The sequence below is a fragment of the Cajanus cajan genome, chromosome 9 (genome assembly GCF_000230855.2).
Source record: "Cajanus cajan strain Asha chromosome 9, NIPB_CcT2T_4, whole genome shotgun sequence".
Lineage (NCBI taxonomy): Eukaryota > Viridiplantae > Streptophyta > Magnoliopsida > Fabales > Fabaceae > Cajanus > Cajanus cajan.
This window is the reverse complement of record NC_138525.1, coordinates 55,630,551-55,702,639: the sequence shown is the minus strand read 5'-3', so window position 1 is coordinate 55,702,639 and position 72,089 is coordinate 55,630,551. Positions and strand designations below refer to the sequence as shown.

At 35.2% G+C, this 72,089-nt stretch overlaps 4 protein-coding genes and 1 non-coding gene across 6 annotated transcripts; 3 read left to right on the top strand and 2 right to left on the bottom strand.

The window, feature by feature from the left end:
* Nucleotides 1-894: 894 nt before the first annotated feature.
* LOC145952190 (uncharacterized) lies at nt 895-1,935 on the top strand. Its single transcript, XM_083064414.1, has 2 exons — nt 895-1,014; nt 1,168-1,935. The coding sequence occupies exons 1-2, from the start codon at nt 895-897 to the stop codon at nt 1,933-1,935; spliced, it is 888 nt and encodes a 295-aa protein (XP_082920540.1).
* A 22,341-nt stretch (nt 1,936-24,276) lies between these two features.
* Nucleotides 24,277-28,263, top strand: LOC109794067 (glutamyl-tRNA reductase 1, chloroplastic). Of its 2 annotated transcripts, XM_083063374.1 has the most exons (4): nt 24,549-24,688; nt 25,259-25,352; nt 25,955-26,196; nt 26,873-28,263. In XM_083063374.1, exons 3-4 carry the CDS (start codon nt 25,981-25,983, stop codon nt 27,998-28,000), a joined length of 1,344 nt encoding a protein of 447 aa, XP_082919500.1. In that variant the 5' UTR covers nt 24,549-24,688; nt 25,259-25,352; nt 25,955-25,980; the 3' UTR covers nt 28,001-28,263. The 2 variants fall into 2 exon arrangements, with proteins under 2 accessions (XP_020209121.1, XP_082919500.1); XM_020353532.3 differs by lacking the exon at nt 25,259-25,352 and having other exon boundaries at nt 24,277-24,688.
* Nucleotides 28,264-32,680: 4,417 nt separating this feature from the next.
* Nucleotides 32,681-38,325, top strand: LOC145952189 (uncharacterized). The gene is made up of 2 exons (XM_083064413.1): nt 32,681-34,295; nt 34,371-38,325. The coding sequence occupies exons 1-2, from the start codon at nt 32,681-32,683 to the stop codon at nt 38,231-38,233; spliced, it is 5,478 nt and encodes a 1,825-aa protein (XP_082920539.1). The 3' UTR covers nt 38,234-38,325.
* LOC145952229 (small nucleolar RNA R71) lies at nt 33,276-33,381 on the bottom strand. Its single transcript, XR_014429908.1, has one exon. It is a non-coding gene; the product is annotated as a small nucleolar RNA R71 (small nucleolar RNA).
* Nucleotides 38,326-49,210: 10,885 nt separating the features above from the next.
* LOC109790823 (E3 ubiquitin-protein ligase WAV3) lies at nt 49,211-51,573 on the bottom strand. Its single transcript, XM_083063686.1, has 2 exons — nt 51,311-51,573; nt 49,211-51,239 (listed from the first exon to the last, which is right to left on the bottom strand). Exons 1-2 carry the CDS (start codon nt 51,443-51,445, stop codon nt 49,545-49,547), a joined length of 1,830 nt encoding a protein of 609 aa, XP_082919812.1. The 5' UTR covers nt 51,446-51,573; the 3' UTR covers nt 49,211-49,544.
* Nucleotides 51,574-72,089: the final 20,516 nt, after the last annotated feature.

The window sequence follows — 72,089 nt, the reverse complement described above, 5'->3', positions numbered from 1 at the left end:
ATTTGTCAACTGGCGCGTAACGGCTCGGCTGAAGGTCAATGCAAGCAGCATGATGCATTCCCGCATACTATGTATCGGCTCGGCCCAATGCGATCCGATAGGATTACCAAGTAAACGTCTACCGGCATTAGCCTGTCGGCTCGGCAATGTGCCGATAGGTTAAACAGGTTATAGTACAAATCACAGTTAACAAGGATAAGTGCATAATTAAGACATGATTAGCTGATTAGCATCGTATTACCTAATTTGGTAAAGATTAGAACAGGCCCATCACGTTCAGGCCCATGTCAGGTATTATAAATAGGTCACACGTAACGAGGTACGTCACTGTTCATTAATTACCCTAGAATATCGTGCATATCCTAACTTGAGCTTCGGAGTATCTTTTGCAAGTACCTCCCCTCTCTGAAGAGTTCGTTTAAAGCATCCGTTCGACCCTTCTCACTAAGAAGACTACGAGTGTACCCTCAGGCAGGTACATTTTGGCGCCCACCGTGGGGCCGAACCGAAAGCATTGTAGAAACATTGAAAGTTTACGAGTAAAAGAATCATGGTAAAGACAAGGAATACTAATTTTGAAGGGCAACAGTCCGAAGAGGAGCACCAGTCCGGGGCCGAGACGGTTGAGGAGACAAACTTGACCGATATGGTACGCCAGATGAAGGAAGAGATGATCGCCATGAAACAGCAGCGAGAGAGAGATGCCGCCGAGATGGCCGCATTGAGAGAAGAGAATGCTGCTTTAAAAAATAATATCGAGACCCCACATGGAAACCATCTGAGATGACCCACACTCAGGGATCGTTCCACTCGCACGGCCATCATACCTCCATTCCTCACACTTCTGTCGCTACCCCAGGCATTCATGTTTTGGTCGGCCGGCCAATGCCGCCAATGCCGGCTGGCGCCCACCGACATCCATTTACGCCAAATATTATGCAATCTTCACTTCTTGACCATTGGAAGTCCTTGCCCCTTGACAAGTACGATGGCACCACCGACCTCGATGAACACGTAGATGTGTTCTTAACTCAAGTTACCCTGAGCACAACCTATGATGCCGCCTTGTGCCGAATCTTCCCAACATCGTTAAAAGGGCGAGCGCTGAGCTGGTTTACTCGGCTTCCAGCTAACTCGATTGACTCGTTCAGCACGTTAGCTTCCTAGTTCACCATCCAATTCGCTACAAGTCGGCCTCACCAGTTGACCTCGTTGGCGCTGGTCAGCATCCGTCAGGAGAAAAAGGAGTCCCTTCGGGCGTTCATAAGCCGATTCAACAAAGCGGCGCTTGAAATCCGAGACTTAAACCCTGCAGTGGCTCTGCATCACCTTACCACTGCCTTGAAACCGGGGCCTTTTGCCAACAGCATTTGTAAGAAACCCCCTACCGACATGGATGACTTGCGTCGGCGAGCCGACAAATACATGCAGATGGAAGAACTAGCCGAGTTCCGTAACCAGGCCCGAGCGGAGGTGTCGGCAAAGCCTAAAAAGCCGGCTGAAAACAATTTTCGAAGCCGTCCGAAAGAACTGGTACCCCGCGAGAGGCCCCCTCGTGGCCCGAAGTATTCCCATTATACACCACTCAACACCAGCAGGTCGGCAATACTAGAACAAGCACTCACTTCGGAAGTACTAGCCATCCCAAAACGAGCGTCGACCCCTCCCCAGGCCGATACGACCAAGTCTTGCAGGTATCATCGCAATCGCGGGCATTCAACTGACGAATGTTCGGCCCTGAAAGATAAGATTGAAGACTTGATCAAGCAAGGACAGTTGCAAGGCTTCGTGGACCGACCGAACTCTTCGAAATACTCCGACCGGTCGCGACGACATGATCAGCCCAAACAAAGAAGGACAGAAGCACGTTCGTACAGAGAACGCAGTCGGTCAAGAGATCGAAGAGAGGAAGAGCCTTCGGCACAGCCTCGGTGAGTCATCAACACGATAGCAGGAGGATTCGCTGGCGGAGGTTCATCCTCATCAGCCCAACGCAGACACTTACGAGCTGTTCGGCACGTGAATACAGTGGAGACAGTTCGTCGTCACCTTCCCACCATCACTTTCACCGAGGATGACTTCAAAGGCATCGACCCAGACCAAGATGATCCGATGGTAATCAGCATCGAAATTCATAACTGCATTGTACGAAATACGTTGGTTGATCAGGGAAGTTCGGCCGACATTCTTTATTGGAACACGTTTAAACAGCTGGGTATCCTGGAGTCTGAACTAGTTCCTTATGATGAACCTTTGGTCGGGTTCTCTGGTGAACGAGTCAAGACAAAAGGGTATATCAAGTTGTCAACTCGGTTCGGGTTCGAAGGAACTGAGTACCGAGACATTTCGGTTAAGTATGTGGTGGTGCACGCAAGCACATCTTATAACATTCTGCTCGGCCGACCATCCCTGAATCATCTCAGCGCAATCATCTCCACCCCTCATTTAGCCATGAAGTTTCCGGCCGAATCAGGGCGAATAGTCACTGTCCGTGCTGACCAAAAAACTGCGCGAGAATGTTATTTTACCAGCTTGCGATTACCAAAAATGAAGAACGAAGCAACGAATGAACCGAGAAGGGTGCACTCGGTATCACAGCAATCGGCCATGGACCTCGATCCTCGGATCGATCAAGATGAGATGGTAGAGCCCATTGAAGATAAACAACCATTCCAGGTGGGAGTGTCCGAGTTCCAAGTCACTCACTTAGGAGCTAATTTGTCTGAAGAAGAACAGTTGACTATTAAACAAGTAGTCCTCGAAAACAATGACTTGTTTGCTTGGCACCTGTCTGACATGCCCGGCATTGATCCCAATTTCCTTTGTCACAAACTCTCCATCAGCAAAGAGGCTAAGCCAATTGCTCAGCGGCGTCGAAAGACCAGGGAAGAAAGAAAAGCTGCAATTGAAGTAGAAGTGAGCAAGTTGTTAGACGCTCGGTTTATCCGAGAAGTGCACTACACGACCTGGTTGGCCAACGTCGTCATGGTCAGAAAACCGAATGGAAAGTGGCGCATGTGCACCGATTACACTAACTTGAATAAAGCCTGTCCCAAGGACGCCTACCCGCTACCAAACATCGATCAGCTCGTCGATGGGGCATCCGACCACAAATTTTTGTCTTTCCTGGATGCATACTCTGGATACAATCAGATCCGGATGCACCCCCAAGATGAAGAAAAAACTGTCTTCATCACCGAAACGGCCAACTACTGTTACCGAGTGATGTCGTTTGGCTTAAAGAATGCTGGTGCTACCTATCAGCGTTTGATGAACAAAATCTTTCACGATTAGATTGGCCAGAGCATGGAGGTGTATGTGAATGATATGGTAGTAAAGTCGGGTGATGTGTCGGCGCATGCACGCGACTTGACCGAGGTATTCCAGGCGCTTCGGCGACACCAAATGAAACTTAACCCCAAGAAATGCGTATTAGGAGTCTCGGGAGGCAAGTTTTTGGGGTTTATGTTGTCCAACCGGGGCATTGAGGCAAACCCAGACAAATGCCAGGCCATCCTGGACATGAAAAGCCCAGCCACATTAAAGGAGGTTCAGAAGTTAGCCGGACGGCTTACCTCGCTGTCCCGATTTCTCCCTTGCTTAGCCGAGAAGCTAAGCCGATTCTACTTTTGCTCAAGAAAATGGAACGATTCAAGTGGACCCAGGAGTGTGAAGAATCTTTTCAGCAGTTTAAAAAACGGCTTTGTACGCCTCCAATTTTTTCTAAACCGGTCAGTGGCCTAGCTATGCTTGTTTACCTGTCAGTTTCGAGTAGTGCAGTCAGTGCCGTCATAATACAAGAAAACCAGGAAGGTCAACAACCCATCTATTTTATCAGCCGGACGCTGCAAGATGCCGAGCGACGTTATCAACTGTTAGAAAAAGTTGCCTTAGGGCTCATCTATACCGCTTGGCGATTGAGGCAATACTTTCAAAGCCATAAGATCGTAGTCAGAACTGACTGTCCGGTTGCAAAGGTCCTCCGGAAACCAGAAATCGCCGGCCGGATGATGGCATGGTCAGTTGAGCTTTCAGAATTTGACATATCTTTCGAGCCAAGAGGGCCGATCAAGTCGCAACATCTGGCCGATTTTGTTAACGAGCTCACTCCTCCGGGATGTTTTGAGGACGAACCTTGGACCATGCATGTTGATGGATCCTCTAATTCCCAAGGTAGCGGGGCTGGCATAATTCTGGCTAGCCCTTCAGGAATCACAGTTGAACAATCCCTTCGGTTCGGCTTCCGTGCATCAAACAATCAGGCCGAATACGAAGCCTTGATAGCAGGAATGAGACTAGCAACTGAAATGAACGTCACGAAAATCATATGCTGGACCGATTCGAAGATCGTGGCTGAACAAGTCAATGACAACTTCCAGGTCAAGGACTCCAATCTGCTGCAATATTACCACCTCTTCCAGAAGCTCAAGGACGACTTCACCGAGGTGCAGGTTCGCCATGTATTGTGCGCCAACAATGAACGAGCCGATCAGCTAGCTCGGCTCGCCAGTAGCCGAAAACCAGGACAGTTGCGAACAACCATTCACCTTGAGATTCTCTCTCCAAGTGTGACGGTTGAGTGTATGTCAGCCGGTACCGAGATGCCGACCTGGATGACCGCCATTCGGAACCTTATCGACCGAGGGGAGTTACCAGCCGACCCGATGGAGGCAAAAAAGATACGAACACAAGCGGCTCGGTACTCCATGATCTCCAATGAGCTCTATAGGCGAGGATTCTCCACCCCGCTCCTCAAATGTATCGACACTCACCAAGCCGACTACGTAATAAGGGAAATACACGAAGGTATCTGTGGCTCCCACTCAGGTGGAAGAACTCTCGCAGCCATGTGGCTCCCACTCAGGTGGAAGAACTTTCGCAGCCAAAGTCTTGCGTGCCGGCTACTATTGGCCAACTTTGAAAGGAGATTGCGCCGAGTTTGTCAAGAAGTGCGTACAATGTCAAAAGCATGGAAACATCATACACGCTTCGGCCACAGAGTTGCACAGTATCAAATCCCCATGGCCGTTTGCTTTATGGGGTATAGACGTGGTGGGACCATTCCCTGTGGCAAAGGGGCAAGTTAAATTCCTTCTCGTTGCAGTGGATTACTTTACAAAATGGATAGAAGCTGAACCGCTGGCCTGCATCTCCGCTGCTAATGTTCAGAAGTTTGTTTGGAAAAATTTGGTTACACGCTTCGGCATCCCGTACGCCATTGTTTCAGACAATGGTCTCCAATTCACCGACAAAAAGTTCAACATTTTCCTCGAAAACCTTGGCATTCGGCATCAGTTCACCTCAGTCGAGCATCCACAGTCAAACGGGCAAGCCGAAGCAGCCAACAAGGTTATACTCGCTGAGCTCAAAAAGAGACTCGGCTCGGCCAAAGGAGCATGGGCCGAAGAGTTACCGGAAGTCCTTTGGGCATACCGCTGCACACCACAGTCAACCACCAAAGAGACGCCTTTTCGCCTAACGTACGGCGCGGACGCGATGATCCCGGTTGAAGTGGGAGAACCATCCTTTAGACGACAGCATTTCCATGAAGACTCTAATGACAGCTCACTCCGGGCCGAACTCGATGTTCTCGATGAACTACGAGAGAAGACACAAGTAGTGGCGGAAGCATGCAAACAACGCATGACCCGACGCTTTAATTCCAACTTAAAGCCAAGGACATTCCATGAAGGTGATCTCGTATGGAGAGCAACCGGTTCGGCGAGGCGCAACTCTTCTGACGGAAAGCTCGCAGCCAATTGGGACGGCCCGTTCCGGATCAGGCACGCCCTACACAATGGAGCATACAAGTTAGAGGAACTATCCGGCAAGATTATCCCTCGGACATGGAATTCTACTCATTTGAAGACCTATTACAGTTAGAATTTAACTCATGTCCCTCTGAAAATGTATAATGATGCACTCTTTTCCTTGAACCGGTCTTTTGTCCTCTTAAAAAATTGTGAAAAGAGGTTTTGGCCGGCAAGGTTTTTAATGAGGCATCCATTCAATTAATACCAAGATAGTTCAATCATCTATGACTTACTTTAAATTCCTGCAATTTTATTTTCCAATGACAAGTCTTCCCTCCCGAGATCTCTCTCGGCCAAGGATTGCGGCTTTAATTATTTAACAAGTCTTCCCTCCCGAGATCTCTCTCAGCCAAGGACGCGGCTTTAATTATTTAACAAGTCTTCCCTCCCGAGATCTCTCTCGGCCAAGGACGCGGCTTTAATTATTTAACAAGTCTTCCCTCCCGAGATCTCTCTCGGCCAAGGACGCGGCTTTAATTATTTAACAAGTCTTCCCTCCCGAGATCTCTCTCGGCCAAGGATGCGACTTTAATTATTTAACAAGTCTTCCCTCCTGAGATCTCTCTCGGCCAAGGACGCGGCTTTAATTATTTAAAAAGTCTTCCCTCCCGAGATCTCTCTCGGCCAAGGACGCGGCTTTAATTATTTAACAAGTCTTCCCTCCCGAGATCTCTCTCGGCCAAGGACGCGGCTTTAATTATTTAACAAGTCTTCCCTCCCGAGATCTCTCTCGGCCAAGGATGCGGCTTTAATTATTTAACAAGTCTTCCCTCCCGAGATCTCTCTCGGCCAAGGACGCGGCTTTAATCATTTAACAAGTCTTCCCTCCCGAGATCTCTCTCGGCCAAGGATGCGGCTTTAATTATTTAGGGTCTTCCCTCCCAAGGTCCCTTTCGGCCAGGTGCACCGGTATGACAGCAAACAAGATTCACATTCATTGATAAAGGCGCTATCGGCCTAAAAGGATACATTAAAAAATGGGGCACTACCGGCCCAACATTACAAAAACAAGAAAAAAAAAAGCTCAAGACCTAACCTCCGGTTCCCCCTGAACCGGACCATCCTCCGGCGCACCCTCCTCGTACGCCGTCACCTCCTCATTCGGCCCAGCTGGCCGTGCCGGGGCCTCCTCATCGGCTTGTTGGTCAGGAGGGATAGAAGTCAGGTCCACCAACTTCCCCTGGAAGAAGTCCTTATTCATGTCCAAGTGGAATTCAGGGGGGAAGTCGCCGAAGAAGCATGCTTGTCGGGCGGCCTGAGCAAAGCCAGCCTGATGTTGAGTTAAAACCTTGTTGCGCGCTTTCTCCTGGTAAGCCCCGAAGGCAATCCTCTCGGCCTCCAGCTCCTTGCTCAGAACTGCAACATTCTCTGTTTCGCCCTTCAAAGCAAGTTCAAGACGCTGAACCTTTAAAGCCAGGTCATCAGCCGTTCGACCCCGGCGATCCACCTCGGCCTGGTATTTGGTGTTGGCCGTTTGGGAATCAGTAAGCGCCACCAACGTCTCTTGAAGAGACTTCTCCTGCTCAGCTAGCTGTCGACGCAATCCATCGGCCTCGCCATTCGGCTCCATCACGATGCTTTGGGCTAAAGCCACAGCACGCACTTGGAATTCACAGAAGAAGCTCCATTTCTAAGCTGAGGTCATACGACTCAGCACCCCCTGACCCGATTCAGAGGTCAAGTCTTGGCTCAGAAAATCCTGAGCGTTGACATTGCCGGCCAGAAAACTCGGTCCAGCCAAGCTTTCTGGAACAGGTGAACTCGCCACTCGGCGCTGCTTGGCCCGGCGGCTCTCTTCCTCGGCCCTGGGGTCAGGCCTTCTTTTTTCAGGCTGGGGCCGAGAGGGTTTTTTCGGTCTGACTGTTGGCCCCGCTCCACTACCTTGGGCAGACGGCTGATTCCCGCGCACACTGGTCGGGGCCCTGTTCGTAGTAGTTGCCGCCACTTGATTCTTGATCAGTGTGCGAATATCCAAATTGTCCTCTCCGTGGTTTGCCATGATACCTGCACATCATTAGTCAAAATCAATGATAACGCAAGAATTTAAAAAAAGTAAGAAAGGTACTATACCAATCAATTCTTCAACTACGTCGGCTGATTCACACAACCGAACCAGAGGACGGCACGGTAAAGGCCGAGGCAACTTCTCCAAAAAATTCAGACTTAATCTCTCTTCCGGGGACATTCGGGATTTGGAGACCGTGTCGTACTTCCTCGGCTTCCGAGTCCAGTACAATGGAAACAATGATCTCCCTTCGGCATCAAAAAAATACTTGTTCCCTGGCTCTGGCCGAATCATCACTTTCATAAACCCTACTTTAAAATTTTTATAAGAGGTGGTGAAAGGCTGTAGCAGGCAATCACTGTGCCGAACCAGGGACAACCACTTAATCTTCTTCGTCGGCCGAGACGAATAGAAGTGTAGGAACAGATGTGGAGTGGGCCGGATGCCAAGAGCCAAGCATAACTGCCTAAACCCTTGCATAGCCGCCCAAGTGTTGGGGTGAAGCTGGCTCGGCGCCACATTCAGTAGGCGCAATATACTGACAAAATAATCGTCAAAAGGTAAGGTGATCTTCAAATCTCGGAACATGTAATCATACACATAGAAGAACTGGTATTTGCTCGACTCTTGGTCCAAATATACAAAATCCGGGTTCGGCCCTCCATCACCTCTACATGGCTGAAAAAAGATACGGAGGGCTCCTCTTCCTCGGGAAAGGTCATGAACTTCGCCGCCGATACGAAGCGGATCAGGGAGTTCATATCGGTGTATCGTGAATATACGCTGCCAACCTCCCCGTGCACCCACGAATATCCAGGAGTTGATATAGGAGCAAAATTCCTGGATGATCCACCACCTCGGCTCGGCTGATCGTCAGAAGCCATCGCCGATGAAGAGTGACTCCCACTTTGCGACCGTTCGGACCCGGGTGCGGACCCTGCATGATCCACTCCGTTGGAAGCCGAGGCCGATACGACGTCTCAGTCCGGAGTCTCCCTCAACCCAGAATCACCCTCGTCCCCGGAGGAGTCAATATCAACAACATTTAAATCTGCCATTACGTACCTGAGTGTTGAACTTGACCAATTTTTGGTGAAGAATATGCGAATGCAGCAACTCAAACGATCTCGGTTCGGAGCAAGTAATAAATGCGTATGTTTGAGGACCCCCCCAACATGCCTATTTATAGGCAGTCTCCGCAAGTTACCAAGAGACACCCCTATGCACACCATTGGATCACTCAGATCCAACGGTTCACGATGCGTAACCCTTCGCGCACGTCTTTAATACCCAACGGTTATAACCCTTGGTATTTCGACAACGGTTACGTCTCTCCATATTCCATTAGGTCATAACTCCTCGCGTGCGTCATTAATGACCAATGGTTACAACCCTTCATTTCCCTGAAGCAGTTGTAACCCTTGGCCTACCCTCAAAAAGGTAACCAACAAAGTGCTACATTTACCCTTTGCGTCGTTATACTCCTCAAGGTTGGGGGGCTTGTGTACCGGGAGGACCCTATCGGTCACGTTGACCAACACGTGCCGTTCCGTCAGACACCCATGCGAACTGGACCATACCCAAGGCTGACGTTAGCATCGGCTCGGCTTATAGCCGAAGGCCGAGATTTGTCAACTGGCGCGTAACGGCTCGGCTGAAGGCCGATGAAAGCAGCATGATGCATTCCCGCATATTATGTATCGGCTCAGCCCAATGCCGATCCGATAGGATTACCAAGTAAACGTCTACCGGCATTAGCCTGTCGGCTCGGCAATGTGTCGATAGGTTAAACAGGTTATAGTACAAATCACAGTTAACAAGGATAAGTGCATAATTAAGACATGATTAGCATCGTATTACCTAATTTGGTAAAGATTAGAACAGGCCATCACGTTCAGGCCCATGTCAGGTATTATAAATAGGTCACACGTAACGAGGTACGTCACTGTTCATTAATTACCCTAGAATATCGTGCATATCTTAACTTGAGCGTCGGAGTACCTTTTGCAGGTACCTCCCCCCTCTGAAGAGTCCGTTTAAAGCATCCGTTCGGTCGGCCCTTCTCACTAAGAAGACTACGAGTGTACCCTCAGGCAGGTACAATAACTATTTAACATGTGTATTGATCCTCTTAAATAAAATATTTTTAAAAAGTTATAAGACAATCTAAACATGCAAAAATATAGAAATGGCACGTATTCTTTCCGCCTTTCATTTATTAATGTATGTGTTCATCCTACAATAATTTGCTTTTTCTAGTTGGCTTTGTTTGGATGGATGTTTTAGAATGTCAAAAGGTTTTTATCGCTTAGAAGTTGGGATAAAAACAAAATCAAGGACCTTTATGTCTTTTTAAATAAAATTGTAAAGATTAAACAAGTTCTAAAACGAACGATATCTCATATGATTTAATTCTAATTATACATATAAGAGGTGATACTAATATTAAAAAGTGTAGTGATTCTAATGATGTGAATAGATTTGAAGTCCAAATATTAATGTTAAAAAGAGAGTGCAAATTATACTTATTCTTTTTAATCTTATTGAAAGGTTTGTTCTAATATATAAGAAAAAGTATTACATGTTTAAAATTAAGACTAATATAATTTATAAATACTCTCTTCTCTAAATCCAAATTAACCCACTAAAATCTTTTCAAGATAAACTTGTGACAACTTAACAACTATTGAGTACAAAAACAAATAATATTTCAGATGCAACCGAACTTAAGGGTAGAACAATAATTTAAACAGTGTAGCGTTTGTCATTTTAAATGAATAGACACGATGAATGTCCACCACCAGTAAAACACATACCAGCATATCACATGTGTATATTTTCATCTCAAACAAACATAAAAATCTTTCAGTGTCATAAATCATAATTCTATTTTTCAAGTTGAAGGGTTTGACGCGGATACTCAGTGGTCTTGTATAATGGTTTTCATTTCAAATACGACCTTTTCATTAGAATCTACAGAAATACATAAACGAAAAGTATATAGTAGCTAGCTAGCTTTGGTAATGTGACATGTTAGTCAAGGCATGCAAGTAATGTAAGTATATATATATATATTATCATGCCGTGCTGACCAGAAGAACCTAATAAAATGAAATAATTAATCAAGTATAAAGACGAATAAAGAAGATGGTAGAACAAAAAGCACTATTAATTTATAGCTTTGAAAAGATGCCAATCGTGTGGTATTGTATTTGTAAAATGTATAGGATATGGTAATCACATACATAAATGAGAGAAGTAGAGAGAAGATAAATATAATATATGTAAATGTAGCAGTGCCGTAATGGCTTTAGGTCTTAATTTCTTTCTAAAAGGGGGGGTCCCCTTCACTTTAGTAGCACGGGTGTGGTGGTGCTGGACCATTGCCATCCTCTTCTCTGCCACATCCATTAAAGGACTGACACATAGAAAGCAATAGGATAGGAGAAGAAGGTAACTTTGAGGGGAATTGCATATATAGGTATCGTTTCTAGGGAACAGCCTACAGCTTTCATTTCACTCGTGTGGATATAGCTAGGGCCTAGCTAGGAGGATATATATATATATATATATATATATTAATTAATTACAAGTTTTTAACCATGAATGAGGGTTTTTGAATTATAAGCTTATACCCTCTTGTATAAAAAATTAGCCACAATGTAATTCACATGGAGGCCATTCATCCTCCATCCATCTTGGTGGGAGATTTACATGATTGTACTCATGTTTTTTTTTTTTTTGGTGTTGATTAATTTTTTGGTGTTGATTGTACTCATATGTTTAAGATAATATATAAGTGAAAGATAATTCTTAATTTATAAAATAATTTTTAAGGTTAAAGTACTACAAGAAAATTGATTCATAATGATAAATAATAATTATCATTGAAAGTTAAAAATTTGTAATAAATGTATATTTTACATTTATCTACAATTAATAATCTATTTGTCTGTTGTGTAAATTGTATAATAATAAATTTTAAAATTTTACTTACAACAAAATAGTTATAAATATAAGTATTTAAATTTTATCTATATTTAATGTTTATAAGTTGAAATAATTTTTAATTTTATCTAAAGCCATCATGTTTATAAGAAACAAAATATTGAAAAGTAAAAGTCATTTTTTTAATGAATCTAATTAAAATCGACATTTAAAATGGTAGTAGAGTATATTATAATAACTTTTTTTTTTAAATTATCGTGTAGCCTAAATTTAATTATTATCAAATCACTTGTATATTCAATTTTTAACATAAAAGAGTATGTTAGAGATTTCATTTGACTAATGAGGTGATTGAGATTTTATATATATATATATATATATATATATATATATATATATATATGTATATCATAAAATTAACTCTCTTAATTGTCATGAATAATAACTTTTGAATTTTAAGTTGGACTCAAATTCAATTTCTTGAATTAACTGTTATTTTAAAATAACCATCATAGTTATATATTATTTCTACTTTGAGCATTTTTTTTTGTCACTTACTAATTATAAATTTTCTTATCAAAAGTACAATGCATTTATATTTTGTCTCTCTTAAAAATCCTAATATCAATAGGCGAGACTTGTCTCGTAAATTAAGCCAAACGTTCTTTGGAAACGTTCTTTGGAAATGTTCTTTGGAAATGTTTTTTTGGCATAGGTGAGTGAAGGAGGAATATATTCTAAGAAACTGACAGAGTTATGCATTACAATTTAACCGTGTAGGAGAACATAGAAAATTTAATAAGAAAAATCCCTAAAAATCAATTAAATGATGTTATTTCTCCCACACATTTTTAAAATTTCAATACCGTTAGAATAATTTTTTTTTTACCATTACCTATCCTCCTAAGGTTCTCAAACTCAATTTTTTTGCAACAATAAAACTTTTTTTGTCCTAGCTATTAGATTTTTAATTAAAAAACATATAGAAATTGTTTTCTTATCGTTCTTTGATATATATATATATATATATATATATATATATATATATATATATATATATATATATATATATATCTTTATATTATAACTGATTTCCTTTTAATATTTTGACAAGTTTATACATCTTGTGTTGTTCATTCTTTGCCCTATGATATTAATAAAACTCCTCAAAAGCTTTGGATTTTACCTCACACATAGCTTTCCTCCAATATATTTTTTTCCTTAAAAGTCAAATGTTTATCACCATTAAGTTTCCACCACTTAATTCTTGGGTTTATAACTTGTATGTGTTTATAGCCCTTAAAAAGAATATCATGCATCAAGACCCTACGTGTTGTAATACAACTTTCTTTTGGAATCTTTTATAAAAAAAAAATAAGAAAAAATCTTTTAGAATCACCTTGTAATCCTTGAATTTTTTTTCTTAAGTTTCTTACCAAAAAAGAATCAATTTAATTTAAAAATATTTGTTAATCTCCCTCTCGCCTCCCATGCAACCATTACTTTTAAAGATATTTACTTTTCTCAAATACTTTAATCATCCACAACACTTCTCTTCTAATCCTTTTTCAGAATAATATTCACACATCGATCTTTCCTCTAACTTTTCCTATGTACCAAGTTTTTAAATCTTGAAGTGTCTATCTCCTAAACTTTTTCATCAACACATTTAGTTCTTGGTGTTACACGATATTAATCCCATCCCTTCTTTGAATGATGGTGCCCACCACCTCCAAAGACTTGTCAAAAGACAAACCTAATCAGACACTTTTAGACCAACTTCTTTATATTCATCCATCTAGAAAAATGAAAAAAAAAAAAAAAAAAAAACCTTACTCGGTTAACACAACATATTCAGGAATACTAATGCAACAACTCTAATTTAATATAGCACTTGAGCCATAAAACGTGTTATATCTTTTATTAACGACCTAATTTTAACGTACACAATCCATCGATCATGAGTGATGTATACATGTCAAGAGTTTGGTCAAGTTTTACATTAGTTATCATGAGCACTCACATAACTTTCTTGCTTTACCTGGACTTGAGACTAATTATTATGAGGCCATATAAGCTAAGTTATAAGACAATATCTTGAAGCACAAATTGAAATTCAAAGCCGTGATAGGAACCTATCGTGAAAGAGAAATATATAGATGACCCGCACTTGTGCCACTATAGGGTAGACGTACTGAAAGAAGGGAAATAGAGAAGGACATGCTAGTGTATAATTTATCAAGAAAAGGATTGGCAACTATAGATACGATGATTTAATTTGTGCAAAACACGTGGATATTGGGGGTATAATATATTAAAATAATTAATGTGGGGAGGCTGAGTTTTAAAACATGCATGATGATTATCTTGTGTTTAATTGGAGTGAAAGTAAAGCAAAGAGAACATGCGAATTTATATTCACACTGCCACATTGTTATTAGTGGAGGGTTTGAAATTTACCCTATAAATGCCATTTGACCTATTTCCATTCATTGTTGTGCTTTGACTATCTGGTTTATTACATTATTGGATGACCACACCTTTTCCAACTTCCAAGCATAAAAAACACTAACTCATCATTCAATTCATATTGAACGGTCGACTAATTAAGAATTAGTGGGAACAAAGTAAAAGTGAGGAAAAAGAAAGTTTGTAATAAACATCAATCAATGTAGCAACAAGTCTCGTTAATTTTAATGGTATTCAATTTAATTTTTTAAATAAGATCTTGAATTTAAATTTTGTGTATAATAAAAAAAATGTGATCGAAAAAAAGATTATACTAAAGATGATTATTTCTAAAAGTGGTTAAACAACTTCTATAATAAAAATTAGTTATGAATAGATGTTTTATATTAATAATATAATTAAAAAAAATACCAATCAATGCAATGCAAAAGATTCATGTCCAAAACCAAACAAAACCGAAAGGAGACACAAAAAGATAGCTATAGGCTTTCTTTTTAGCAAGTGGGGTTTGCAAAGACCAGACCAATGTGGAGATTTCCATGAGCAATTCATCACTTCAGCTTTGAACGAATATTATTATTATGATGACCCTTTGGAGAGCTTGACACTCAGTCAAAGCGATAATGCTTATATGTTCAAAAACGCTAACGAAAACAGTGACATTCTGACAACTGACACAGATAAAATTGAATTGAATTGCCCTAGCTGGTCAAGACTAGGACATGAAAATTGGCATTTCAATCTTGTCCTGTTGTGTTTGAGCATATCATCACACAGCAATTCGTCATACGGAAGCACCACCATTGCCATGCTATGCTATTGTAACAAAAATATCCACAATTCAAGTTTGAATGGTAAAGTGTCAAGAACCCATATTATGTTATATTCAGAGTTTCATAGCAACAAGTGAAACATTTTGAATTGAATTTGAACTGAGTTGTGTTCTTGTGTGGTGCATGTGTAATGTAAAATGTATTCATCCTTGCAATGAGAGATACGGAAGCATATAGTACGTTGCTATATATGTGGTTATTAATGATTAATACCAAGACCATATATGTATATATATCCTAGTCCAACTTTGTGTCTTAGAAGCCAAGATACATAGCATTAGGTCCAACATTAAATTTACGTAACCTCCGACATTAATTCTTTGCTCATTATATACTTATATGCTTTTAGCTAGCTAGCCGACCTTTAAAGATAAAGACATTTATTAATTGGATTGATATACTATAACATTATCCTAGACTATGTTAATGTTCATAGCCTTATTGGCTCCAAAGTAGAACCATATATGTAGGATACCCACCCTAAATTTAAAGTAGGAATCTTTATTTTATTTATTAAATGATAAAAAGTTTAATTGTGATTAATATCTTTTTAATCTTTTATCTATGGACCAACTCTACTTGATCCATCTTCATCTATGAAATCATAATGGGTTAGAGTAAAAGCTGGCTAATCTGTAAACTCTACTCACTATTTTTATGGGTTATACGAGTTTGCTTCATTTTTATGAATACGATTATACTTAAATTTACTTTTTAGCTTCCGTACTTTTATTTATTTATTTATTTATTTTCCTATGAAACTTCTATCATTTTAGCTGAAATTAGTTGACTAGACTAGCTACTATGGCATCAATAATTGAAGCATTCTTCTTTAGCTGAAATTAGTTACATAAATGAAATGACATTATTCTATTTTGTGAAACGTTTTAGTCCAAATCCGTTATTTTTTTTCCTTTAATAGTTGATAGTGGATTATATTTCAATTACTTATAAAATGTTATATGTTTGATTCCAAACCGAGACTTAGAATTTTTTCTCCTCTAGCTGCTATAGGTTGGCAAAATTAAGTGTGTTGATATAATTTATAAAAACATGATATTATAGAATTTATTATGGTTAACGTGGTTTTTGTTTGTTTGGATAATAAATGTTAAAAAAGTAATTTCTTTTAAAAAAGTTGTTGTTCGAATACTTTGAATTAAAATTGATTTTGAATACTAAAAATGAGTTTTAAAATACATATATATTTCTTTTTTATTATTATTATAATTTATATACTACCAAAAAAAATATGTTTTTTAAAAGTATTAGATAAATATTTCTAAATTATGAGTAAATATTAGTGATATACTTTTGTGAAATTTTATCAAATGTAAAATAAAGTCTATATTACTAAAGACTTTTAACAACATTTTATATATTAATGACAACTTTTTTTAAAAATGTTAGAAAAACAATATTTTGTAACATTTTAATAATGTTGTTAAGTTTTTGTAAACTTTATAAAATGATAATTAGTATTAATATGGATTATATTATCAATTATACATTATGACTTTTCTCTACAAGTCTTTTAAGGTTGAAGATATCCTAAATCTTTTTTTTTTAACAAGAAAAGGTATTCTAAGTTTTTTTTTTACACAAAAAAGATATCCTAAGTTGGTCTTTACAAAATTTATATCATATATTAAAATTCGTTTTTCTTAAATTTCACTATAAGATTATATATATTTTTTATATGTCATTCTCTTATTCAATATGTTAGACTTTAATTTTGAAAAATAATTAGATATTGAAGAATTATACTTTTTATATATCATTATTTTGTTCAATGTGGCACTTAATTTTAAAACATAATTATACAAAATAATATTGAGATATAAATATTATTCTATCTATAGTAACATTTTCTAATAAAAAAAATATTGAAATAACCTATTAATTTAACCTATAGTATAATATTTTAATAAGTGTAAGTAGGTAAATATTGTTAAAGATGATAAATATAGTGTTAGCTATCTCTTAATGTTTATGTATATTTATTTTTTATTATTATTATAATTAGCCATGTTTTAATATTTTATGCATATTTCATTTCTATTAGGATTTGCTACGTTGATATATATTAAAAAATTAAAATAAATAGATATGAATGATTTCTTCATGTTAATTACTATGTACTTCCGGTCTTTTCTTTTCTTTTCTTTTTTTTTTATTATCTGAAACAAGCTTAGCATAACTAAATAAAAAACATTAACATAATTGGGTACAATTAACTTGTATTAAATGAATATCCAAAATGACAACATTATCTCCAACATATTCTTTTAAAAAATTTATCCTTAACTTTTTTTTAATAAAATATATTTAAAATAATAAAATGTGATGAATCTTACGTTTTATTTAATGAATTTTTCTCCTTATTTACTAGTAAGACTTATCAAAATTTATAATTTTTAATAAATTTTATTCAAAAATAAGGACTCAAATAAATGGATAGGATAAGACTAATGAGCCTCTGGATTTAGGATTTCATTTAGGTAAATGATATTTTTACAATAAATCTTACAATCAGGAAAGAAAGAAAAAAGAGAAATTTAAAATATAATAAATGATAGAATGATGAAAGATAATTAAAAATAATATCATATAAATTGTTATATGAATTATTATATAGGTAACATAATTATTATTTTTTTTTATTTTCTCTCCATCAGATTTATTTATTTATTTTGTTTTAAGTTTCAGGCTCAACCCAGTTTGCTGATGTGGGTCGAACCTGTGTTCTATGTTTTTTTTAGTTTTTTTTTTTTTTTAATTTCAGTTGGTTTACTTTGTCTCTCTCTTCTTTGGGCTGAATTTCTAAAGTTGAACTATGTTACTGGACCCTATTTGCAAATAACTTTGGACCGATACATATATTTTTAGGCTCATGATATATATACCTCATTTTTTTTTATAAGTACACCTCTTTTTTAAAAAAAATTATAAAAAATTATAATTTTTTTTTTAAAAAATTTAATTTTACACTTTCAACTTTCAATTTGCTACTTTCTTCTTCTTATTCACACACTTTTTTTTTCTCTTTCAATTTTCACATGTTACCAAAATAGTTGGGGTGAAAGAAAAATAAGGGAGTACATGTAAAATTTGAAAAAAGGAGGAAAGATGTGTGAAAAAAAAAAGTACTAAATTAAATGTTGTGAATGTAAAATTAAAAAATTTAAAACAAAAAATTAAGAATATTTTAAAATTTATTATTTTTTTTAAAAGAAGGTGTACTTATAGAAAAAAGGAGGTGTATATATCATGAACCATTTTTTTAGGCTTATGATATATATACCTCCATTCTATGATAAGCATATTTTGGCTCATGATATATACACTTTTTTTTATAAGTACACCTCCTTTATTTAAAAAAAAAATTATAAAATATTGTAGGTTTTTTTTTTAAATTTTTTTAATTTTACACTTCCAACTTTCAATTTGCTACTTTCTTCTCCTTTTTCACACACTTTTTTTTTTCTATTTTAGTTTTCACATGCTACCAAAATAGGTGGATGAAGGAAAGATAAAGGAGTGTATATAAAAATTTAAAAAATGAGGGAAAATGTGTGAAAAAAAGTAATAAATTAAATATTGTGGATGTAAAATTTAAAAATTAAAAATTAAAAATATTTTAGAATTTTTTTTAAATGGAAGTGTACTTATAGAAAAAAAGGAGGTGTATATATCATGAACCTACTTTTTTTTCTAAACAAAAAATTTAAAATATATTTATTTTTTATTTTTTATTTTTAGGTGTCTAATATTTAATTTAATATTTTTTTATATTTTTTACATACACCTTTTTCTTTCTTTCTTTGACTCATGATATATATATATATATATATATATATATATATATATATATATATATATTAAGTACACCTTCTTTTATTTTTTTTAATAAAAATAAATTCTTGAAATATCATGAACGTAAAAAAAAATAAAGAAAAAATTATAAATTAAATAATAAAGGAGTAAAATTTTATAAAAAAATTACAGAATAAAAAATTAAAGATATTTAAAAAAAATGGTGGTGTATATATCATGAACCAATTTTTTATTGTATTTTTTTTTTGTTGCAATTTTTGGTTGTTGGACTCATTTTGTTGGTAGAATTGAGGATACTTGACCATTGATATTTAAATATATATTGTTGTTCTTCTTTTTAGTATTTTGTCTGCTGCTAATTTGTTTTGTTAGTGAAAATTAATAATAAAAAAATTGAGAAAATAATAAACGTGGCAACGTACAAGTTTGAATTAATAAAAAGTAAGATAAGAAAATAATGGACATATTTCAATTTAAATTATAAGAAAATAATGATAAACCTAATGACAAAATTTTGCAATTATAATAAACGAATTAGAGTAAAAAATTTGATTTTTTTAGAATAAAAAATTGATTAATTTTTAAAATAAGAAAATCTTTAATAAAAAAATTAATTAATTAGATGCCTGAATTTTTTTATTTTAATTTTTTAATATACAAATTGTAATATCTTAACAAACTCAAAGTCGACAATAGGTTTTAATCTTTATGGATGACGATGATGACAACGACGATAATAATGACAATGATGATGATAATTTAATAATATATAAAGGAGATACACTTATTTGATGCTCACTTTTTCAAAGACACATATGCTTTTATTTTATATTCAAAGAAAAATAATTTTCTCTAAAAAAATTGTTCACTTTATTAAAAATAACTTATTTTTTTACATATTCATTTTTTTTCTTCGTAGAGCATGTAGTAACTTTTTCACTGCTGTTACTACTAGTAATAGGGATGAGATGAGACTAGGGATGGCAATGGGGCCCCGGTGAATGAAAATTGGCCCCACACCCATCCTTTATCCGTGTGGGTATCCATTAAGCAGGTATCCATGAATTTCTTGAATATCCATGGATATCCATGGATATTTATAAATTTTAAGAAATTAAAAAAATTATTACAAATAATTTTAAATTTATATTTAATGTCATTGAAATATTAAAAATAAAATTCAATGTTAATTTTGAACTTGTATTTAACGTTAATTTTGTTGAAATAATAATAAAAATGCAAGATAATCAATAACTTAAAATACATCAATTTCACAAGTAAGTTAAAGTCTCATCACAAAGCTACAATAATTCAATTTCATAATTCCAAACAAAAGTAAACAAATTAAAATACATAAATTTTATTGGTCTAATCAAAGCTAAAAAATTAATCAAATTACATCCAACATAATTCTATAGCATGCTTAACACATGTTGTTAACTTCATCAACCTCACTTTTGTAGGAAAATAAGATGAGAGAGTGTAGTTTTAGGGTTATGTAGTACAAGTATAATTATGATATTTAAGAAATATTATTAAACGGGTACCCGCGAGTATGGATATCATCATACCTGCCCCCGCCCCGTTTATAAACGGGTAAAAATTTATCCAGCCCCATTATTCGCATGTACCCATTTAGTTTATCCATTTATTATTCGTAACGGATTTTACCCGCAGATACCTACAGGTGCGAGTATTTTTGTCATCCCTAGATGAGACTATGTAAAGCCTTAAATAGGAATATATGGCCTAACCTCTTTAAAGTCTGATTTAATTTGACCTGTTTAATAATGTCAAATTTAAAGTTAAAAAAAAAACTTATTTATATAGAAAGTGTATCGGTAGGGGCGTTTGGCCATCACATAGCCGAAACCCTGTTGGCCGCCGAATGGCAGAATCTGGTGGCCGAACGTCAATCGGCCACCAGGATCGGCCTACACTCATTTATTACTCTTAATCAATAATTAGGGGTTAATTACACTGATAAACCGATTAAGGTGTATTACCTAATATGGTAAGCATGTTGCAGGGCCCATGGGGTCCATGACCCATAAATGTCAGTATAAATAGCTCATGTCACGAGGTAACGTCTTTCATTAATTACCCTAGATATTCGTGCTTGTCCTGACTTGAGCGTTGGAGTGTCTTTTGCAGGTACCAACCCTTTCACTGGAATATTTGATCGGAGCACTCGTTCGGCCCTCAAACTACGAGAAGATTACTGGTGTATCTTTTTGACAGGTACAGAAAGACTAAGTTTAAGCTTATAGAAAGTTTGTTAGGTTTAATAGGTGTATCTATTTATTTTATATAATATAATAACAAAATTAGTATATTATTAAAATATAAGTAAACAAATAAATTTATAAAATAATAATAAATTATTAATACTTAAAATATTTTTTATATAATTATTTTCATTATAGATTTATAAACTTACAATGTATGAGTGTACATCAATATACATGACTATATTTATATTATTAAAAATGATATGTAAAATCTTTAATGCTACAAATATATTAATGAGTACTATTTTCATTATCTAAAGTTTCTAGTTTTGTCACATTTTTTAAGCTTTTTTTTTTTAGTTTTCGCTGATGTTGTGGCCGTAATTATGACAACCACAATTTATCAAATTAATGCATACTTAAAATTTGTTTTAAAGTTACTTGATATTTTTCAATTTATTCTATTTTAAAATTTCAACTATTAGAATCAGAATAAATAAGTCAAAAATGATTTCCTATTTTAAAATTTATTTAAGAAAACTATAAATAAAATAAAATAAATTGATTTGACATGTATACAAAATGAAAATAATTAATTAATTTGTTTATAAGAATCAAAATAATTAATCTTTAACTAAATCTGTTACTTTATGAATACTTTTTTTTAATACGTTATACTTTTTTATATATGAAATTTGATCTCTGTGCTCACTTCAATATTATTATTTTGAGTTCAAAATAATTGTAAAATAAATTTTCTTAACTTTTAATATAAGTAATAAAACTTCTTAAATAATATTATCAATATCTATAAATATACATATTTAAAGTTACATAATCTTATTGCTTACCACTTAATAATTCAAATTAAAGTAAATCTTAAGAATATAAAAAATAATTACGAACTTAAATGTGAGATAAAGACAACTACTTCATTCCTTGAGGCCAACAACCTTGCTTAAGATATTAAAAGTTATTTAACATTTATGAGTGTAACATTGTTAATTTTGAGGTGTCTAATTTAATTATATGTAAATTGCACGTTTATTTATGAGTTGTTAATGTTGTTTCAAAATTCTAAAGTCAAGAGATTCTGAGAGTTAGGTTATTTCTGAGGTAGTTGGGTCAAAGTTAAGTTGGTTTAACTTTAGGAATGATATATAAGGTTTTTCTTAAGACATGAACTTCATAAGTTCATGTTTTAAGAAACTCTAGATAGAAGTTAGAGAGATGTTCTCTGTGCCAAATCTCGTTCTCCCTTTTTTAGAAAATCCCTCCTTTTCTACCTTCTTATTATAGTTGAATCTACTTGATTGAACTAGGAGATCCAAGCTTGAGGAGTTGAAGACCTCGAGTTAGAATCGTGTAGAGAGCCTCTTCTTTTTCATATTTTCTTCTCCTTGGAGTAACTAGAGGTAAGGGCACCTTGTGGTTCGTTGATTATTGCTTGTAGTTGATGTTCCTTGTTGAATTTTTCTCTTGATTATTATTTTAGATTGTAATTTGAAAGGAGATGATGATTTTGTTGATTTGACATTGGGCTTAGGTGAGACAAGAAGTCCCATACCTCAATAACATCGAGCGTGAATTGCATGATTTCAAAGTGATGTTTAAGTTGTTTTATGATTGATAGATGATGATTAAGTTATATGGTGAAGATAATATGATGATAGTTCATTATGTTTCAAGTTGATATACTATTCGATGATGTTCATGTTGTTAACTTGTAAGCTAATAAATGATTAGATTATGAAGTTGTATGTTGTTATAGTTGATTAAGTTGTTAGGCATGTGGTGTACATACATGTCTTTGTTAAGATGTATAAAAACTATAGGAGAGTAAAAGTTATTTTAGAAATTAAAATATCACATGTGTGATATACGTTGCGATGCTCTGAGAGCCTAAGTTGAAATCCTTCAATGAGTAAGTTAACTTTTGAATGAGTAGTTGATTTTAAAGTTATCTCCTCTAAGTTTTTTGTAAAAATTTGTATGTGGACAAGGTCAAGACATATATTTATAAAGTGACCAGCTTAGTAAGGTATAAGGTCAGGAGCTTAGTTTCTTAACCAAGTACTAGAAGGGAATGATATTTGGAGGGTAATCAGTGGATTAATTCTATAGGAGACTTAACGTTGCAAACTAATATTGTAGTAGACTCATACCTAAATTGTTATATCATGATAGTAGTATTAGATTTCCTAATTTAAGTAACAAAACATGAAAAATCAAATGAGTTGTAAACAGATACTTTGAGAGGCTTGAAGTTCTCTATACTTTTCTATATCATATATTTCCTATAAAAAAAACAATATATTCGAGCAATATACATAAAGTGATATAGTGTTTTTTTCTTCAATTATTAATTTTAAATATGCATACAAGTAAAAAAAAAAAAAAAGCAACTTACTATGTGTAATAGTACATGTATTTTATTAGTTTTTTTTTTAATGTTAAATGTAAGTGCAAATAGTCTATTGTGGCCCCCCAAGGAAAAACTATCCCTCACCATCCCCACACGCCCTTAAAATCTTAAGAAATAGAAGCATGGTTATAGGCCACGACTTTGTCATGAAAGTAGTGGCAAATACATGCCCTGAAATCCAAGGGACCAATCCCTACCACATACCATGCCCCCATCTCTTTTCCCCCCTTATCTTTTATCTCTCAATGCTTAATTGCTAATACCTATCTCTCAGATTTTCCCAATCATTATTGACATTTCGTTTCCCTCTCAATAATCACCATTATGGCATTATGTGATCATAAACGCCAACCAAGGTGAAAATTAGTATTTTCTTAAAACTGAATACATGTAACACGTAATTTTCATTTCACATCAATCTAAAAAAAAATATTGCAACTATAACATTACACTATTTAAATGGCACTAAATTATTCTCTTAAAACATTAGGTTAAAAATTATGCAACTATAACATTAGGTTTTTTTTTTCCTTTATTTTTTACCGTTTTACGCAAATTAAAAGACCACAACTTTTGATTTGCATGAGGAGAATGGGTCCCAAAACAAAAGATTGAAATAATATAATAATAATGATGAAGAGGTGAGAGGGTGAGATTGTGAAGGAGTGTGGATAAAACGTGTGCTGCAACAACCAATCAGAACTCAGAGAAATCACAGTGTCTCAAATCCCTCCAAATCCTTTTCCTTCCGCCACATCTATTACATTATTTCCACAAAAACCAAACCCAAACCAAAGACACAGAAAAAGAGGTTTTAGTTTTAGCAGCACCAACTAACTCCACCTAACTTCTCTTTGGGAACCCATTTCACAATTCCCCTTCAATGGCTGTTTCAACCAGTTTCTCCGGTGCAAAGTTGGAGGCTTTGTTGCTGAAATGTGGTTCCTCCAATGCTACCACCACCACTACCCATTTATCTGTTTTTGGCAAAAACAGAAAGACACTTGTTCAGACTCTCAGAGGGTCCATTCGCTGTGAGGTTTCTGCTTCTGATGTTTCACTTGATTCAACGAAGAAAGCCACTAATGTCTCTGCTCTCGAACAGCTTAAGACCTCTGCTGCTGATAGTAAGTAACCAATTAACTCTTCTTCTTACCTCAATTTTCAGTTAATGTTTTCAACTTTAATTATCTATCTGTTAAGTTTAACTTCTAAACTATACAATTTTGGCATGAAAGTGTGACTTGTAAGTAAGGATATTATTATAATGATAAACAAAAATACTATGTATGATATGGTGGTGTCATTGGTGTGTGATTGAATGTATGTTTATATACCAGAGACACCCTGAATATGACATACATGAAGGTGTGTGAGAATTCTTTACATGGTCTTGTATCTTTTTCCTTCACAATACTTGTTTTTAGTCTTTGTAATTAAAAATAAATTTGTTGTCACGTCCACCAAACCTTTTGTTTTTGGTCTTTGCGATACAAAAGCTGAAGAATTTAAATCATGATTCTATTTTGTGGTTAAATGCTAGGGGTGGTTACGTTTTTCTCTTTTCACATTATTATTGCTCTAAATTGAAGTTTGTTCTATTTGCTGTTGATTTGTCGTTGGTTTGTTTTCTTTTCTTGATGTGAGGATGTTAAGAATGATTATTTTGCATTATTCTGAAAAAGATATTTCTGCAGAACCAAATGCAGAGAAGATGCAAATAGTCACTACCGGTTCTAACAATCTAATGAAGGCTGTCTTTGTTTTTAACCTCGTTATGGAAACCAAAATGTACTAGTCTTTTTAATCTCATATTCTTTTTATTTTATTTTTAAAATATATCAAATGTAGAATTAAACTCACTACTTAGAAGAGGTCAATCACTTAAATGAATTTCAATATCTCAAGAAATTAGTCCTTAGCTCATAGTAAAGAGATACCTTGGTTTTAAAAAAAAAGACTCATTACTTTCTTTTCCCTTCTTTCTTATGCTTCTACAGAATGTTATTACTTTCTTTAATTTAATGTAATATTTAAGAAACCTAGGATTATTTCAATACTGAAAATAAAGAAAGAAATTAAAAAAAAAAAGAAAAAGAAAAAAGACAGGGCTATGATATACTTGTCTTTCTTTGGCTAATTATTTGAAACTTGTAACTTTTGAATAATTTATGTAATTAGTTTCATTCAAGTGATTTTAGTTTTCAGGACTTGTGATTTTCACATGACATTTTAATGATTTTCACATTAAAACAAAGAATTTTAATAATCTTTGTTTTCAACAGTAATTTTTAGTTTTTGAATGAAATCAACAACATATGTGAAACTAGCAAGTTTTGAGTGGTTTTTGCAATTAACCTGATTTAAGTGATTTATGAAATTAATTTGAACAGGGTATACAAAGGAAAGGAGCAGCATTATGGTTATTGGACTGAGTGTACATACTACACCTGTGGAAATGCGTGAAAAACTTGCCATACCAGAAGCAGAATGGCCTAGAGCCATAGCAGAGCTTTGTAGTCTGAATCATATTGAAGAAGCAGCTGTTCTGAGCACCTGCAACAGAATGGAGATATATGTTGTTGCTCTCTCCAAGCACCGTGGTGTCAAAGAAGTCACCGAATGGATGTCCAAAGTAAGTTTTCTCTCAACTTTATTCAGTAAAACCCCACTTTAATCCATGAAATTACATGTGTGTCAACTGTCAATATTTTAGTCCCTAAATTTGAAAAATGATATTTATGTTTATTCTTTTTTCACTTCCTTTTCTCAAACATTAAGATCAACGAATGGTGTTTTTTTTTTAAATTGAGTGAATATGATTTTACTTAGATAAACTTGTCGATAAATATTTGTAAGAGAAAGAAATAAAAAAGTAAAATGAATTAATTTTTTATAAGTTAAAATTAACTTATACATAAGTTAAAGTAAAATGTTAGCAATATTCTTTTTAACACTTTTGACACTTTATTATTGATTGAAAATTATAAATTTTGTATGTTTGACATGTTATTTAATGAGCCTATTTTAATTTAGTGGTATGATATACCGAAATTTATGATGTTCGATAAAAAAAAAATATTAGTTAGAGAGTATTAGAAAATATATCACTAATATTTTGCTAAGTTAAATAATTGTTTTTATAAATGTTAAAATACATAAGTTGATTATCTTACAAGTGTTTATCGGAAAAGTTATCTTATTCAAACAGAACTTAAAGTGAATTTTTAATGAATTCAGGGACTAAAATGATTGGTGTATATAACATGAAGGATTAATATTGGACATTCTTGTTACGTCCTTGTTTGCAGACAAGTGGAATTCCAGTTGCAGACCTTTGCCAGCATCAGTTTCTGCTTTACAACAAAGATGCCACACAGCACCTTTTTGAAGTATCAGCAGGTCTTGATTCTCTTGTGTTGGGAGAAGGTCAAATCCTTGCTCAGGTGAAGCAGGTTGTGAAAGTTGGACAAGGAGTTAACGGCTTTGGGAGGAACATTAGTGGACTATTCAAGCATGCAATCACTGTAGGGAAGAGGGTCAGAACTGAGACAAACATTGCTGCTGGAGCAGTTTCTGTTAGCTCAGCAGCTGTTGAACTGGCCCTGATGAAGCTACCTGAAGCCTCACATGCAAATGCAAGGATGTTGGTCATTGGAGCAGGAAAAATGGGAAAGCTTGTGATCAAGCATTTAGTGGCAAAAGGCTGCACAAAGATGGTGGTTGTCAATAGAACTGAGGAGAGAGTTGCATCAATCCGAGAAGAGCTCAAGGATGTTGAGATAACCTACAAACCCCTCTCGGAAATGCTCACATGCGTTGGTGAATCAGATGTGGTTTTCACCAGCACAGCATCCGAGGATCCCTTGTTCTTGAAGGATCATGTCAAGGACCTTGCTCCTGCCACTGATGAAGTTGGAGGCCGTCGCTTTTTCGTTGATATTTCTGTTCCTAGGAATGTTGGATCATGTGTCTCGGATCTTGAGTCTGTGAGAGTGTTCAATGTTGATGACCTTAAGGAGGTTGTGGCAGCTAACAAGGAAGATAGGCTAAGAAAAGCAATGGAAGCTCAAGCTATCATATGTGAAGAATCAAAACAATTTGAGGCTTGGAGGGACTCATTGGAAACTGTTCCTACCATTAAGAAATTGAGGGCATATGCTGAAAGAATAAGGGCGGCTGAACTTGAGAAGTGCCTAGGAAAGATGGGTGATGATATCCCAAAGAAGACACAAAGAGCTGTGGATGACCTTAGTAGAGGTATAGTGAACAAGTTGCTTCATGGGCCAATGCAACACTTGAGGTGTGATGGGAGTGATAGTAGGACTCTGAGTGAGACCCTTGAGAACATGCATGCTTTGAATAGAATGTTCAGCCTTGAGACTGAAATATCTGTTTTGGAGCAGAAGATTCGAGCCAAGGTGGAGCAAAAGCCATAGTTTGTGAGATTTGGACCAATTTTTCATTTATAACACTCATTTATTTACTCTATTTAGGATTGGAAATCATGCAATCTGTGGTTGCATGATGGAAACAGTAAAAGTCCCCAAGAACTTCAATTGATTAGTTGTGTACCTCAGTGTCTACTTTGCCCTCTATGTTAATTATTCTACAAAATAGAGGTGTCATGCATTATACTATTAAGGCGAGCTTTGTATCTATCATGAATAATCTATGCAAAAAATTTGCCTCCTGTTGATAATCAAGTGAGTTACCATACAAGCTGAGATTGATTTTCATTGTTGTTTGTGCTAGTTTTTGACAGCTCTGGTTGGTCGAATTCTAATGTTCTCCAGATGATGATCGAATAAAGAAGTTTCTCTCTATTGTATTAACGAGGCCAAAATTTTTTGAAACCTATAATTTCTCACATTACTGGTTCATTACCACAACTATATACCTAAAATATGTACTTATAAAGTGAAAAGTAATGTAAAGTGACAAAGTGTGTTTGAAGAAAATAATTGCCGTAAATTTAGAGAAATATTCAAACCTTTAAACAGAAAAAGGTATTTCATATCCTTTTTAAATACCAATAAATACTTATTATATTTTAAAAATAATCCTCTTCTCAATTTTTTAAAACATAAGTGAATACATATGTACATATACATATACATATACATATACATATATATATATATATATATATATATAATTTATTTTAAATTAGACAAGATTATATGAAAAAAAATTCTTGTGAAAATACAAGCTCAAACATTAACAAGTATTTATCCTTACTCTAAGGAATGGTACTTGATTGAGGCTTGATTTTATAAAGTTAAAATTTAGGGTGTTCCAAATTATGTTATTTCTTTGATTTTTTATTGTTGTGTACAAGTATTTTTCTCAATAATAGTTTCAGAGTTGATAATGTCATCTGATAAGTATTAAAGTGGGATCAATCACTAGTAGAAAAATAGCCTTTTACGTCACTATTTTCTCATCAGTTAACAAAAAAACGATGTAAAAAAGACGCGGTGGCATTTTTGTAATATTTGTGGACTTTTTTACGTCGGAGTTATTAAGGTCCGACGTAAAATGTACAATTTACGTCGGAGCTATTAATGTCCGACGTAAATTTTACATTTTACGTCGGACCTTATTATATCCGACGTAAAAAAGGTTTCACATTCTTTAAATAACGTGCTATAAGCTGGTAGCCTTGTTGTTCTCTCCGCCTAAAACTTTCAAATATTTTGCAGATCTGGCCTTTTGCTTGCGCCTTTTGGAGCTAGCTCTGTTGTTCTCTCCGCTTAAAGCCTTCGAATATTTTGCAGATATGCACCTTTTGTTTGCGCCTTTTGGAGCTAAAACATTCAGGCTAACGTTTGTGAGAACGTTACATTTCCTTTTCCCTTTTTTATGTATTTTTAATTTCCTTTTCCCTATTTCCTTTTCTTCCTTTTCTGGATCGTCTCGTTTCTTCTGCATCTGGAACAAGTAGAACGGCCCGTTCTCCTTGTAGAACGGGTCGTTCTGCTTGCACTCGTAATTTTTTTTTATAAATTTTTCGCTACTTTTTTACGTCGGACCTTGATATGTCCGACGTAAATTTACGTCAGTTTTACAATGCCGACGTAAATTTTACGTCTCCCGTTTTAATGTCAGTAAGTTTTTTCGACGTAAAAAGCTCAAAACAACCGACGTTAAATACCTCTTTTGTACTAGTGAATAAAGTTGATAGTAAATCTATATGATGATCCATTGTCAAAAGTTTTGTTAACTATGTAAAAGTTAAACATATTGAGATAAGTGTTATGATGAGGAAAACACCACAAATTTGAAGAGCAAAACTATAATGTGAGAAGAAAAAAAAAATTGAAAATGGGTTGCAATGAAAATTCATGATGGCGGGAGTTGATGAAAAAGATAAAAATGAGATTCGGAAATTTTAACTGATGGTAGAATTATTAGAAAAAATTAATTCAAATTTTTTATATTAATTAATTCAATTAAGTGAAAATTTAAGTTATACATTATATATCAGGGGTGGTGAAATATATCTTGATTGTTGAAATTTTTTACTAACATATATAGTAAGATGATAGGTGAAGAGGTGAAATAATGAAAATCCATTAAATCATATTAATTTATGAATAAGTCATTGACCAACATTGTAAATAGAGATTTTTAAGAAAAGAAAAACCACCCCACGTGAAGACATGATCACCAACCCAAGTGAGCACACCAATAGAGAAAGTTTCTCAAAGTTTATTCACAAAAATTATCATGATATAAATTTTCTAAAATTTATATGGAAAAATTTGTAATCATATTAGACATAATTAATATTTGTTGAATTCTTCATGTAAACATAAGCAAGATGTGTCGAGTCATTTTAAATTCATATATTATAGTGTTATATATATATATATATATATGTATTTATCTACATTATTGTGTGCAAGGAGAATTCCTTCCAACAAAATTATATAAGAAAATCACAAAACTTTTATTAAAATAATATGAAGAAAATTACATGGTCCCAGTAGGCCACTGCACTCGTGAATTCAGCCATGCTTATACCTACCAGTTTTATCTCTCCGAAATGATATCCATTTCCGGCATAAAAATAATTACAATTTATTAATATAATTATTTTTAAATTTAGATACAACTGGATATACATGCATCATTGTTTCTTCGACCGAAAAACTGTACCCAACATTTTCCTTCTTGCATTTAGCACCACACTTTTTTTGTGAAACATATTAAGGATGCTTGAAACTATTGAACCTCGCAATTTTTTTTATTTTTTTTTTAAGTTAGTGTAAATCACATTAGATAGTGTTAGGCATGTTAAGTAGTATATAAGTAAAAAAAAAATTATTAAAATTTTGTCTTAAAATTTTAGAATTTTATATAGAAATATATATGGCCAAATATCTAATCCATTATATCTCATTTAATCAAGTGAAGAAAAAATCATATAAAGATGAATTTGAGTTCAACATAATGGAGGCAAATGATTCTATTAACTTTTTGATATTTAATTTTTTCGATATACATATTATAATAAAATTCTCATATTTTCCATGTTTAAAACTAGTTGCCTCCACCTTTTTCTGTATTTTTATTTTGTAAACAAATGTTTTTTTTGTAAATAATAGAAATTTGATGTATATTTATATTTCAAAAAAATGTGAAGCTATATGTTTAATGCTATAAATTTATGTATGAATATTCTCCCAGTATCTAAAACTTCTAGCTCTGTCACTGGGTCATATTAGAGTTGAGAGAGTGTTAAGTCTCAATTTTACCTCTTTTTGGATGAGACTTATACAAGATTTAATGATCAAATTCTTCCATTCTTTGTATCATTGCAATATAATTGTTCTCATTTTGGTTTATTTTGTATATGCAGGTATTCAAGTAGAGAATTGAGGATAACAAGGCCAAAGGAGTGGAAATCAAAAGAATGAAGGAGCAGAGCAGGCAACCACGCCGGGCGCAATTTATAATTGCGCCGGGCACAATTCAAGGCAGAGAGCACATTGAGCATCAGGGGAAGCCCGCGCCGGGCGCGAAGTGTAACGCGCCGGGCGCAATAACCCTAATCTGTTTCCTCAGGCTGCATAAAAGGAAAATTTCGAGGGTTTTCTCCCTCATTCACACATTGGGCGCGTTTTGGGAGCTGTAGAAGGGATTCTCGGAGCTTGAAGCCGTTCGTGTGTGGGTCATTCCTTCGGTTCTTCCTTTCCTCTTCCATCTCTATTTTAGTTTTCCCCTCTTTGTTTTGAGAGGTTCTATCCATTGTATTGGGGTTTTGATGTAACCAACAAACTCTATTGTAATCCCTTTGTGTTTAATGATATATATGTTTTGTTTCATTCCTTGTTGTGTATGATTCCATGCTTAATGCTTGCTTTGGCTTGATCACCCTTTGCATGATTTAAGGTTTCATTGAGTATTGGAAAATATCCTTGAAACTAGTCTTGAACATATGCCTAGTGGGAATTGTACCTAGGGATAGGGCTTGACCCATTAGTAGTCTTAAAACCCTAACCGGTAATGCAGGTGGAGGTATTGAGTACTCAAGGGATTGATATTCAATATTTTGCACTTAGGCTCTTTCTCTAAGGAATTAGGTCTGAGTAAATTTATGATTGACTAAACAATGAATGTAATAAGAGACTAAGGATACATTAGTGTTATGTCCGGTGAAACCTGAACCCCACAACCTCACATTACCACAATACCATTCCTTACCTTTTCCACTCACAAAACAATATCTATTTACAGCTTTCATTCCAAAAGTCACAACATTGCATTCACTGCACAAACTATGAAATTGGAATTATTCTTTAGTCACGAATAGTCAATAAATGCTTATATTACCTTCTAATCCCTGTGGATACGATATTTTTACTACTTGTACGACCGGTATACTTGCCGTGTTTGAGTCTGTTGAAGGAAGTAACCTAATCTATAATTGTAAATAAAAGTACTTCAATGGAAATCTCAACAAGTTTTTGGCGCCGTTGCCGGGGATTAGAATGGCAATTTAGTATTTATAGCTATTTGTGACTTGTTCCTTTACTTTTATTGCTAATTTCTATTTCAGTAACTAATTCTTTGGGCTGACTTGTGCACTCTAGTTTTTGGTTTTCTCTTGTATGCAAGGTACTATCCGAACCAGAAGTACTGTTTCTTCTGAGCCATTGTTGAACGATCCTGAGATTGAACGCACGGCAAGGAGGAATAATAGCAATAGGAGAAGAAGGAGGACTAGAGCAAATCCAGTTAGCCAACCAACCATTCAGTTTCCTGAAGCTTTTATTTCTGACATTCCTGAGTTCACTATGGAAGGTGGAGAGGGTACTCACAATGACAATCACAACCGGAGGCGCACTATAGGTGATACTTTCACTTACACTAGCCCGAGGGAGTTCTCAAGCATTGTGAGGCCTACAATGAACGACAAACTAGCAGAAATGAAGCCTGCACTGCTACAGCTTATCAGTTCTCATCAATTTTCTGGCCTGGATCATGAAGACCCACACACTCATCTCTACACTTTCTATGAGTTGTGTGGTTCAGTTGGAGTTTCTGGGGCTGATGAAGAGGCACTTTTCATGAGGTTGTTTCCATTTTCTCTGAATAGTAAGGCTAAGGCTTGGCTTCATTCTCAGCCAAACCAAAGCCTGACAACTTGGAAGGATGTGGAGACCAAATTCTTAGCCAGGTTCTTTCCCCCATCCAAGAACACTGAAGCCAGAACTGCTATTGCTACTTTTGCTCAAGGTGCTGATGAGCCACTATGTGAAGCATGGGAGAGGTACAAATCATTGTTGAGGAGGTGCCCGAATCATGGTTTTGAGGTGGAGCTTCAAGTTCAAACTTTCTGTAATGGGCTACAACCTCAAACCAAGATGATATTGGATGCTTCTTTTGGAGGGTCAGTCATGTTCAGAACTGCTGAAGAAGCTATCACAATCATTGAGTCCATGGCTTCCACAGACTTCAGGAGCCAGCATGGTAGAAGTTCTTCAATCAAGAGAGGAGTTTTGGAGTTGAGTACTCAAGATGCGGTGTTGGCTCAAAACAAGATACTTTCCCAACAAATTGAAGCTTTGAATCAACAGATGGCCAAGCTTCCTCAACAACTTCGAGCTATGCACTCTAATGCTCCTCCTATGCAACAAGTGATGGCATGTGATTTTTGTGGAGGTGACCACCTTAATGGTCATTGTGCCGGATCTTCTGATCCCCAAGGTGCAGAAGTGAATTACATGGGGAATCAAGGGCGGCAAAATTTCTCTCAACATCCCTATCCGCAAAATTCAAATCAGGGATGGAGAAATAACTATGGTGGAAACAAACCAGACATGAATGCTTCATCAAGTAGCAGACCTCCACATCAACACCAACACTCACCTTTGTATGAGAGAACCACCAAGTTGGAAGACACGTTGCAACAATTCATGCAACTGTCTATGTCCAACCAAAAGAACACTGATGCCTCAATTAAAAATTTGGAGATACAGGTGGGGCAAATAGCAAAGCAGCTAGCAGAGCAGCATAAAGGTTCTTTCTCAGCCAACACTGAACAAAACCCGAAGGGGCACTTGAATGTAGTATCTACAAGGAGTGGTCGGGAGTTTGTGGTGAAGGAAAGCGAGACGAATGATGAGAGCAAGGAGAAGAGTGACACAGGCAAAGATGATGATGATAGTGTTGATGAAGAGATCATCTTAGAGGGCCCAGGAGTGTGGAGAAGGAGTGGAGGAAGTGAGTCGGTTGTAGAGAATAAAGAAAAAATTGAAAATGACAAAAAGAAGGAGAAAGAAAAAGAACTTGAAAAAGAGAAAGAAAGAATCAGTAGAGAAAAGAAGAAGGCACCCATGGAGGAGAGGAATATTGTGAAGGTGCCACCCACCAAGAGCTTACCGTATCCTCATGCACCTTCAAAAAGTGATAAGGAGAGGCAATATGCTCGGTTTTTGGAGATTTTCAAGACCCTGCAAATTAACATTCCGTTCTCCGAGGCATTAGAGCAAATGCCTACATATGCCAAGTTCATGAAAGAGCTCCTCACCAAGAAGAGAAAGTATTTTGAAGAGGAGACCATTACATTGGAGGCGGGGTGTAGTGCCATTATTCAGAAGATGTTGCCAACAAAATCCAAGGACCCTGGTAGTTTCACTCTCCCAGTCACTATTGGGAGTTTAGCTATTGGGAAGGCTTTGCTTGATTTGGGGGCTAGCATCAATCTTATGCCCTTATCTATGCTTCAGAGGATTGGCGATTTGGAGGTGAAGCCTACTCGCATGACTTTGCAGTTGGCGGATCGATCTGTGAAGTATCCTCATGGCATTGTGGAGGATGTTCTGGTGAAGGTGGACCGTTTCTTATTTCCCGCTGATTTCGTGGTGATGGATATTGAAGAGGACGTTGATGTACCTCTCATTCTTGGCCGACCATTCATGAAGACTGCAAGAGTTCTAATTGATGTGGATGATGGGAAGCTTAAGGTGAGAGTGAATGATGAAGAGGTTAACTTTGATGTGTTTGATGCCATGCACTACCCCAAGGACAAGAGCAGTTGCTTCCGGGTTGATGTCATTGATGAACTTGTTGAAGACTCCAGGAAGCATATCTCTTTCACTAACTCTTTGGAAAAAGTCTTAGTCAATATGGTTGAATACCTCCATGAAGAAGAAGATAGAGAGGTTGAGGCATGTTTGAGGAGCCTTGACTCATATAAGGAGGTGACACCGGACTCAGTGCACATGGAAGATTCGAAGGATGATGGGGAGGTGATCACCCCGAAGCTAGAGTTGAAGATACTCCCTTCTCATCTAAAGTATGTGTTTCTAGATGAAGGTGGAAGCAAGCCGGTTATCATAAGTAGCTCCTTATCCCCATTGGAGGAGGAGAAACTTGTTAGAGTTCTGAAGTTCTACCAAGGGGCAATTGGTTGGTCTATTTCTGATCTCAAGGGAATTAGCCCAGCCTATTGCATGCATAAAATATTTATGGAGGATGAGTACAAGCCGGTTGCTCAACCACAGAGGAGGCTTAATCCTGTGATGAAAGAGGTGGTGAAGAAGGAAGTGATTAAGCTGTTAGATGCCGGCATGATCTACCCTATTTCTGATAGTGCATGGGTGAGCCCTGTGCAAGTAGTTCCAAAGAAGGGTGGCATGACGGTGGTTCGGAATGAGAAGAACGAGCTGATTCCTTCTAGAACGGTCACGGGGTGGAGAATGTGTATTGATTATAGGAAGCTAAATAAGGCTACCAGGAAGGATCATTTCCCACTCCCATTCATGGATCAGATGCTTGAGAGATTAGCTGGTCAAGCTTATTATTGCTTTCTTGATGGGTATTCAGGTTACAACCAGATTGTGGTGGATCCGGAAGATCAGGAGAAGACCGCTTTCACTTGTCCTTTTGGTATCTTTGCTTATCGGAAGATGCCATTTGGATTGTGCAATGCTCCTGCAACATTTCAACGATGCATGCTAGCTATATTCTCCGACCTGGTGGAGAAGAGCATTGAGGTCTTCATGGACGATTTCTCCGTGTTCGGGTCTTCATTTGACGAATGCCTGACTAATCTTGAAGTGGTGCTTAGAAGGTGCTTGGAGACCAACCTTATACTCAATTGGGAAAAATGCCATTTCATGGTGACCGAGGGGATAGTTCTGGGGCATAAGATTTCTCACAAGGGCATTGAAGTTGACCCAGCCAAAGTGGAGGTAATAGAAAAACTTCCTCCACCCATCAATGTCAAAGGTATTAGGAGTTTCTTAGGGCATGCTGGCTTTTACAGGCGCTTTATAAAAGATTTTTCAATGATAGCCAAACCCCTGAGCAATCTCCTAAACAAAGACACTCCTTTTTGTTTTAATGATTCTTGTATGAAAGCTTTTGAAGCTTTGAAGGCTAGACTCACCTCTGCACCCATAATCACTGCACCAGATTGGAAACTGGATTTTGAACTCATGTGTGATGCTAGTGATTATGCGGTTGGGGCAGTCTTAGGCCAAAGAAGGACTAAAATTTTTCATGCCATTCACTATGCTAGCAAGGTTTTAAATGAGGCACAAATCAATTATGCCACTACTGAAAAAGAGTTGCTAGCCATAGTGTTTGCATTGGAAAAGTTTCGGTCCTATTTGATTGGTTCCAAAGTGGTTGTGTTCACAGATCATGCAGCCATTAAATACTTACTCACCAAACCGGATTCCAAGCCAAGACTCATTAGGTGGATTCTGCTGCTTCAAGAGTTTGATTTGGAGATAAGAGATAAGAGTGGCAAGGAGAATCTGGTTGCTGATCACCTCTCAAGGCTCATAAATGATGAGGTGACCCTGAAGGAGAGGGAGATCTTGGAGGAATTTCCTGATGAGAAGTTGTTCATGGTGCAAGAGCGACCCTGGTTTGCTGACCTGGCAAACTTCAAGGCAGCTGGAGTAATCCCTGAAGATTTCACATGGCACCAGAAAAAGAAGTTCCTCCGTGATGCTACCTACTACATTTGGGATGACCCTCACTTGTTCAAGATTGGTGCAGATGGCCTATTGAGGAGGTGTGTCTCAAGAGAGGAGGCCAAGAGTATTTTGTGGCACTGTCACAACTCCCCCTATGGAGGTCATTTCAATGGAGAGAGGACAGCTGCCAAGGTACTTCAATCTGGATTCTATTGGCCAACACTCTTTAAAGATGCCCATAGTCACACCAAGCAGTGTGACAGCTGTCAAAGGGCCGGAGGAATCACAAGGAAGCATGAGATGCCCTTACAGAACATGCAGGAGGTTGAGGTGTTTGATTGCTGGGGCATAGATTTTGTTGGTCCACTGCCTTCGTCCTTCACAAATGAGTATATTCTCGTGGCGGTGGACTATGTCTCAAAATGGGTTGAAGCCATTGCTACACCCAAGGCGGATGGCAAAACAGTGGTGAAGTTCCTCAAGAAGCACATATTCAGCAGATTTGGTACCCCCAGGGTACTTATCAGTGATGGAGGTTCACACTTCTGCAATACTCAATTGGAGAGGGCTCTAGAACATTATGGAGTCCATCATAAGATTGCCACCGCCTATCACCCTCAAACCAATGGGCAAGCTGAGGTCTCTAACAGAGAGATCAAGAGGATTCTGGAAAAGACTGTTTCAGCTTCAAGGAAGGACTGGTCTACAAAGCTTGATGAAGCTCTATGGGCTTATAGAACCGCCTTCAAATCTCCAATTGGTCTCACTCCATTTCAGTTGGTGTATGGAAAAGCTTGCCATCTTCCTGTGGAACTGGAGCACAAAGCTTATTGGGCTTTGAAGCTGTTGAATTTTGATCCTCTCAGCACCGGTGAGAAGAGGAAGCTGAAGCTGCATGCTCTTGATGAATTGAGGCTCCAAGCCTATGAATCATCTAAGCTCTACAAGGAGAAAGTCAAAAGCTATCATGACAAGAGAATTCTGAAGAGAGAGTTCAGGACAGGCCAGTCTGTGCTTCTGTTCAATTCCAGGCTCAAACTCTTTCCTGAAAAACTGAGATCAAAGTGGTCTGGCCCTTTCAGAGTTAAGGAGGTGAAACCCTATGGTGCCATAGAAATTGAAGATCCTGAAGCACGAAGAAGTTGGGTTGTGAATGGACAGCGGTTGAAACCCTACTTGGGTGAAGAGGTCGAAAGACTTTGCTGTATCCTTTCTTTTAGAGACCCTTGAGGTTTCTCCTTGTCAGGCTCGGGACAGTAAACAAGCGCTTCCTGGGAGGCAACCCAGAGATCTGAACTTTGTTTTTATGTGTTTTGCAGTTACTTACTATTTTTAATTTTTATTGTTTAATGCTGTGTTATAATTGTTTGTATTACTGGTTCTAGGACTTGTTGTGTGGATATTTATGTTCTATGATATGTATGTTGTATTGTGTTGTTTGTGTTTGATATTCTGTGTTAAGTGTGTGAATCATGCTTGAGTGGATAGATTTGAGTTGAATTTGTGAGGAGTGTGAGGAGTGAAAAACCTAGGTGAAAGCTTAAGAGTTAATCACGCCGGGCTTGTTTTATCCACGCCCAGCGCACCTAGAGCATTGTAGTCTCTGTCAAGACTCACGCCGGGCGCAATTTATTTTTGCGCCCGGCCTAAACTCCAGGGGCTAGCCAAGCCCGGCGCGCCAAGCGCATTGACCACTGGAAGGTCTGAGCATTAAATGCGCCGGGCGTATCATTTGCCGCGCCCGGCATCACACCAGATAGGGCAGACCTTTGATTTTTACTGATATGGCGCCCGGCGTGGGTAATGTCACGCCCGGCGCGCCCGCGCGAATGCCTTAACCTCTCAACTCCCTCTCCCACGTTCATTTCACTCAGTTTTCTCAACTCTCTCTCAACGCCTACTCATCTCCTTCAACCTCCATTTTTCCCAACCCTCCTGCCACGCGATTTTCCTTCTTCCTACACGCACTCCACCTCCAGTAGGTTCACACTCAACCTTTTCTTGCTTTGTTTTGCATTTTTTCTTCTTCTTTTTGGGATTTTGGGGTGTTATTTTGGGGTGCAACCATGCCAGGCGCGGTACCCAGGGCTGAAGCTGCGAAACGGCCCGTTCTGGTTCCAGAACGGCCCGTTTTGGACTTTGGAACGCCCTGTTCCATTTCCAGAACGGCCCGTTTTGGACTTTGGAACGCCCTGTTCCATTTCCAGAACGGCCCGTTTCGGTATTTGGAACCGGCTGTTCCAATTCCAGAACGGCCCGTTTCGACTTTAAGAACGGCCGTTCTGATTTTGGAACAGCCCGTTCTGGCCATTTTTCTGCAAACGTGTACTCGCGCCCGGCTTAATTTATTTTTGCGCCCGGCGCAATTGGTTCCAGAGAGTACACACTTGTATGCGCCCGACGCAATTATGTTTTGCGCCCAGCGCACGCGCTTCCAGAGAGTTTTCTACACTCTCTGCGCCAGGCGCATGAATTCTTAAGCCCGGCGCAATTCCCCTCTGAAACCCATTTTTAGGTTGTTTTGAGTTTTGTTTTAAATTCCATTTCCAGTCTAAGGCTAGTTTCCTCTTCGGTAAAATGCACTGGTCATCCGTATATATTTTTATACTCATTCTGTCTGCCTGGGATTTCTCTTGTTTAATTTCTACAGATGGCATCTTCCAGCAAACGCCCGCGTCAGAGCAAATCAGGGCAACCTCCGCATAAACCATCTCGACCTTACTCAGATATCTTCCTCACCAAGCGCAATGAAAAGCATTTTGAGTCAGTGAGTGCCAAGAAATTCGTTCTTGAGAGAAGGGTCGAGTTAGAGCCAGGCGAGGCCCCTGAATTTCAAGCAGAGATGCGCCGACGTCGATGGGGAACGCTCGGTTCTTATCCACTTCCGGCTAACATAGCTGTGGTCAAGGAGTTTTACACCAATGCTCTGCGACAGGAGGGGCTTGCCCCATTCACCAGTTATGTTAGGGGTGTGCATGTCCCCTTTGATGCTCGGACGATAAATGAATTTTTGGGGACCACACTGAGGGATGATGAGCAGAACGAGTATGGCAACTACAGCCACACTGCAATGGATCCTGCTGTGGTCGAGGCTGCCATTTGTATGCCAGGACGTGGGTTCCATAGGAACCGAGCTCAGCTACCTCTGCACGTGAAACGCAGAGATCTTCTTTTGGTGGCTCGCATTTGGTCAGCCTTGGTGCATGCCAACATTCTCCCGTGCTCCCACGTTTCTGACCTACACTGGACCCGGTCCATGCTTATGTATTGTATCATGACTCGGCGGACCGTGGATCTGGGGGCCATCATCTGCATGGAGATAGCTGGCTGCGCCAACTCCGCACCGGGGTCAGCACTAGGACATCCATCCCTCATCACCCAGTTATGCCAGTTGGCAGGTGTGGATGTCCACTCGCCACCATTTGAGGGTCCTGGCAGGGCCATTGACAGCAGATACATATCTGCCTATTGCCAGGACCGCGCGCCAGCAGCAGCCCCTGCCCCCGAGCCTATTCATATGGCTGAGCCCCAGGAAGACGTCCCCATGGATGATGAGGCTGCCGCCGACCCTCCACTCACTTTCCATCAGCGTTTTGACGCCTTGGAGGGTCGCATGGACACATTCATGCAGCGCCAGGAGGACCGCCTGGATACCTTCATGCAGAGGCACGAGGGTCAGATGGCATCACTCCACCGTGGACAGACATTCATGTTTGATGCCTTCAGGAGATTTTCACTGCACTCTGCCCCCGATTACCAGTTCCCCACCTCCGCCGATTATCACGCTTACACGGGGTGGCCTGGGGACCAGGCTCCTTTCTTTTGGGGGGGTGGAGCTTCTGAGGATGCTGGAGGTGCTGCTGACCCAGGAGTTGCTGAGGATGACCAGGCCCATGATGATGAAGATTGAGCTGGCCTTGGACCATTTTAGTTTTGTTATTTGTTGTCATTTAATTTTTCTGTTTTTCAGTTGTAGTTATTTAACTGTTTTAGTCCCAGAACCTTATTTTATATATCCATTTCTTTTTGGTGATTACTTTGTTGGTTATTTTTGTGAATATGCTGCTTTAGCATGGTTTTTGATCTTGTTGATACTTGCTTTGCTTGTGGTTGATTCTGGATTGTAGTTTGCTTGATGTAGATAGTGTATGTACCTTAGACGTTTTCAAGCCACATTAGATCTTTAGTTCATGACTAGTTGCATACGGGTTTCAATGTTGATCATAGAACTGAGCTGAGTTTGATAGTTTGTGGATGCATAGCCGGGTGAGGTTTGAGCCTAAACACTGATGAGTGAACTACGCTCAGGTTGCATGATAGACTTTGCTTGAGTTTCCCTGGTGGTTTGCTTATGTTGTGCACTTATATGATCAAGGCATTCACATCTCCATATTTTGTTAACCATCTAAGCCAAAAAGCCATCCCCACTTTTCACTTGACCCAAACCTTCATAAGCCTAAACACCACACCTTCCACTTATCCCAAACCATAGAAAAATTAACCATAACCCTTGCTTTGGTTAAGAGAGCAAACTGATAACATCAAATAAGTTTGGGGGAGTTGAAGAATGGAAATTTTGGGAAGAAGAAAGTATGTGGTCAGCCATTACAAAACAAAATAAAAAAAAAAAAAAAAAAAAAAAAGATGCAAAAATGTAAATATGCATCTCATAAAGGCTAATGGCTTGGATCAGGTAAAGGGCATGTGCTTAATTGTTGTAATGGGGTATGGAGAGGGACATCATTGTAAAATCTTATTTGCTCTCTTAAGCTATAGCACCTTCAATCTTTGAAAAACCATAAAACTGCTACCGCTTAACCCTGCTTGACCCAGATTGCCCTAATAAAGACCTTGTGATAAGTGTCTGCATTTGTTTTACCACTGGTTTCATTTGGAAACGAAGAACAAAGTTGAATTATGTGGTGTGAGTAGTAGACTAGAGAGAAACACTCACCCTGATACACTAGTGTGCATAGAGAGAAACATTTTCCTAGTGAGGATGCATACACAGATAGTCATTACTCTTCTCAGCTCTTTGATCTCTTTTGAAACCTTTGTTTGCACCTTGTCATGCTCCATTGCAATAATTGTGATTGGAATTTCATCTGAGGTTCATGCTTGCGAAAAGAAGATACAAGTGAACTAGGATGTAGAAATTGACTCACTTGCATTACTTGTTATCCGCTAGATTAATTACCTTTTGCTTGAGGACAAGCAAGGTTCTAAGTTTGGGGGAGTTGTTAAGTCTCAATTTTACCTCTTTTTGGATGAGACTTATACAAGATTTAATGATCAAATTCTTCCATTCTTTGTATCATTGCAATATAATTGTTCTCATTTTGGTTTATTTTGTATATGCAGGTATTCAAGTAGAGAATTGAGGATAACAAGGCCAAAGGAGTGGAAATCAAAAGAATGAAGGAGCAGAGCAGGCAACCACGCCGGGCGCAATTTATAATTGCGCCGGGCACAATTCAAGGCAGAGAGCACATTGAGCATCAGGGGAAGCCCGCGCCGGGCGCGAAGTGTAACGCGCCGGGCGCAATAACCCTAATCTGTTTCCTCAGGCTGCATAAAAGGAAAATTTCGAGGGTTTTCTCCCTCATTCACACATTGGGCGCGTTTTGGGAGCTGTAGAAGGGATTCTCAGAGCTTGAAGCCGTTCGTGTGTGGGTCATTCCTTCGGTTCTTCCTTTCCTCTTCCATCTCTATTTTAGTTTTCCCCTCTTTGTTTTGAGAGGTTCTATCCATTGTATTGGGGTTTTGATGTAACCAACAAACTCTATTGTAATCCCTTTGTGTTTAATGATATATATGTTTTGTTTCATTCCTTGTTGTGTATGATTCCATGCTTAATGCTTGCTTTGGCTTGATCACCCTTTGCATGATTTAAGGTTTCATTGAGTATTGGAAAATATCCTTGAAACTAGTCTTGAACATATGCCTAGTGGGAATTGTACCTAGGGATAGGGCTTGACCCATTAGTAGTCTTAAAACCCTAACCGGTAATGCAGGTGGAGGTATTGAGTACTCAAGGGATTGATATTCAATATTTTGCACTTAGGCTCTTTCTCTAAGGAATTAGGTCTGAGTAAATTTATGATTGACTAAACAATGAATGTAATAAGAGACTAAGGATACATTAGTGTTATGTCCGGTGAAACCTGAACCCCACAACCTCACATTACCACAATACCATTCCTTACCTTTTCCACTCACAAAACAATATCTATTTACAGCTTTCATTCCAAAAGTCACAACATTGCATTCACTGCACAAACTATGAAATTGGAATTATTCTTTAGTCACGAATAGTCAATAAATGCTTATATTACCTTCTAATCCCTGTGGATACGATATTTTTACTACTTGTACGACCGGTATACTTGCCGTGTTTGAGTCTGTTGAAGGAAGTAACCTAATCTATAATTGTAAATAAAAGTACTTCAATGGAAATCTCAACAGAGAGTGACTCATTTATTGAGAAAAAATAACAACAAACACATAGAGGAGATGAGAGATAAAATTCATTGTTTAGTTTGTATATCCTTCGACCATGGTTTAACTCCCTTGTAGTGAATCCATCTTTTTGATTGTTGGAATACAATTAAAATCTCACATCGTTAGAATAAGACGATAAATATGAGCTTATAAGTACATATATTTTTTTTCATTGGTAAGACCTTTTGGATAATGGTCAAACAAATCTACGAGGTAGGCTCGGTGTACAATAACTAGTACTAGAGTCAATAGTTCGATAAGGTGACCAACTTAGACTAGTATCGAATGATGGAATTGGCGGTGAATTCAACAGTGAAATCATCCCTTTTATTGCAAGTAGTCTTCTTAGAGTGTGGAGGGTGTGTCTCGTTGATGCGTGCTCTAACAATGATGTGTTATCTTCTTAGCAAGCGTACCAATTGATACAAGTACGTAGTTCAATTATAAGTATGAGTATCGTCAGTCAAAGGACTTATGCAATACTCGACATACTAATTATATTAAACTAAACTAGCTAGAATGAAAATTTCTATTGATAGCGGAAATAAAGAAAATGCATAAACTAAGATAAATGTGATTAGAAATTTTTTTTGCTATTTTTACGAACACTTAGAATGGAAAAACTGATTTAAATATAATATATAATAAAATATTTTGGGATTTAACTTCACCAAACCATCTTCTCATGTTTACAAACAAACTTTAATCCAGTTATAAGTTCAAAAAATATTATTCAAGTCACAAATATACTCAAACCTTGATTTCTTATAAAATGAAGTCTAAGTTTTTTGACTAAGTTATCAATTCCTAGCATAACTTAACCAAGAACCTAATTTTTTAAGAAGAAGAGTTTATGAATGACTAATAGCATTTACTCTATTCCTAGAGGTAAGCACCATTAGCTGATGTACTTTATTTTAAAAAGGTTCACAAATATTTTCCAATCACTTTAAACCCACAAAATCAAGTTAAGGATGATCAAACCATAACATGCATTAAGCAAAGAAGAGAACAATAATATTGGATAATAACTATGAAACATGAGATTAAGTATAATCCCAACAAGAGTGAACTTAGTTACACATAGACATGGAGCACAAAAAAATGAAGAAAGGTAGAAACTTAATCTTACAGCCATGAGAGCTCTTCCAACTGCCACACACACTCCAAGAAATGTTTCTAAATGATATCTTTGAATCTCCTTAATTTTAGATCATAAATACTTTTTTCTTTTCTCATTAATGATAGGTTAGCATTTTGGTGTTAAGCATAGAATTTCTATGCTTAACATGGCAAATGAATCACCCTCTAGAAGGTTGGCCTTAAGCGTAAGATTTCACGCTCAACACCAAAACTTAGTCAAATTTCTTATTCTCTCTTGATGCTTCATCAAGCTTTTCACTTGCTCATTTCAATATTTCTCACCCTTTTCCTTCTCATCTACAAATTAACAAAAAAAAAAACTTGTAAATTTTCTAAAAACTTAAATTATAAACTAAAGTTAAATTTCTTCAAATTAAGATAAAATTGGATTAAATTAAGATCTCAAGTCAAATGAAATTAAGATAAGTGCTAAAATTTATACAAAAAAATTAAAATAAATATAACACTTTTCATGATACAAGACCATCATTGAATATTCATAGATGAAAAAAGAAAGAAAAGAACTTTCACTTGAAGGAAAACATATCATGTGATTGAAATTCACACTTGAGGGACAGTACTAAGCTCAAATGTGAATGGAAATTTTACATCAGATAGAGTTGAACATGTTCAATAATATAAGTAAGATAGACTCATCAACTTAATATAAATTATGATGTGATGTCAAATTTACTTGTGTAATTTATTTAGTACTCATTAGTCAAGTGGTCTTTAATGTAAAACTCCTCCCAACAACTCTAAGCAATATGATAATTTATTTTTAACAATTTTTTGGTTTACACTAAAGATATCCGAGATTAATAATTGAAAATTAATTATTTTTGAGATGTGTATAGAGATGTACTAAAGTAAATTTTGCCATTCTTAAATCTTAATAAAATCCTTCCTATATATACAATTAGGAAATCAAGCTGTATCGATATATTTTTAAAAAAACTTAACTATCTACTAACTTGCACCAAATTTTGTTGGTATAATTTAATTTTAACATAAAAGTATTTGTTTGACATAATAAAGTGGCAACCACTGAGACTTGCAGTGGGGTGGCCAGCTAGCTAGCTAGCAGAGTGTGAGTTTGATGATAGAAAGAAAAAAATGATATATAACAAGAACACATGGTAGGAGGACGAAGGCAGATATTGATGGATTGGACAAGTGAGACCCTTGTTGGGTTCCACATCTCTGAATAACATCCCCTAATTCTAATCTATCTTAGCTATATATTTATTATATATCCAAGACTATGTATCTTATTTTGCCAATGCGTACAAATTATAACGTGCCCATGAACATGTTTAGGATTAAATAGTTGTCAAAGCTACGTACATACCTGACAGAGGCTGTTCCAAGAGAACGAATTGAATTGAATTGTCACGACATATTTATAATGAGTTATCATCAAGCATCGCATTTATGAACCCCCTTTAGCTTCTTTTTCTTGGATTCTTGGTTTTTTCAATCTAATGCATGTGATCTTTGTGAGTGAGTTTTCTCACTTGCACGTACATGACATGGACCATTAATTATCACTAAAGATGCCACTGTTCAACTTCAATAGTTTTCCTGAAGAAATTTGGGTGAGGTATAAAATAGGGTAAAAATGCTTAAATTGTTCCTTAAAAAGCTCTGATCTCTAAAGAAAGGATATGCATTTTGTATATAATTATAATTATATTTATTGACCAGAAAAAACAAGTTAAAATACTCTCTCTTTATGTCTAACATCGTTGCAAAATAAGAACTGAAATTTTGTTTGAGTCGATGTTTGGAACCAATTTAGTAATGTGGATCAAATTAATACTCTCTCTTTATGTCTAGCTAACATCTAAAATACATAAATAGTATATTTGGAAACTCGTTAAAAAAAAATGTGAAACTATAACTATTAGGAGAATGAATCCTTTTCAATGATATTTTCATAAGATGATATTCTAGCCATTAAAAAATATTAAAAAAAATTTATATTATAAAGTGAGTTTAAAAAATTTAAGAGTGAGATTTTATTACTTGAGAAAATTTATTCCCAACCTTGCTTCTTCAAATCATATCTTAAGATGTAAAAAATTACATCAACATAACACTAAAAAAACTACTTTTAACAACTTTTATTGGATGCGGATTCGTCTTGAATTTTGATTTAATGTCAAGAGCAAACATGCTACTAAAGTAGGTCCATTTTAGAGGATAAAATACATCAATAATCATTGATTTAAAATTGCAACTAACTTATTTTATTAAACATTTACCTAATCTTTATATATTTTTACCTTTTAATCAATAATTATAATATATTTCATCTTCTTAACCATATTCCTTGTTTATAGGAGCCACAACAGAAAAATAATACAAAAATCGAATTTTGCTGATTGGATACACCCCTTTGGAATCACATAAACTCGCACTACTGCAGAGGGATTGTTTCCCAAAGATAAGAGAACCCTATTCCCTTTTTACCATAGATAGCTTGTAAAGACATCGTATTTTTTTTTTTTGTCCTTGAAGTATTTACCGCTGATAGTAGTAATTAATTTTCTTGTTACATTGGAGACGCACCTTAAAAAATGAGATAGCTGACCAAAAAATTTAATACTACTATATACATAAGACAAGATTCAAATTCCTAATCTTATTTAAACATAGATCAACTCTTATCGCTGACCACACGCTTGTACTTATAAAGACATCTAATGTGTCTAATGATTGCAATATATTTTTAATCGCAAATGGTAAGACATAGATAAGGTATTTAAATAAAAGATTGGAAAGGCATCGATCCAATTATTATGCAATGTAATCATTTGTTCATCATTATTCCTTCAACCCACTCTATCTTATGTGCTGTCCTCTGACATATTATTCAACCAGAATATCATTTTACATCATTTTAAACTTTTTACTTACCTTCATAGTTCCTAGTCCGATCCTTAATCATTAGCCCTATGAGCCCACTTCGTAAATGTTCTTCCTCCAAAGTATTACTACTAATAATAATAAAGTTGAAATCTACTCCTACACCAATATATTATATGATGTATGGAATAAATTTAAATTTTTTTTTTTGCAGTTTACTAGTGAAAAAAAATTAGATATATAAATAATTAAATTAAATGATTCAAATTTATTTGATAATAAAAACTTTATTAATATATTAATTTTATTTTTTGGTGATAAATGATGATTTTGTTAAACAAAAAAGAAATCTTAAATTTCACTCGATTACCTCAATTCTTCTCCTTCCACTTTTTCGTTATTATTATTATTATTATCATCCTCTTTTACTCCTTTGGCTTTGACTTCAACAATTGGATGGATGCCTTCATCATCATTGCCAACACCCATGCTTGTATTTCTTTTTATTCATAATCATTTCCTTTCCAATCCATCCATGACTGAGAAATCTCAAAAATCAACTCTAGCAAAAGAAGTGTAGCTTGTTGTCGACATCACCAACTCTTTTCCTCCACCAACTATCCAAGGTGAATCCGAACTCATAGAAAAGTCAATAACCACTATCAAAATTGAAGGTAAACCTAAAAAGAAACCAACAAGTATCAAAGAAGTAGAGAAGACCCATGAAAGCAAGATTTAAGAATCAATTTCCTTCAAAGAGGAGACCAATATGCTTCTCAATATCTCCTATCCCGCTGTAGTCACAAGATTACCCTCCCCACTTCATTGCCTGCACTCCCTCAACCTTGCCTCCAACAACTTCACCTTCCCCTTCATCCTTTCTTGCACTGCTCTTGCCCTTCTTTGTCACGCTCGCATCGATCATGACTCTGTTTTTAAGCTCAATCTATTCTCTTACCGTCACACCACTCACTCTCTCATCACCACATACTTATGCAAGACCACCTTCCCACTCCACCTCCGATACCATTGCACACATTCTCCACAATTATGTCTTCCTCATTGAAACCCAATCGGATCAAACCTTTAAAGTCTTAATCCATTTTCGTAAATCCACCTCGCTTGTGCTAAGTTCTACCATGACAAAAAGATGGTCATCTTTGATAAGTGGGTCTACAACAAGTGCATTGTTGTCAAAAAGAATGACAAGTAGTGATCATTTGATTAAATCTAAATAACTTCTTAAAAAAAGACTTTTTAGTAATTTTAAATATTTTAAATAAAAATAGTTACTATTTACTTATAAATTAATAAACAATATAATAAACTTATGCATCGTAAGTAGGGCCATAAAAAATGTTATCCAAAAAGAAATGGAGGAGAACAGAAAACGTTATTTTGCTGCAGCATTTATAACTTTGTCATTCACATTAATTTCATATCCCCTACATGTGTGTAAATATCCGTTTGCTTCCGCGTTCAACGTCGTGACTTGTGAGAATCAGATTTTCATTGAACATTTGATTCTGCTAGTTTGAGAGTTTCTCAGTGCATGCATCGTTCAAAAGAGATTGATTAAATTCAAAAACACAAGACAACGAAATCAACCCAATAAGTATTCCCCTCTATGTCTACGAGTAGCTACTATATTTACACGAAATAAATATGAAAATATAAAATATACGAATGAGATTTTAAAATTGAACAATCAAGTCTATTGTGATTAAAAACGAAAAAAAAATAAAGATAAAAGTCTCATAATATATAGCCACATAATTTTAAGTTGGTTCGTGCAATAAAAAAAACTCTAAACATTTACTATCTTCCTTGCTCTATACTATCCACATACTCATGCTTAACAATTCACACCCTTTCTTCTAGTGATCTTCCTATGTATTCCGAACCTCTATTACCAATTCCCATTCCCTTTCTCTAGCTAGTAACTACGCTGCCACACTTAAATTTTATTTTATACATTTTCGAGAATCAACATTTTGTTTCTCTAAATAGAAAAACGAAGCATATACTAAAACCTAGCGTTCTCGAAGCCGTGCAAGTCGCTAACTTTATTCAACGACTTCTTCATCATAGCCACCTTAGCCAGCTTCTCTGCGGCTCTCCAAGCCGACGTCGGGGTCAGCGCCTCACTGCCCTCATCCACCACCCTCTCACCCTCCCTCCTCCGCCCCGGTTGCTGCTTCCGCCACTGCAGCTCCGCCAGCTCAGCTTCCAAGCCGCGCACGTACTCCTCAGCCGAGCCAAACTGCGTTAGAAGAGCCCGAGCCGAAGCTAGCAAATGATGAGCGCTCGAGAATTCGCTATGCTTAGCCAGCCTCCGCGACTCGGCTACGGCTCGGCTCGTGATAAATACATTCCTCAGCCTCTCGGATCTCCCGCCACAAAGTGAAGCACTAGTACTACTCTTTGGCGGCACCACGGTAAACGCGTGTTCCGCGCCGTAGACAAACTCTTGCGAAGCAGGGTCTTTGTTGACACACCGCACTGTCATCACGTGGTGAGTCGCTAATGCTGACGTGGGCACTCTAACCTCCACCAACAACTCCTTCTCTTCTCTGGCGTATAAATCGCCGAGCCGAGCCGCGCTTGAGTTCAGCGCAGTGGGTCCCCCGCTGCAAGAATAAACGGCTCGAATTTCAGCCGGCGCGGAAAAGCCAAGCTGAATTCTTAAATCGTGCACCGCCACACTCAATGTCCTATCTATGAACTGAACAAAATTATCCTCAACCGGTTCGTGTGTTGAACCGGTTTTTGTAACCCCGAACCCAAACGGATGAACCGGAACTTCTACACAAGTAAACCGGACGGAAGACACGTGGCTTAAGCATCTCCGTTGATTGTTGTTATCGTGACCGTCGGATAGAAGCAAGATTCTGGCGAGAGGATTTCTCTCTCTCCGATCTTCGAGAATTTTCGCGGCTTTCTCCACAGCTTCTTCACTCACGCTGTTCCCGTGGTCACACGCGAACCGATCCACTACGCGCCGAGCCGAGCGTTGTCCCTGAGTCGTCATTCTTCGTAGCGGTAGCAACCGTTTGGAAGCCACGACGGCGAGCCGGTCAGACGCGTCGAGCGACGAGACAACCAAACGCATCGCGCGCTTCACCATGTGAAGCTTCGCTCCGCCGCTCATGCTGTTGCCGACGTCTAGCACTGCGACGAGATCCATCGGCGGCCGACGCCGCCGCGGCGGCGACGGCGACGGCGACGGCGGAGCCTTGACTCTTAAAACGAGAGCGCGAGTTTGGTGGCTTTGAGAAACCGATATGACCGCGCACTCGGGCATCAACTTGACTCGGACGGTCCTTGAATATTCAGCACCGTGGTTTTGTCGTGACGAGGATTGAGGCTTTGGATCGACGAAAAAGCCAGGGAACTCGGATGCGTCGTGGTTTTGTTGTTGTTGTTGTTGTTCGGTGTTTTCATCAGCTTCGGGAATGGGAAGGATTTGCGTGGAACATGAGAGAGGAGAAGGGAGAGGGTGGTGGTGGTGGTAGGACGTGAGGGAATCGGAATATTTGTGAAGGACGGCGTGGTTTTGGTGAAACGGTAGGTGATCCCATGCGGCGTGGCAGACGGGACAGATGCGTGGGCGTGCATGGGAAACGACGCAGGGAAAGTGAAAGGCGTGACCGCACTCTGCAGTGTAAATAGCGGTTCCTTGACCTGTTTTGACGCTACTGGAACAGATTCCGCAGGTACTCTGTAAAAAAGAAAAGAATTAGTATGCTATTTGATTTAAAAAGCAATGAAAAAAAAGAGAAAGAAGGTTACTCTGAATTTGAAGGTGTTTGTGAAGAGGGAGAGGTTGAGCTTGGGGCCTGGGGAGGATAGAGGAGAGGTGGGTTCAGGTTCAGGTTCAGGTTCAGGGTCGCTAGTGCAAAAGGCTCTTCTCCAACGGGTTCCCATGATACGCAAGCAAGCATAAGAACTACTCCCACTGTCTAGTGAGAAGTGAGAACAAGTACTACTATAGTGAAACTTTTCTTGGCTTGGATCCCTATCTCAACCTTTTTATATTGGAAAAGGGTTGTCTTCATGTCTCACGTCTCTTATGGGCTGTATACTCAACCTACGGGTAGAGAGATAAGAAGAGAAAACATATCAGACACATACGTAAACACATACGTAATGGGAGTAAAAGGAGTTCATCACTTGTCGGTATAAATTTTTTATATATTAACAATAAATTATATTTTTTAATAATAATATATCAATTACTTATTTAATAAAATAATTTAAAAAATATAATTATTTAATAGTATAAAATACTTTATACTAACTGTATATGAATAATTAACTCTAATAAAAATAACAATCAAATAATGAGCTAGAAAAATGGAATGAAAATTTGAGGAGACACAAAATAATAAGTATATTTTTTATGAATATAAATGTGAGAGGAAAGAACGGAAAGTATACAAAATGGGAAATATCATGAGATCGATCGATTCAACCGATATGGTCCAGCATAGTTGGTAACTGGTTTAATTTTTTTTTAAAAATAAGACACTTTTATTCTTAAACTAGAGGAACCAAAGTGATAATATACAAGTATAAGGACTAAAAAATAATAATAATAATAAATATTTAAATTTAAAGAGTTATTTGACAAAAATTAATACGACATGGTCTTGAAATTAAAATAAGTGTTTACTTATTTCTTAAATACGGTGACAAAGTTTAAGTGAGATTGTCGATACCCTTTCATAAATAAAACAAATAAACAAAGTTTAAAACAATTACAATATAACATAATAGGATAAGAATAATACTTAATCATTTATTTACAAACACCCCCATGTATCAATACATGTAAATTATTTCGATCTCTCTTTTACTATCAAATCATATCACATATTTTATCTCTCTCTCTTTCTATATAATATCTTATCAAATTTTTTTTTCTTATTATATAATATTAATAATCATGCTTATATATATTTTTCTCTATTTTTGTTGTTTAAAATTTCAGATGGATGTTACCTACAAATTTTTTTGTAGGGAAATTATGATGTTTTAGACAGATATTTCTCACAAATTATCTATCTAAAACCTTATTCGTAGAAAATAAAAAAAAGTTTGTCGGTCGCTTTAAAAAATTTAATGATAAAAAATTAACAAATTAAATTCTTAAATACTTAACTAATTTTCCCATGCTAATTAATTTACCATACCAACTATTATATATATATATATATAATTTATAATTAAATGATAGTATATTTTAATATTATATAGTTAATTTTATTTAAATTGAGAAATATGTAATTAGTGAAATGATATTGATGCATGATAGTCTAAAATTAAAAGATAATTTCTTAACATTTATAATAATTTTACCAATTTTGAACTATATTATTTTTAATAAAATTCACAAGATTGTTATTTAATACAATTTTAAAATAATTTTTAAAAATATTATCAATGATACCCACGAAATTATCGATGTTATTCCCGACGAATGTATATGTGAGTATTTATATTTTATTAATTATTTATTTTAAAAATAATAAAATTAATTCATAAGTAATTATGATAAATTAAAATTAAATTAGATAATTACCCACAGATGTATCCGTGAGTAATTATCGATGGATTTATCTATGGATAATTACCGACGGATAAATCTGTGGGTAATTATTTTTTATTAATAATTTATATTAAAAATAATAAAAATTAATTTATAACTAATAATGATAAATAAAAACTAAATTAGATTAATTTTTTAAAATATATATATATATATATAATTCTTTTAGTTAAAAAAAAGTCTCTAAAAACAATATGGCATAAGAAAGACATTTATGTTTTATATATACAAGTTAATTATTCTTTGATTAGTTACTAATTTTAATTTAATATATATTTATACAAATTTTAAATATGATTTATTGATTTAACTATTATACTTATTTTTATATATAATTTATTATAATTTTTAATTATATATAATAAAAATATAATTTGTGAAATACACAGGCTAAAATATTAGTATTTTTTAATTTACATAAAAATTATAGTATTATATTATATTGTAATTTGTGAAATATATTGGAATGAGAAGGATTAAAAAATTGTACAAGTATGAGATTATATAGTTGAGGATGACTTAAAGAAATTAATTTGTACTATCTATACTAATGAGATGCATCTATTATTTTGTAGCTTATTCCTTAAGAACTTCTCAGTTAAGCGTACTTAATATGAAGTAATTTAGGGATGAATGACCTTCTGGAAAATTTTTACCCATGGTGGATTCTGATCGATGAAGGATTCTGACTAACGAAGAGTTGCGTGAAGTATCGTAGAGTGGAGCTTCTGAAAGGTCGGATATGAGGGATAAAGGTGTTATTTAATATAATTTCGAAATGATTTTTTAAAAAATATTATCAACAATATCCATGAATTTTATCTATGAGTAATTTCGTCGAAAAGTTACCCACGAATATTATAATCTGTCGATAAATGTTTTAGACGAGCAATTTATTGATGAATTATTGTTCGTCTATAATCCGTCGGAAATGAAGTGTTACCCACGAAATTATCGATATTATTATCGACAAACCTATTTGTTTATTTTTATAAAAATACAGGTTTTAAATATATTTACAAATTAGACAAGCCTCAAAAAATAAAAATTACGACAGATAAATAAATCACACTCAACTTATCCTTTAATAAAAGTCAGACCAAGGTTTACGAAAGTCTACCAAACCTAAAGCTATTAAAGTTTGGCCTAACCTATTGTTATCCATTATTATTCTGTTAAATCTTCGTTTAAGCATACGAGACATTTCTTAAGTGTGTGTACAGTCATTTATGCATTTGAAGGCTAACATGACTTTACACGCTCTTTCCAAATTTCGATGTTGGTATCGTTGTTTTGCACAACTTCATTTGCAAGGCGACGAAGGTTAATAATACAGTTTTTAATACATTTCATAATATATTATCAACGAAACCCAAAGCAAATTATTTACAAACACTTATAATTTTTTAATAATTTTTTGTCAATAATAAAAATGTTTAAAATATGTCATTAATATATTTTTGGCTTAATTATATTTTTAGTCCCTCTAAAAATAAGTAAATTTTAATTTTAGTCTTTATAAAATATTTTCTTTGTTCTTCGTTTCTCTAAAATTTAAAATTATTGTGTTTAGTTCCCATTATTATATAATCAATTTTAATTATTTATTTGTTTATTAAAAAGTTATATGACCATCTTAAGTATTTTTTTTAGACTATTTGTGCTAGTATGTTAGCATTTCACCTTTAAATTTTTTATAGATCTTTAAAATAACTATTATTTGTCTACCTTAAAATCATTTATAGAGATCAAAAATAATAATTTTAAATTTTAGAGAATGAAAATTAAAGAAAATATTTTACAAAGACTAAAATAAAAAAAATACTTATTTTACAAGAATAAAAAATATTTTACGAAAATTAAAACTAAAATTTATCCATTTTACTTAGACTAAAAATATATTTAAATTTATATTTTTTAACTATGAAAAAATTTTCAACATTGACAATTTCATTGTAACTAGTACTAACAATTGCATTCAACCATGATTTGGCTAAAAGCCGCAAACAACACAATTTTTTCTTCTTCTAGAAGCTGACAAATATAAGAATTCTCAATGTCTTCAATGCAGAAATTAAATTGAAGATCTGCGGCTAAACCCAATAATCCTTTTGATCGTGTCAGGTCAGCTACTTGAATCATTAATTACTTGAGATTTTCATTGGATGATTTTCATATCATGTTACAAAATAATAAAAATCAATTATTAATTAATGCATTAATTAGAAACTATAAAAAAATTCAAGGCTCAGCAATAACAAAGGGAGAACCGAAGCACCAAACCCACATCTATAGTGCATGCATACACATCATCATGTCTTGTAGAAGGTTAATCATACAACTAACGACAATACGTTCTTTGATATACATACCCTTCACCTTGAATTATTTCAGATAAGAATAGTTATATAGGACCAACAAGCTAATTCCATTCAATTATTATATTAACAAAAAAAGAAATCCAAAAATGCAACTAATTGGCTATGGATGATGGAGTCACATCTAGTCATACCCGTGTTCAGGCTAATTAATTAATTAGTGATATGAAGAGGTTCATGAATATGCATGGCTTGGAATGTTAGGTACTAGAATGTGTTCAGGGAGACAATCGTAACAATGGTTTAGCAAAGCTGATCTCTAATTATCATCTTGGTTGCAAGATTTTTCTGCACTTGCTTCAGTTGTTTCTTTGTTGATTGCTCTTTTGGTGTCATTGTTAGAGGGTAGGGTTTTGTGATTTGGGCCATGAGCTCCTCTGATAGAATGTAAACTACGAGATTACCTAACCATACATACTTGATTTATCTAAAAATTGAGTAACATGCATTGTCGAAATATATTAGAAAAAAATCACTAATTAGTTTGTTGAAATTTATTAATACTATCTTAATTTATTCCTATATATATAAGAAACAAATGAAAGAATCAATCCAGTTGTAAAACCTATCTTAGAATATGAGAGGGTCGATTTAGTGCTCTCAGGTTCGATTCTTATTTAGAATTTAGAAAAAATTAGATATTTTAAATTTTAAATTTAAACTATTTTTTTTTCATTAATACAAAAAAAATTATGTATTTATCTCTTATATATAAAAATATTGATATATTTCAAGAGTTATTAAACAGAATAATTTGATGTGCACTATCTTAAGTCTGAATTTTTATTTATTCTCCAAAAGTAATGTTTTAATATGTGTTGACCTTCAATATAAATTTTTATTAAATAACTTATTAAGATAAAATGTTAATTTGTGATTAAAAAATAACATCCAAAATACGTATGATATTGGACTTACATTTGGTTTAAATATGACGATCTAATTAAGACAGGATTTTTTTTCCTATATTTTAAAATTGTGATTTTTATCTATATTTTAAAACTGTGTAAGAGAATCAGGAAAATAATTAATTTCATAGTCATATATTGTTGCATTTTCTTTAAAGTAATAATATATAAATTACGTTAAGAGTGTTATTATGCATGCTAAATAACTTATTTATTTTTATTATTTTGTTTTAATCATGTAAACTAATTTTATCTCTTTATTTATATTTATATTTATATATATATATATATATATATATATATATACGGAAATGAGAATTGAGAACTTAATAATACTCTTTAAATTATAAATAAGATATTGAAATTCAATTATAAGAATCTATACGACTATATGAGATCATTATTATTGTTAATTATGTTATTAACTCATTATCACTACTATCACCATCCATCGTTATTACTGTCAATATCAATACCTCACTATCATCTACTATCTTCACCATTATTACTATTATCGTTGTTCTTGTACGTACCAACACAATTTTTTTTATCACTACTTCTACCACCATTACCATAGTCACTTGTAGCAACCTCGGTCGCGACGGGACAGGGAAAAATAAATTGAAAAAGAGGAGTCGCCACCAATGTTATTTTTTTACGGAAAAACATTGGAAAAACCATAAAATAGAAAATAGTCTACGAAAACCAAATTTTTGAGTTCGGGAGTCGATTACGTGTGAGGAAGGTATTAGCATCTCACAACGTTGGTCTTACCTTTAATTAATTAAACTAATTATTTATAATTTATAAAATATTTTTCTCACTAAAATGATTAAATATATTTTATTTAACTGATTTAACTAATGCATTAAAAAAAGTTAAAATTATTATTGTTATATAAAAAGGAAAATAATATATTTTTAATTTTTTGGCTCGACAAGATTTATTTTTTGCTCCTACGTATCTTCATGTGTAATGAAGAATCAGAATCACGTAGTTCTTTGTAGAAAATGTTTGTGTGTTGATATTTTTTAATTAAATTTTACTTTTTGTTAAATATAGGATTCTTGAACTGTCTCAGCTCATTCACCCTAAAAATATAAAATTGACTAAGGTGTACACCAAAGTCAATTCAATAAAATTTTAATTATAATTATTGCTAGAGATGTTATGATGTTAAAAAATTTTCTTGGTTGGACATTTTTGTTTTTGGAGAAAAAATTTAAAGATAAGCTGTCACAACTTGTACTTTAAATTCAAAGGTTAAAAAGATGTCACATCTAGTTAACCATTTCTCCAATAAAATTTTTGATACAACAATTTTAAATATTTACATTAAATATTGTAACATTATATTTTAATTTTTAATCACATTTTGGATTTAAATAAAGACTAATGACAGATATTATTAATATAAAAAATAATAATAATAAAAAGAAGTGAGTTCGATGTACTCACTATTCTTCGCCCAAGAAGTGGTAACTCGCTGGTCTCTTCCTCCGGGTTCCCTCTAGTCCAAGGTGGAGATGTGTGTGTGGGTGCCTTTTGGGAAGGCAAGGGCCACTATTTATAAATTTTCAGGAGGGACTGGAACGGCCCGTTCTGAATCCGGAACGGCCCGTTCTGGGGTTACAATTTTACTCACAATGGCCAATTTCGGAACGGCCTGTTCCAGTTTCAGAACGGCCCGTTCTGAGATAGAATTTATAGGTTTTTTGATAGTTTGAGAACGGCCCGTTTTGGACTAAAAATTATAGGTCTTTTTGAAGGTTGGAACTGCCCGTTCCAGTTTGGGAACGGGCCGTTCCAGTTTTTGGGAACAGCCCGTTTTGGGCTAGAATTTATAAGTCTTTTTGGAAGGTTGGAACGGCCCGTTCCATTTTGGGAACGGCGCGTTCCGGGATAGAAACTTTAGATCTTTTTTGAAGGTTGGAACGGCCCGTTCCGGGCTAGAATTTATGGTTGTTTTGGAAGGTTGGAACGGCCCGTTCCTGTTTTGGAACAGCCCATTCCGGACTAGAAATTATAGGTTTTTTGGAAGGTTGGAACGGCCCGTTCCAGTTTTGGAACTGCCCGTACCGGACTACTTAATCATATGAAAATTACTAAATTGCCCTCCATAAAAATATAAAAAATGAGGTGTTACATTTGGCTTCTATATTTTTGTCTTTTTTATTCTTTTTTGAATATACCTTTTTTGCTATTTTTTTAAACAAAAATTGACATTTTCCGGACGAAATTGGGTTTCTACATCACTAATATCATCGTTATTGTTACCATTATTATGCCTTTTTTGACCACCACCCTTGATACTATACCACATAAATTTTATCATTATCATTACTACCCCATCATCACAAACATTGTTATCTATCACGATTATTATCAATATCATCACTACTATCATTATTGTTGTTACCACATGATAGCGACAATGGTGATGATAGTGATAATGGTAACAATAATAATGATGGTGATGGTTGTCGCATCTGAAATGTACTTTAAGAAAATTGTATCTTACTAGAATAGTAACAATGGACAAAATCTAGATATATGAACCCAAATGACTAGGTTTAAGTAATTATTAACTTAATCATGATTTTCAATGGTTTGAAGGGATAAAAATTTGATTTGAGAGAAGATAAAAAATAATAATTAAAGTAAAAAATAAATGGATTGAGATTTAAAAATTATAAAATATTACTGTCAATTTAATTCTAAAATTGTTAATCCTTGATTTAGGAATTCATCGTAAAAACATCAAATTAATTGTAAAAAATTTATTCATAAAACAAAAGATAGAAACATAGAAACAAATTAAAAAATTAATTCTATTAAGAAATTAAAAAATATCAATTTAATCATACAAGTTCCTAGAATTCAGATATTTTAAGATTTTGTTAATTAAAATATTTTGATCACGTACTTTTAATTAACTAAAATAAAAATTAAAAATATTAAAATAATATAATAATTAATTGAGAAAAATTCATGAAATTTTATTATTGAGATTTACAAAGAATAATTACATTATAATCTTAAAATACGAAAAAAGAGAGAAAATATATAATTAAAACTAAAAATTAGACGATAAAAATATAGTCTAAATATCCTTATTTATAATAAAAAAATTAAGGCGTGTAAAAAAACGAATTCTGATATTAATTACATCACGACTATGATTACTTTTGCATCGATTCTCGTAAAGAAAAAAAAAAAGAGTTTCTACGTCAATTTTGAAATCAGTCAAGAAAATACTCACTTTATTTATATTTGTCGATTTCACGGTCCTTGGAACTGTGTTAAAAGTTAGAAACAATCTATGTAAAAATAGAAATTTATACTAGCATAAATTCAATACATAATGAAAAAAAGACATGTCAAATATATAGTTACTTGAGAACTAGACAAATATGTTTGTGTAATTCTCTTTTTTCTTTATTTTCATAAATCTTTAAGTGTCGTGTTTCAATTACTTTCAAAATTAATTTTCTAATTCTCTCTCGTTGAACCTTTACAACCAATTCACCCCTTCTTCATTTTGTCATTAGACAGAACTTCATTCTAATTGGGAAAACCTAATAGCTTAATTAAGGAGTTATAGATTCACACGTTGGAAAATTTGACGAATTTAAGTGTCATTGAAGAGTATTCCATTTCAAGGTTGCCGTACTTTGATGGGACAAATTATACTTAATAAAGGGAATGTATTCATATTGTTCATTGACCACAAGCTTTGGCTATATTTAGAAGTCCCTAACTTTTTCAAAAAAGAATGGTATATGAAATTAATAGAGGTGGAGAAAGAAGAAAAGGATGAAGAAAATGGAATAAAATGCAACTAGGAATATTTTTTTATAGTGTTGTTAATCTGAAAGAGTTGAAAAAAGTATCCAAGTGGTACAATAGAAGTGACTTATGAAGAAACAAGCAAGGTAAAAGAACAAAAAATGAATCAACCGAGGGAAATATCTTGCACACTACTTTAGGATGAGATGAAGAGACAGAACTAGAATATACAAAGCCATTTGCACAATTATGTGCATTATTTGTATTTGAGTTTCCTTTGATTGTGTCGGTCAATTATGTTGCAAGATTTTTCTGCACTTGCTTCAGTTGTTTCTTTGTTGATTGCTCTTTTGGTGTCATTGTTAGAGGGTAGGGTTTTGTGATTTGGGCCATGAGCTCCTCTGATAGAATGTAAACTACGAGATTACCTAACCATACATACTTGATTTATCTAAAAATTGAGTAACATGCATTGTCGAAATATATTAGAAAAAAATCACTAATTAGTTTGTTGAAATTTATTAATACTATCTTAATTTATTCCTATATATATAAGAAACAAATGAAAGAATCAATCCAGTTGTAAAACCTATCTTAGAATGAGAGGGTCGATTTAGTGCTCTCAGGTTCGATTCTTATTTAGAATTTAGAAAAAAATTAGATATTTTAAATTTTAAATTTAAACTATTTTTTTTTCATTAATACAAAAAAATTATGTATTTATCTCTTATATATAAAAATATTGATATATTTCAAGAGTTATTAAAGAGAATAATTTGATGTGCACTATCTTAAGTCTGAATTTTTATTTATTCTCCAAAAGTAAAGTTTTAATATGTGTTGACCTTCAATATAAATTTTTATTAAATAACTTATTAAGATAAAATGTTAATTTGTGATTAAAAAATAACATCCAAAATACGTATGATATTGGACTTACATTTGGTTTAAATATGACGATCTAATTAAGACAGGATTTTTTTTTCCTATATTTTAAAATTGTGATTTTTATCTATATTTTAAAACTGTGTAAGAGAATCAGGAAAATAATTAATTTCATAGTCATATATTGTTGCATTTTCTTTAAAGTAATAATATATAAATTACGTTAAGAGTGTTATTATGCATGCTAAATAACTTATATATACGGATCATGAACTTCTTCAAATGAGAATTGAGAACTTAATAATAGTCTTTAAATTATAGATAAGATATTGAAATTCAATTATAAGAATCTATATGACTATATGAGATCATTATTATTGTTAATTATGTTATTAACTCATTATTGCTACTATCACCATCCATTGTTATTACTGTCAATACCAATACCTCACTATCATTTACCATCTTCACCATTATTACTATTATCGTTGTTCATGCACCAACACAATTATTTTTATCACTACTTCTACCACCATTACCATAGTCACTTGTAGCAACCTCGGTCGTGACGGGACGGCGAAAAATAACATGAAAAAGAGGAATCGCCACCAATGTTATTTTTTTACGGAAAAATATTAGAAAAACCATAAAATAGAAAATAGTCTACGAAAACTAAATTTTTGAGTTCGGGAGTCGATTACGTGTGAGGAAGGTATTAGCACCTCACAACGTTCGTCCTAAGACGATTACCTTTAATTAATTAAACTAATTATTTATAATTTATAAAATATTTATTTCACTAAAATGATTAAATATATTTTATTTAACTAATTTAACTAATGCATTAAAAAAAAGTTAAAATTATTATTGTTATATAAAAAGGAAAATAATATATTTTTAATTTTTTGGCTTGACAAGATTTATTTCTCGCTCCTACGTATCTTCATGTGTAATGAAGAATCAGAGTCACGTAGTTCTTTGTAGAAAATGTTTGTGTGTTGATATTTTTTAATTAAATTTTATTTTTTGTTAAATATAGGATTCTTGAACTGTCTCAGCTCATTCACCCTAAAAATATAAAATTGACTAAGGTGTACACCAAAGTCAATTCAATAAAATTTTAATTATAATTATTGCTAGAGATGTTATGATGTTAAAAAAATTTCTTGGTTGGACATTTTTGTTTTTGGAGAAAAAATTTAAAGATAAGCTGTCACAACTTGTACTTTAAATTCAAAGGTTAAAAAGATGTCACATCTAGTTAACCATTTCTCCAATAAAATTTTTGATACAATAATTTTAATTATTTACATTAAATATTGTAACATTATATTTTGATTTTTAATCACATTTTGGATTTAAATAAATACTAATGACAGATATTATTAATATAAAAAATAATAATAATAATAAAAAGTGAGTTCGATGTACTCACTATTCTTCGCCCAAGAAGTGGTAACTCGCTGGTCTCTTCCTCCGGGTTCCCTCTGGTCCAAGGTGGAGATGTGTGTGTGTAGGTGCCTTTTGGGAAGGCAAGCGCTACTATTTATAAACTTTCAGGAGGGACCGAAACGGCCCGTTCTGAATCCGGAACGGCCCGTTCCGGGGTTGCAATTTTACTCACAATGGTCAATTTCGGAACAACCCGTTCCAGTTTGGGAACGGGCCGTTCCAGTTTTTGGGAACAGCCCGTTTTGGGCTAGAATTTATAAGTCTTTTTGGAAGGTTGGAACGGCCCGTTCCAGTTTGGGAACGACGCGTTCCGGAATAGAAACTTTAGATCTTTTTTGAAGGTTGGAACGGCCCGTTCCAGTTTGGGAACGGCCCGTTCCGGGCTAGAATTTATGGTTGTTTTGGAAGGTTGGAACGGCCCGTTCCTGTTTTGGAACAGCCCATTCCGGACTAGAAATTATAGGTTTTTTGGAAGGTTGGAACGGCCCGTTCCAGTTTTGGAACGGCCCGTTCCGGACTACTTAATCATATGAAAATTACTAAATTACCCTCCATAAAAATATAAAAAATGAGGTGTTACATTTGGCTTCTATATTTTTGTCTTTTTTATTCTTTTTTGAATATACCTTTTTTGCTATTTTTTTAAACAAAAATTGACATTTTCCGGACGAAATTGGGTTACTACATCACTAATATCATCGTTATTGTTACCATTATTATGCCTTTTTTGACCACCACCCTTGATACTACCACATAAATTTTATCATTATCATTACTACCCCATCATCACAAACATTGTTATCTATCATGATTATTATCAACATCATCACTACTATCATTATTGTTGTTACCACATGATAGCGACAATGGTGATGATAGTGATAATGATAACAATAATAATGGTGGTGATGGTTGTCGCATCTGAAATGTACTTTAAGAAAATTGTATCTTACTAGAATAGTAACAATGGACAAAATCTAGATATATGAACCCAAATGACTAGGTTTAAGTAATTATTAACTTAATCATGATTTTCAATGGTTTGAAGGGATAAAAATTTGATTTGAAAGAAGATAAAAAATAATAATTAAAGTAAAAAATAAATGGATTGAGATTTAAAAATTATAAAATATTACTGTCAATTTAATTCTAAAATTGTTAATCCTTGATTTAGGAATTCATCGTAAAAACATCAAATTAATTGTAAAAAAATTATTCATAAAACAAAAGATAGAAACATAGAAACAAATTAATAAATTAATTCTATTAAGAAATTAAAAAAATATCAATTTAATCATACAAATTTCTAGAATTCAAATATTTTAAGATTTTGTTAATTAAAATATTTTGATCACGTACTTTTAATTAACTAAAATAAAAATTAAAAATATTAAAATAATATGATAATTAATTGAGAAAAATTCATGAAATTTTATTAGTGAGATTTACAAAGAATAATTACATTATAATCTTAAAATACGAAAAAAGAGAGAAAATATATAATTAAAACTAAAAATTAGACGATAAAAATATAGTCTAAATATCCTTATTTATAATAAAAAAATTAAGGTGTGTAAAAAAACGAATTCTGATATTAATTACATCACGACTATGATTACTTTTGCATCGATTCTCGTAAAGAAAAAAAAAAGAGTTTCTACGTCAATTTTGAAATCAGTCAAGAAAATACTCACTTTATTTATATTTGTCGATTTCACGGTCCTTGGAACTGTGTTAAAAGTTAGAAACAATCTATGTAAAAATAGAAATTTATACTAGCATAAATTCAATACATAATGAAAAAAAGACATGTCAAATATATAGTTACTTGAGAACTAGACAAATATGTTTGTGTAATTCTCTTTTTTCTTTATTTTCATAAATCTTTAAGTGTCGTGTTTCAATTACTTTCAAAATTAATTTTCTAATTCTCTCTCGTTGAACCTTTACAACCAATTCACCCCTTCTTCATTTTGTCATTAGACAGAACTTCATTCTAATTGGGAAAACCTAATAGCTTAATTAAGGAGTTATAGATTCACACGTTGGAAAATTTGACGAATTTAAGTGTCATTGAAGAGTATTCCATTTCAAGGTTGCCGTACTTTGATGGGACAAATTATACTTAATAAAGGGAATGTATTCATATTGTTCATTGACCACAAGCTTTGGCCATATTTAGAAGTCCCTAACTTTTTCAAAAAAGAATGGTATATGAAATTAATAGAGGTGGAGAAAGAAGAAAAGGATGAAGAAAATGGAATAAAATGCAACTAGGAATATTTTTTTATAGTGTTGTTAATCTGAAAGAGTTGAAAAAAGTATCCAAGTGGTACAATAGAAGTGACTTATGAAGAAACAAGCAAGGTAAAAGAACAAAAAATGAATCAACCGAGGGAAATATCTTGCACACTACTTTAGGATGAGATGAAGAGACAGAACTAGAATATACAAAGCCATTTGCACAATTATGTGCATTATTTGTATTTGAGTTTCCTTTGATTGTGTCGGTCAATAACATAAGAAACATGGATCATATGTTTAATGAGAAACAAAATATTGAGATCCACATGGAGTCCTTTAAAAGTAGTCATAAGCTCGTATAAGTGATATCATGCTCGCAATAAAACATAAAATCGAAGATTCACTGCCCAAGGTGTCTCAAATAGTACCTCCAAAAACAACACTTTTTAGATGACCCAAAAATTAAAAACCCATCTATATTCCAAGCAACAAATAATTGTAGTTTGGGAAGACCATGGAACCAAATGAGAACAACACACAAGCCTACAAGAGGGAAGGAATGAGCAATTCATACCATGCATATATAAGGGTATATATATGGAATGGAGAGCATGATCTATCCCCATGTTGAAAGCCTAGTACCTTGCATCCTTAATTTCTAAGATAATCCACATGCAATGTGAGAATTCACATGTAAGGACTCTGAGTCGAGTCACTAAGGTACCAATTAAGAGTTGAAAAGTTGGAGAGAAAGTATATATAATATATACCTTATAATGTTGATTCTAAAGTTTTAATTTATATCTTCATTAACATATCACTTAGCAATAAATTAATGTTGCGATCAATATAATTAATTTTTTTTGTTTTTGAAATGTTGCGAGAAATTTCTACCAATTGTTAAATTATTTAACCACCTATTATTCTATTCATTAGAGTCGGTATAGCAAAAGAGAACCTAGTTTATATCTATAAGATTCTAATATTGTATAATAACATGGGATTACGTACTCTTTCAATTTTTTTGTGTACATTTCTCGTTTGGATGTTGGGTTTTATAAATATTTGTTCTATTTTAATTATAATATTTATAATTTCATTCAATTGTTTTAGTCTTTATATAACAAGACGTTAATCTCGATAATTGTCACTTAAAAGATTACATGTAGGGATATGTTTCTTATAACAATGAGTATAACCTAAAAAAAAATACAAATAAAACATTAAACTTTTAAAGAACTTACTATAACTGAAATTAAAGTAAATTATTAAGACAAACGTATTTTTAAATTTGATTAATATTTAATTAAATGGTTTTACAAATATTCCATTAATGTACCGAAAAAGATCCACGAGTAAGAACTAGGTGGTGGGATATACCTTATCTGTGAAGACTTTGATATATATTAAGTTAATTACAAACCCAAAAGAATATGATTAGGAATGAACGTATCCAAGGTATGTCTTGGTGTGCGTTTATAATTTGCGCGTCTTTCATGAGAATTCGTATGATTATGATATTGATTTGAGATTTTGGCTAGCTGTTGAGGTTATTATATTCAATGTCTGGTTATGGTTTATATTATATTATATATAAAATGTTGTGATTAGAGGGGTTGCTAATTTTGTTGGCTTAATGAAATAGCTAGTAAGCTTTAAGATTACCAAAGAAAAGTATCAAGATCCCAAACAAACTGAATTCGAAAGAATACAAAGCCTGTAAATTAATCACGAGTACTATTTGTTAATCACAAATAAGGCAAAATTGGGAGCAAATAAACTCTCTATATTCTCATTCATGTTGCAAATGAAATTACACTTATTTGTAGCTGACAAAAAAACAACGTTTACATATTTTAAATGCCTCTCATAATTAACACCATTATTATTATTAAAGCAAAATAACTCCTAATTTAAGTTTCATAACAAATCTCCCCCTGAAACTCAAATGCTTCTCCCATCTCTCATTCCAATCAGCTTTTTGCAATTTTCCAGCAGTGTAGTTGGCAGTGGCTTGGTAAATATGTCGGCAGCTTGAACTCGGCTTCCGACATGCTCCAACTCGACCTTTCCCTCTCTAATCTGTTCTCGGATGAAATGAAATCGGACGTCAATATGCTTGCTCCTTCCGTGATTAACCGGGTTCTTTGCCAATTCGATTGCCGACTTGTTATCAACTCCGATCACAACTGCTTCATCTCGGATCACTCCCATATGCCTTAGTAAATTTGAAAGCCAAACTGCATGACATACGCTCCAAGATGCCGCCACGTACTCGGCCTCGCAAGTCGATAGAGTTACAATGGGTTGCTTCTTTGATAGCCAAGTAAAAGCCGTATTCCCGAGTAGAAATACATAACCCGAAGTACTCTTCCTATCATCGACATCTCCACACCAATCACTATCCGAGTAACCCACTAATCGGTAGTTATCCGATTTTGAATAGAAAAGACCAAGTGATAGGCTTCCTCGAACATATCTCAGAATTCTCTTCAAGGCCTTCCAGTGTGTGTAACTCGGATCCTCCATAAATCTGCTCATTATCCCAACACTCAACATTAAGTCGGGTCTCGTGCTTGTAAGATATCTCAAACTTCCGACTAAGCTTCGATATCTCCCAGAATCAGCTCGTTCTCCTCCATCAAACTTTGAAAGTTTCGTGCCTGGTTCCATTGGAGTAGAAACCGGGTTGCAATCCTCCATTTTAAACTTCTTTAGGATTTCAAGTGCATACCTTTCTTGGGATATAAAAATCCCTTCGTCCGATTGCTTCACTTCTAGGCCAAGAAAATATTTCATCAGGCCTAAGTCTGTCATCTCGAACTCTTTCTTCATTATCTCCTTAAACTCCTTAATCAGCTTTGCATTGCTTCCACTGAATATGAGGTTGTCTACATAGAGAGCAACTACCATCATATCCTTTCCTGATTTCTTTATGTACAAGGCATGCTCGTACGGACATTGCTCATATCCGTTTTTCTTGAAATACTCATCGATCCTTTCATTCCAAGCACGAGGAGCTTGCTTCAGTCCGTAGAGAGCTTTTCTCAATCTGAACACCTTCTTTTCATCTCCTCTCTTCATGTAACCAAGTGGTTGCTCTACGTACACCTCCTCCTTCAGCACTCCATTTAGAAAGGCTGACTTTACATCCATTTGTAGAATTTGCCAATGTCTCTGAGCAGCTAACGAGATCAGAAGTCAGATTGACTCCATTCTCGTGACAGGAGCAAATACTTCATCATAGTCTACTCCTTCCTTTTGTTTATAGCCCTTTACTACAAGCCGAGCTTTATATCGCTCAACCTCTCCCTCAGCATTCATCTTCTTTTTGTACACCTATTTTACTCCAATGGGTCGAGCTCCTTCAGGAAGGTTGGTCAATTCCCAAGTTTTATTACGCTCAATCGCCTCAAACTCCTCATCCATGGCTGTTCTCCACTTCTCATCTTGGACAACTTTCTCAAAACTTAAGTCTTTAGAGTCGGCGAGAAGACATACAGCATGAACTTCACTTGTAGTGTCATATATTTCCCTCAGACTTCTCATCCTGGGCTGTTGGGGCTCGAATTCTTCATCTGAGAACTCGGTGGTAGTTGTTTTTGAAGGTACAACAATGTCCGAGCTATCCGAGCTAGTTTCTACTTCGGCCGAGTTACTCCAACACCATTGTTTTGTTTTCTCCACGTGAACATCTCGACTCACCACTACTTTTTTGTTATCAGGATCAAACAACTTGTATGCTTTGGATTTTTCATCATATCTAATAAATATGTACTTCTTGCTCCGATCTTCTAATTTTGTCCTGTGCTGTCTTGGTACTTGCCCATAGGCCACACTACCGAACACCCTAAGATGAGAGACACTCAGCTTCATGCTACTCCAGATCTCCTGAGGCGTCTTTTCTCCTAACTTTGCATGTGGACATCTATTTTGTACATAGACTGCACACTGTACCGCCTCTGCCCAAAACTTCTTCGGCATGTTCTTCCCTTCCAACATAGAACGAACCATATCAAGAGTAGTTCGGTTCTTCCGTTCTGCTACACTGTTTTGCTGTGGAGAATATGGGGCAGTCAAGAAACGCTTGATCCCATGTTCCTCGCAGTATTTGTTGAACTCAAAGGAAGTGAACTCACCTCCTCTGTCAGATCGGATTGCTTTAATAAATTTACTTGTCTCTTTTTCCACCATCACTTTGAATTTCTTGAAGGTTTCAAACACTTCTAGCTTCTCCTTCAAAAAATAAACCCAAGTCTTTCTTGAGAAATCATCAATGAAAGAGAAAATATTTCATACCACTGAATGATTCTGGAGTTATTGGGCCACACAGGTCGGTATGGATCAATCCGAGTTGCTCCTTTGCTCGGTACTCAGAACTCCTTGGGAAAGAAGTCCTCGCGTGCTTCCCGATCACACATTCTTCACAGAACTTCTTTTCAAACTCCATTTTAGGCAGTCCAATCACCATCTCCTTTTTCACCAGCTCGGTCAACCCCCTAAAGTGAAGATGACCGAACCTCCGATGCCACTTCATGGCCTCATCCTCCAAATCAAGTTGCATGCATTCATCTCGAACTATTTTCAGTTCAAGTTTGTACATGCGATTTTTCTTCATCTCTACTTGAGCAATAAGCCTCCCGAGTTTATCCTTCAGTTGTAGTTCTCGGTCCTTCATTAGAACCGAGTACCCTTTCTCCATTAACTGTCCCATGCTTAGTATGTTGCTTTTGAGATCGGGTACGTAGTATACATCTCTGATCTCTCCGATTTTCCCATTTCTCTGTTGATATCGGATCGTTCCTCGGCCTTTAACAACTACTTTTGAAGCATCGCCAAAAGAAACGGATCCGAACTCCTCCTTTGAAAGTATTTTGAACAACTGCTCGTCACCACACATGTGATTACTTGCGCCGGTGTCCAAGTGCCAAACTGAGTTATCAGAACAACTCGGTTTGATCTCGGTTTCTGGAATGGTTGTCACCAGCAACAATCCTTCATCTTCTTCCTCGGCAAGAAAATTGGTTGATTCCTCCTTTTTCTTCTCGGACCTACAATCTTTGGAAATATGACCCAGATTTCCACAATTGTAGCATTTTATCGAGTAACACTCCTTGGCAACATGTCCATACTTCCCACAGTTATAACATTCAATATTATTGTTTGTGTTAGATCGGCCACCCCAGGTCTGACCTCGGCCTCCCCGCGCTTGACCTCGGCCAGGCCAGTTTTGTTGGCCGACATACTCATTACCTCGTCCTCCTCTTCCTCGACCACCTAGGCCTCTGCCTCTTCCTCGTCCTCTATTATTCTGAGCATAGAGCACCTTCTCCTCCTTTATTGTCGCCTTTGCCTGGAGAGCTTGTTCAAGGGACTCCCCCTTCTCCTTCTTATTCTTCTTTCTCTGCTCATACGCCTCCAGGGACCCCGTAAGCTCTTCGACAGTGAGCGTTGACAAGTCCTTGGACTCTTCGATTGCACACACTATATTCTCAAAGTCATCTGTTAACGACCTTAAGATCTTCTCCACAACTCGGCTTGAGGGAAGATTCTCTCCATTCCTGTTTAGTTTGTTCGCCATGGTCTCCACCCGAGTAATGAACTCGGATACTCCTTCGAACTCCTTCATTCTCATATTTTCAAGTTCGCCTCTAAGAGTTTGAAGTCGAACTTGTTTCACGCGTTCATCTCCCTTTTTTGCTTTCTCGAGTATATCCCATGCCTCTTTTGAAGATTTAGCATTTGTTATCTTCTCAAAACTCGACTCGTCAACAGCTCGGTACAGCAAATACAGTGCTGCCTTGTCCTTTGCTCGAACAACCTTCAATGCATTCAGTTGGGCATTTGTATACCCCTCGGTGGTCACTGGTTCCTCGTGCCCATTCTCAATCACATCCTAGTTATCTTGGGAGCCGAGAAGGGCCTTCATCTGCACCTTCCAGTTGTCGTAGTTGACATCTTTAGTCAACTTGGGTAGTGGAATGCCATTAGTTAAACCTGCCATCTCTCTTTAGTGTATATGCTCTACTCACACACCTCACAAGACTTTTTGACACTCTTCTCTCAGGCTGAGTACACTGCAATATTTTTGCAGGTCGGCTCACACACTCACCTTACACAACCAGCTCTGATGCCAATTTGTTAATCATAAATAAGGCAAAATTGGGAGCAAATAAACTCTCTATATTCTCATTCATGTTGCAAATGAAATTACACTTATTTGTAGCTGACAAAAAAATAACGTTTACATATTTTAAATGCCTCTCATAATTAACACCATTATTATTATTAAAGCAAAATAACTCCTAATTTAAGTTTCATAACACTATTATTAATTATAAATCTAAAAGGCTCTATAAAATTGAACATAAACCCTAGGATTGGGAGGGTACATAAACTATTTAATTACTTGCAAACGCTGCCAATGTTTTCAACTCTATTTGTTTCAAAACAAATTATACATTTAAGATAAGTTCCCTCAAACATTTCTTTACAGAGTACATTCTATATTAGCTTAAGAAATGACATACCTAATATATAGAATGTTCACAGTCAATAATGAGTTAATACATAATATAAAAAGTTCACCTTCTAAATCAAATGGTTAACGTCCATATATCATATAGTATTAGCATCAAATATAATGATTTAATCACATTGATATCTGAATTCTATGACAGATATAACTACACGTAACTAAAAAAGTGAACATTTTATGTAAGGTACAGTCACATCCGTACGTCATAAAATATGGACATTCTATAGTTCATATATATAAGCTCCGTTTCTTCTAGAGTTCGGAATTTTGAATATGGACAGAATGAGAATTCATCACTTTATTTATTTTCTCTGGGCAGTGGCCACTGACCACTCATATTGCCTCTCTGTCTCTCATAGGTGACGTTTGGAACGTGGTTACTCTTATTTTATTTTTTGTTTCATACCGTTAACTATTTCTACTTTATAATTTGCTTTTTTGCGTTATTTACGACTACAGTTGCTCCCAGAAACTTCCTAAATAATTCTTATGTTTTAGGCAATAGAATAGGCATTGACCATCAAATTCATTTTGCTTTGCTTATCCGTAAGCTGGTGATCTTGACCTTTAAACATGTTTTCGACATGTTTGGCCTTAGATAGCATTGGTTCATCTACTAGGGTTTGCCTCTACCTTTTATGGTCTACTTCATAAGGTGTATATACATTAATTAAGAGTGAAAAGTATATATATATATATATATATAAGGAGAGTTTAAACGGCACCAGTATAACTTTTACTAAGTGTTACACCACTCAATAACTTT

What these genes read in the sequence shown, in the direction of transcription:
- LOC145952190 (XM_083064414.1), top strand. Translation starts at nt 895, where the DNA reads ATGCCGGCTGGCGCCCACCGACATCCATTTACGCCAAATATTATGCAA. An exon ending in CCACCGACCTCGATGAACAC is followed by an intron (nt 1,015 to 1,167) that starts GTAGATGTGTTC and finishes TTAGCTTCCTAG; the next exon opens with TTCACCATCCAATTCGCTAC.
- LOC109794067 (XM_020353532.3), top strand. Translation starts at nt 24,445, where the DNA reads ATGGCTGTTTCAACCAGTTTCTCCGGTGCAAAGTTGGAGGCTTTGTTG. An exon ending in TAAGACCTCTGCTGCTGATA is followed by an intron (nt 24,689 to 25,954) that starts GTAAGTAACCAA and finishes TAATTTGAACAG; the next exon opens with GGTATACAAAGGAAAGGAGC. An exon ending in TCACCGAATGGATGTCCAAA is followed by an intron (nt 26,197 to 26,872) that starts GTAAGTTTTCTC and finishes CCTTGTTTGCAG; the next exon opens with ACAAGTGGAATTCCAGTTGC.
- LOC145952189 (XM_083064413.1), top strand. Translation starts at nt 32,681, where the DNA reads ATGCAAGGTACTATCCGAACCAGAAGTACTGTTTCTTCTGAGCCATTG. An exon ending in GTGGAGAAGGAGTGGAGGAA is followed by an intron (nt 34,296 to 34,370) that starts GTGAGTCGGTTG and finishes AACTTGAAAAAG; the next exon opens with AGAAAGAAAGAATCAGTAGA.
- LOC109790823 (XM_083063686.1), bottom strand. Translation starts at nt 51,445, where the DNA reads ATGGGAACCCGTTGGAGAAGAGCCTTTTGCACTAGCGACCCTGAACCT. An exon ending in CAAACACCTTCAAATTCAGA is followed by an intron (nt 51,240 to 51,310) that starts GTAACCTTCTTT and finishes TCTTTTTTACAG; the next exon opens with AGTACCTGCGGAATCTGTTC.